Genomic DNA, 72,089 nt, shown 5'->3' on the forward strand with positions numbered 1-72,089 from the left:
ATCGTGACATCAAGGCAAACTCTACGTTGGCGATGGAAATATAATTTACTTGAACCAGAAATGATCTTACTCGGGGGCAAAGCTTACGAAAAGCGTGCGAAGCAGCGGGAAACAGCTGGTAGTGTATATATTTAAATAGTAAATATGTAACAATAAAATAAACGTTAATTTATGTTTGTAGGGGAAATAAATGTATTTTAAAATTAAATATTTTTACAAAACGTATTAAGAGGGTAGTTTTTCAAAAGTAATCAAATAATAAATACAAATTATTAAGATTTTATTTGTTCTATTTATAAATATCACTATATCCTTTCAGCACTATAGGAAGAAATATAGATTTAATGGATTGATTTAAACTTGAAATTGGAAAGTGAATGAGACTCGACTATCAAATTGCCAAATACAAAACCTTAATAAACATAAATATGATTTTGTAATAATTACAGTTTTTTTTTAAGGAAATAACTCAATTTTTTCATATATTTTTCTCCTTGTAAGCTTTTGATGGATATAATACTAGACCTTTGATCGTGCATAAGCGTTTCTAAGCAGTTACTACCAGCCTTCTTGCTGATGTCCAATGGTTTAGCAGTGAAAAATATTAAAACACAAGTTAAAACATGTTTAAAAGGATAAATGGTAGTAGTCACATACATTATATAACGAAAACAAAAGAAAACATGATGTTTTCGACCCCAAAATCAAGGTTACTGAAATGCTAATTAAATCAATTCTCATTAATAATTTTGCTGATTAATCAATCTTATGTTATCGTAAAGGTGGCAGATTTGCTGTCCTGAATCTTTCGTTAATAAAACATAAGTGATTAGTGTACTAAGAATAATAAAATAATTCCATAAACTGTTGGAATTATCGGTTTTTTAAGTACTACACAGATAGAGTACAGGTGCACATTAATTTCTGAGCTGAGTCTAATCAATTATCAATTAACATTAAAGATAAGGTAAAACACGTGGATGTAAATATTTCCAAGCAACCTCAAGTGTGCTGGAAGACACATTTCCACCTAAGTGTATCTGTTGGTGTTCCAATTAACGGTACCAACGTTAGAGAGCTATCTAAACTTTAACGGCGTTGATAGTATTGATCCGTTTCCAGTACTACTTGTTCTACATCTTATTTAATTTTACATCTTAATTAATGTAGAGCCATATCTTGGGTAAAGAGAATATAGAGAAAGAATATAAAATTTACATAGAATCTGATATTAAGGATATAAAATCACAGAAGAAAAACAACACCGGGGAAAAAATACACAACATACACACACACACACAACAGAGGATATTTGGTGTTGTGTGTATTTGTTTGATATATAAAACATTTAAATTTTCAAATACCGTAATATTCAACTGCCAATTGTTTAAATAGTATACTAATTTGAAGCGAAAATATTTATTACAGACTGATAAATCAATCCATTTTGTATCACAGTTTAATTGGCCGGGTGTGAGCGAAGTCAATAATTTGAAGGGTAGGAGAAATGTAATCTACGTCTTTCTATTATTTAGAAGACAAACAGACATGACGCTTACGTCGGGTTCTTTTCATACATAAGGTTTGACGTAGACGGTTTTGTATGATTTGACAAGTACAAACTTGTACTGCAATTTATTTTGTAATTTAAGATGGTTCTTAAGAACAATATACGTTATTATTTAGCAATAAACACGGACACGCCAACACTTACGTAGATTACGTAAGATCAATTTCGTATTTACTACCAGTCAAAGAGATTCAAAGTTAGTACATTGCAGACGTGCAATAAAATATGGTCGGATTGTAAATTTGATTTCAATTTTACAAAAAATCATTAGATTCGAAATTTAATATTTTTATATGCCTGACAACTAAATTAAAAATATCTCTGAAAGAAATCAGTGCAAAACGAAGATTATTTTAAGTATAAATATTTGCTAGGGATAGTTTACTATTAATTATCAAATACTATCTTTGAGTTTAGAATAACATATAAACACAAATTAGTGAATATAACTGTTTGTGAACAGGATGAAATTTACCCATCAAGTGGAAAGTCCAAACGAAAGCATTTTCATAATCCACTATTACAGGCAGTATGCGGTATTGTAACAATTGACCGGCTTATATTCTGTTTTCCTATTACTTATTTTCGTAATTATTTTAACAGTAGTAATGATCAGAGTAATATAGTATATATTTTTGTTATTACTTGCTATTGTTATCACTTTTCCTTTAGAGTATTATTGTAATATTACATAAAGGGTCCAAAACACCAAGTGTAATGCAATACGCTTCGCTGAGATCGCATAAAATATAGGTCTCTCTCTCTCTCTCTCTCTCTCTCTCTCTCTCTCTCTCTCTCTCTCTCTCTCTCTGGCTGTAGAGTGTTGTGACACTTGGCATTCACGTGACTACAGCACTCCCTGGTGGTGTGCGGGAGAACTAGGTCAACATCGCGTGTGACGTCACTACTGCTGTGAGAGTTTACTACAGGCTACCTGATCAGATAAATATGTTGAATATTTAGTTGCATAAACTATAGAGTCAATAATATTGACAATTCGTCAATATCTGTTGTAGAAGAACCTTGCATTAATTCAATATCATAATATTCAAAATGAGATCTAACGAATTATATTTTGATATATTCAAAAAATATAGTTGCATTGTGTAGAAAAATAAATTTCTCTAAATCCATATCAACATTTCAAATTTACTGAGATCTTTTCATTAATGGGACTGGTAGGATAATCCTAATGATGTACAGGGGGATATCTCTGATAATTAAACTATAATTAAGAAAGAAACCACAGCTAAGAAAGTTACGTTTCAATCTAAATGCAAACCGCAAATTTTGTGAACTGTGTGATAATTTTCACTTTCACCCAACTCCAAAGACAATTTTCTCTTATAACTCTGCCATTTACAAAGAAGGATACGAAACAAAAGAATAGTCCCTTAGTGATAAAAAAATCGAGGTAAATTTTGTTATTTATTGATGTGGAGGAAATTAAGTTGATAAATTCTGTAATATTTGAAGATACTGAGAAGTAGTGTTACTATGTTACTTTCATGTATCTCAGATGATATGAAGTTCTCATACATCTTAAAATATCACAAATGTATACACTGGTTATTAAATATTCCTTGGGTTGTTATTTATCTTTATTTATAAATGTTTTGAACTTATACTGGCACTGTACAGGATTCACCATTGTACCTAATGACGATAAAACATGGGGGTGGTGACTTCTGAGGTCGAAGTATAAATACTCGAATTGCAAAGTTTTCTAATAAGTTCAATTTAATTAATGAAACTTACAAGCACCACTTTTAGTTTGTAAATTAAATGTATGCCTTGCCACGTTGCTGCCAATTTGAGTACAAGAACTAAAAATGTATATCTGATAGGTGGGCCTAAAATATCAAATGTTCTATGGAATTATGCTTACGATATTTTACTTTATAAAACTTTAAGATTTTACTTCCCTTCGCAATATGTAGACTCACAACCCGGGCGTCGGTGTCTTGGCACGAGACATTGAAGGTGTAGTCTAAGAAGGGTTATTTCTAGTCGGTAATTATTAGAAGAGGAGTAGAAGTTATGAAAGTGGTAGCCATCTACTCAAATAATACGTGAGCTCGCGGACATAGCGCGCGAGGTGAAATCGGTCACGTAGTTGGGCTGCTACGAAGGGTTACAATAAAATATTCCTACGCGTGCCAATTAGGTAGTTAGTCCGTCGATAATTTAGTTCCGGAACATTGGATAAAAAATAATATTAAGTTGTACTGGCTAACTAGGTTGTGAAATGTTGCATTATATAAAATGGAACTAACTAACGGTACAACATCTAATTGGCTGTATAGATGTGTGATTTTTTTATATGCATGTAACAACTAGTAGCATGTATTATTTACCGAACTTTTTGCCAAAAAAGAGCTGTTCATTGGAGTAAAGAGACAAGGAGGTTTTCAAAATACTATGAAAAGCCTTTGAACAGAAATAATAATGAACAAATTATTTTACAAAATGTTTTCTAATATATTTTTAATCAAAATAATCTTCAACATCAACTAATTCCTACATCCATGTAGGAAAAAGTTAGTGTCTCTTCAAAAGTCAATCTAAGTTTAGTGTATTTTGTTGTAAAGGAGGAAAATTCGTTTTGTTTTATTTCAAAGAAATACTGATACCATATTGTGCAACATTGTTCTTGTTAGGTTCAAGAAGTGAGTGGGATAAGTGAGTTAAGGCTGCCACTTGTGCCCTGATAATATCAAGAGCTCCAGCAGCAAATACTTGAGAATCGATAACGCCAACGCTTTGGGAACGATGTCTGTTTATGCGCTCCACAACTTTGGAGTTTTAAGCTGCTATTCTCTGCCTACCATCTCGTACATAACAATATTCTAGAAACAATATTGAATGATAAAAACTGTTGATTTCAGGACGTGCATAGAATTATAAGTTTGTAAAAAGAAATTATTATTCGAAGGTAAACTTAAATAATAATAATTACCTACATTTCGTAGTTATGTAAACCTTCTGATTTAATCTCTATGTTTCAACACAATCCAAAGTCACAGTGGAAAATCAAAGTCACACTATAACGAATTTTTCAGCGTTTCAAGAATTAAATTTCCACTTAAATGCATTTTGAAGTGAAATTTAAAGTTTGCTTGAATCTCCATATGAGCTCACTAACTGTTTATTAAAGACAGAGGGTAGAGCAGTCTTAAAGTACTAATATAATATGTACCATTATTTAGTTGTATTTTATGTAATACATACTTCCGCAACCATGTTACTCGTTACTGGTTAATATAAGTTACATCCGATGTTCTTGGAACTAAATTCTTGGCTGATTAATAACCTAATTGGCACGCATATTAATTTTTCTCTCGTGAACTTTGTAGCTGCCGTTCCTGCTGCCGAGCAACAATCTCGAACGCCATGTCCGTGAGTTCAACCGAGTCTTTGACTTCTAGTCTCTGAGTACAATTTCGAGTGATTTTAGACTTCTAGTTTACTAATCTTCACTTTTTCCGACTGTAGCTGCAATGTCGGGCCAAGATGCTGACGTCAGAGATCGTGAGTCAACATCAACGTGAATGGAGGTCAATTTTAAAGTTTTTCAATTATTAAGTTCGTAGGAAAAATTCCTATAGAACATTGGAACCACTCGGCCCACCCGTATGATATCATTTAGTTCATTATAACTCTAATTTGCAGCCACGTGGCAGTGCATTATTTTATGTTTAACATCTAGAAGTGGTGCTTTTATGTTTATTTGCCACAATTAAACATGCAACACACAAGTAAACTTTGAAAGTCGAGTATTTATGACTATGACCTCAGCGGTATCCAACCCTATGTTATTTGTCTATTCAGTACAATTATTTAAATTGTGTACAAATTTTAATTATTAAAATTACATTCAACTTTGAATTATTAAAAGAGAAAAATGTATTATTACGTGATAATATTTCGATAATATTAGTAAAGTGTATTATAAGCACAAGATATTATCTGTGGAGTGTATATAACACTCCATTATCTCGACTGATGCACACTATATGTCTTCCCCGGATGTAAACCGCACCATCAGTCTGGCGTTGGAACATTACATTCTCATTACCTTAGGGGTTTATTTTACAGGGGTTTTTACGACACAAGGCTGGGCTGTGCTGTACTGTTGTCATTCTACAAGTTTACCTCACATGAATGTAAATTATTACTTTCAGAAATTTCTTGCTCCAATACTCGTCATAAAGTGTGTTCCTTTATCTATAAGGTAAGGACAATGTTTTATTAAATTACCTCATTTGATTGTTTTAGAACCAGCGTAGTAAAATAAAATGTAACTGGAAAATTAGATTTTTCCCAGTTGCATAATAGAGATCTGAACAAATGTATGTTCATCCGTTATAATCTAAGTTATACTTTTATAGTAAGTAAGTACGTACGCGTACGTACGTACGTACTAGATTTTACCAGTTGCTTGCTCAAGGCCTGTGCAAATGTCTATTAGTGTGCTATAATCAGGGTTATACCTTTATAGTATGTATATAAGTGTGTACGTGTATGTTCCTGATTTTAATATTTGTAGACTTGACATGTAAATTACGTATACTTCATGTTTGCAAGTTATTCCTAATTATAATAATAGGTATGATTAATCAAATTTGCTCTATTTGTAAAGTTATTATTAGATTATTTATACCACCAAGGAACAGATTAATTACAACTTAATAAGATTACACAATTATAAATATTAAAGTCGCACTCATAATAGTAGTTATGTACTGATAAAAAAAGTGTTTGTTTATGATGGAGCTTAATGATACTTCATGAAAAATTAATGGAAATGTTCATATGAAGCATTAATCTAAAATGACGGTGTTAAAAATAAATATCAGATTTAGTAAAGATGAAATTCTTTTAAAATAAAATCTAAATGACAATTTTTACAGCTATAATTTCAGTTTCTTTTTAGATTGTGACAGTAAAAATCGAATGAACCAGAAACTACTATAAGTGGAACGTTAAATATCAAATTGTTCACTTGTGCCAGCAGAAAATGCTGTACAATTAATTAACTTGTAATGTCGTTCATGCGTAATTCCTCCAGAATATTAGCAAATCCGTTCGATATATGGAGTACCTTTGCTTTATATAAGTAGATAATTTGAAGATTACAATATTATAAAGGCTGTAATAAATCTACTGTCACAGTTATTGCCAAAGCAACACTGTGACTAAAGTCATTTAAGATTTATTCTCAGATTTTAAAAGGATCTATGCCAAGCTCGTTTGGAGATCCCTGATTCATTATTAACACACACACTCTGCAAAGTTATTAATACAAAGATCTGGAGAATTCATGTCCGTTCCCTCCTAGTTTTGCTTATGCCTATGAATGATTTTTTTAACTTGTTTTAAGACATATTTTGTAATACTACGAATACATATCAATAGGATAACTTAACTTCAGTAAATATATTAGACCTATAGTATATTTAAATATTTAAATTTTAATTAAAGACCTATAATACGTAATGACTATTGATGTTGACTTATTTCAATTTTGTTTTAATACTTGAATGATAGCATTGCTTTTATCAGAAATGAAAGCCAAATTTTCAGACTGTATTACCCTTTCAATTCAAAATTCATATGCAGTATAAACAGTATAGACATAAGTCCATAAACGTTGAAGATCTAGACATTTTTTTCGATAATCTCGAAACGAGTCAGAATCTCAAGTGACCATAACATTTGTTATCAATAGTCGGAACTGTTTGGTACCGTATACTCTTTGAATGAGGCAACTACTGGAATAAAAATGGGTTGGCTAATCCAGAACTCTTCTCATACTTCTCTCAAAAAACAAGCTTTGATGGACCTTAAAATATGACCTACATAGAAGACAGTATATTACATGTCATGTACCGTGCTGAAAGTATTGAATAAAAAACTACCCCAGTTATATAAACGTGTATCAAAATTACATAGCAATTGTGTTCAACTTTTCGATGCTATATAGGCAGAGCTACCGTTCTTCCAAATGCTGGACCATGAAACAAGAGTAGTGGATCAATAATTTACTGAATGCTGTTAATGTGATATTACCTTCATCAAAGGAGCGCCATTACGTGTTACAGACGCTAAGTAGAGTAGCCTACCTCTCAACCGATCTTGATGGAATCGGGCATAGGTTGGATAAACGGTCGGTTAAACATAAAATTGTAAAAACCAATATTAGATAGGTAACAACATTTTGGTAACTGAATTTATCACAGGCCTATAAAATACAACATCAGTTAGTTATTATATTTATAAAGAAATATATTATAATAATAGTGAACATGAACTCCCCCACATTAGTCGTTATTCACTGTTCCTGATCCTAACTCGTAAAAGATAGTAAGAAAAACATGTTTAAACCAGAAAGACGCGTGGTGAATTGTCAGTTTTGTTCACGAGAGCGGTGCTTAAGAAAAATGTTTTCTTGAAAGAATTGGTTAATTGGTTCCTCTTAGGAAGTCTACTGTAGATTATGTAACACGATGTAACAAGATGTGTAGGCTGTCTAAAGTAAAAACCGACTAACGAATTGTCTTTGTTTGGAATGGTAATAGTTTTAATATTTAAGATAATTTTTATCATTTAAGTACGCTGGGGTGGTGTAATGCCTTAAAGTAAGGTGTAAGTCTTTAAAACATATTTAAAGTTATTTTATACAATTTAGTTAATCTTGAATCTTAGATTATAATTATATGATTTTTATTACACTATAATCAATGAATAGAGTTAAAATTAATTTTCTGTATAATTACCAAATATGTTAGCACTGTATTGTAACCATATTATGGAGTATATAGTTTAGTTTAAAATACAAACATGTTACGGTCACAAAATTGATACTTCAAACTCATTGTGTATACAACATATATGTTATGTATGAAGGAAGGAAAAGTTTTGTCAAGTTGATTTGTCACGTTTTTAGGAAATACTTATAGTATATGTGCTATATAGCTTTAAAGTTATTAAAATGTTACACAAGTACACCGGCTATAGATTATTCTGTTATCAATTAAGAAAAAGAAATATTGGTGAATTACTAAAAGCAAATATATAGTTTGCACTTTACTGTAATACACAATTTCTGTTGGGAAAATTCTACACTATACTATATGCGGACAGTGTGCGGACAACTCCAATGACTGACAGAGAGTCCACGTTTCCATTACATAATTAAATTCGTGCATTAGTGCGTTGTTTTCAGTGTCACATTCATCAAAATGGAAACCTTTTAACGGCCTGATTTACACAAAACTCGTGACCCGTCATTCGTACTTAACGTTGTAAGGCGATTAGTTGAGTATTACATTTCGAAATAAAAGAATAAATACGGAAATTCTTTTAACCGATAAGCATAAAACCTAGAATTATTTAGAACGTTTAAGTAAATGAATAATATATTAAGAAGAATGCAATTGAAAACATATTTGGTTTCGATATTAAGATTGTTACAATTAAATGATGATATCCTAGTGGAAGAAATATTGATTTGAGTGTTTTATCTTTATATATTTTTATATAAGATATATAAATATGTTTTATATATCTTTATATATATATATATATATATATATATACGAGTATATATATACTGTTTATATATATATATATATATATATATATATATATATATACTCTTCTAAGTATTTTTTAAAGTAAATACAAAAACAGAAACAAAAATTCAGTGCTCATGTTTAATTTTTGAGTTCACAAAACTCTTCTTCAGAACCACACTGAATTAAAACATATAAACAGAACTCAAACCAATAACAAAAGACATAACCAACATAAAATTTTAACAAATAAATACATAAACAACAAGATTCCAATCAGCTGTGCGTAGAATATTTGTAAATGTTTACATAGAACTAAACATTTTTGTTATAAAAAGGAAAAGAGAATCATCTTAGGTTCAACCCATCTGGTTGCCTTGATTTTAAAATTAATAGATGTGCGATTTCAACATTTCTTGAATTTATCAGATTGGTATTTTGATTGGGGTTTGGATCTAAATGGTAAATTCCTTTTAGGCTGAAGCAATTTTCTAATTTATTTTGATTGTGTTGAATCGCATGAGCAGATAATGGTCTCTCATAATTTTGATGAACAACATCAAATCGATGATTAGTCATTCTCACTCTTAATGGAGTGATGGTTTTTCCAATATAGTCTTTGGGACAGAATTTACAGGTTAGTTGATAAATTGTGTTTCTAACAGCAAAATCGTAGCGTCGAGGTTTATCGTTAGGTTTTAGTTCATGTAATAACTGAATTTTAGTATGGATGGAGCATAAGGTGTTTGTGCAAAATTTTTAGGACTGTTGATCGAGGTAATCCTAATTCTAAACTTGCACGCCGACTAGACTTACCAGGGCTCCTCGTAAACAATTCTCTTACTTGATCAACAATAGCTTCAGAAAACTGGAGGTCTACCAGCACCTTTTCTATGTTGGACACTTCCCGTCTGTTCAAACTGCCTATACCAGCGTTTTATAGAATTGTTACTCGGAGGATTGCGGCCATACTCTAAACGAAACCTTCTTTGAACAGTTATTACAGATCTGCTTTCATGAAACCAAAGAACACACCTTGCTTTTTCTTGCACACTAGCCATTTTGATACTGAGGTTAGTTTAGTGTTTGTTCAGTCAACTGTAATTAACAGCTGGTGTGGAAAGATCCATTGTTGACCAGCTGACTATGTCACAACACAAGTCATTAAGAAGAATCATACCTTACACCCACAGTTTAAGTGACATTTTTACTTTCTTTTTATAACTACTTTTTATAATTATTGTAATGTATACAATTATTAATTTTCAGTCAGTATATAAAACTGTTTTAAATTTACAATTTAATAAAACAATTCCCACGTTTTTAAGTTGATTGGTTATTTATTTATTCAATCTTAAAATGTGTACAATAATTTATAACCACCCTGTATATATATATATATATATATATATATATATATATATATATATATATATTACATATATGATCAATCCCTGTATTTAAACTTGGAAGATAAAAAGGTTTTAAAACGCCTTCACATTATAAACTGCAATTACAAAGACATATACTTATATTAAATTGCCTAATGCTATTTGATATTTGAATGTTGTTATGTGTATTTGTGTTTAAATTAAATTTCTGTGGTACTTAAGGCTTGAGTATTAGACTACTTTAGAATTAAGTACATGTATGTGTAACATGTGTTATATATAATTTTGATGTGGTTCACAGGAAACCTCAGTCTAAAAACATTAAAGTTGTTCAATAATTCAGTTTATAAATATGAGTATTAATAACCTACAAGAAGTAATTTTCATTATTTATTAAACGTTACTTAAATTATTTTGTGTTAGTGAAATTAACTATATTTTTTGTAATACCTTATACATTATAACTGTCGCAACAGATGATTTTATTTTTGTTACAAATATTCAAAACTGAATCTACAAGTATTAATCATAATCCTAATAATAGTATCAATGTGTAAGTGCCTTTGTTTTGCTTTCGCATTCTACCGATCAACTATTCAAACGTTCGTACTAAAATTTTACATGGACATTCCTACGGACCCTAGGATGAATATAGACTTATTCTTATTTTTAAATTCTTCTGAGCTACCCCCACTGGTCTTTAAATAAGCAAAAATCCCATCTTAGTCTCTCAAGTTGTGTAATGTGAATTTAAAGAGCTAGTAAAATGTACTCTGCTGTACTGTGTAAAAAGTCTATTATGACATTACGACCGTATGTTTAGTTATTTTAACCAATATTTACAGTTTGTATACGTTTATAGAGTGAAAGCATAAGAAAAGTAACAATACTTTTTATTTCAACATTTTAGGCAAACCGATTGATTTATTCTGGATCAAAAAGTAATACACGACACAATAAATGTACTATTTTTATGATATAAAATTGTAGAGATGACATCGCATCCATTTCTCACTGATGAGTTATACGATACTGATTAGGTATATTAAATACTGATATAATTCCTACACTAGACCAAGGAAATAGTAAACTATAACAAACATGAATTGGGAAGCAAGTACTTTACTGCATCAAGAGTTATATTTACGTATGGATAGTAACTTTCATGAAATTTGAAAGTGTTCTTAATCTAGTTTTGAATTTTCAATAGCAATATCTATATCCATATGATTTATAAATCTATACTGCCTTCAATCCAACATAATTACAACAATATAAATAGATCTATTTATGTTATTTATTGGTGTGAAATATCTAACTCCAATTTTGCCTAAAAATATAATTAATTTTAACGAGAAGTGCAAACCCTGAAAGAAGAATTACTCACACCTTTGCTTAACTTCTGGCCCTCTTAATCATGAACATTGAAATGGGTACCTAATACACGATATATGACTAATTCCACTTTAAAACGCCATAGGTCCCTATCATACTACATCACAAATGCTTTCACTAAGAAAACTAAGAACTTTAACTTTGAAGCTCCACTACATTGATCTAAAATAGTTCAAGTGTCACTGAAATCGTGAGAGTTATTTAAACAAATACACGGACTGTTTCACAAACTAAATATTATCAAAAATGGGCAAATATAAGCTGTTACATTCCTTAATTGAAAATTAAAGATACAAAACATTTTTATATTTTACAATAATATACATTTTTACGTGTGAAAACAAAAGATCGAATCAACTGCAAATTAAGTTAGTGCAGGGAGCGAGGTTGACATGAAATCATTATTAACTTTGACATAACGGTGAAGCGAATATTGTATTGTATCTTATTTATTGAATATTAGTGTCTCCTGCTTGTTTTATTGCACTGTTCTGTTTCAAAGCATCGAGATTTTTTAATTAAGTGTTATGGTCAAATGTGTTTCGAAATTACTGAACAAATTTAATAATTTTCGTGTTATCCTATTCCTGAATATTTAATAACAAAAGTTTGACAATTCATACTTTCGACTAAATCTACAAATTAGGTTGATTTAGTAAAAAATTAGGAACTTCTCATTTCTTTAAATTATTACGGTTAAAGTTTCACGAAATTTGTTAGTCATTAGTGTTTAAAAATGTCTTAGTGCATTAATTTTACAGCTAGATTTGCATATTTATATGTAGGTTTTAGATAGTTCTATACATGGTTTAAAAAAATCATATTCTCAAAAAATAAACAGACAATTTCATTGGATACATATTTAAAATATTCTCTACTTTATCTGAGTACTTCAGTATTACTTGTAAATTATTTTCATTATCCTTAATGGCATCATGTATGATCACGCTGTACAATGTTTCTACGTTGTTTACGCACAATACGTTCAGAGATCCTATCGATCCTCTAAAATGTATTCAGTGACATCATATTTTATATGATTTAATGCCTAATCGTAAGCATTTTATTTTATACTAAATGCAGTGTTTATAATTTTTAAATAACTGTTATTTAAAAACTATAAACACTTTTGCAGCGAATGCTCTTTCCTTAACTATTTGGATACTATACAGCAGTCAATGGCTTGAAAATTTTTCGAATCATACAGAACAAAAGGATTTTTCCAAACATGTAATTACTAATTGAATTATTGGCCTTCTTTGTGTTATCATGCCAGGAGGAGATACTCCGTAAATAAACAACAATATTGCTAACTTAGTTAAGATTTAAAGACTTTTCGTGTCCATATTGAACATAAGTATTAAATTAAATGCTCGTGTTACTCCTTAAAACAAACGCTTTTAAAACAAATTCTTATAAACTAGAAAACCCTTATAAGAGTTTAAAGGCTTTAAAAATGCCACAAAAAAAGGGATTTTCTTATGAAGAGTACCACTCACGACAATAGGAGCTCTTCGGCACGCTCGTCCCAGGAGCTGGTCTTTTTCCTTCGCAGAATCCTAATTATTAATAATGATAATTACTTTCTGTAAATTTAGGGTTTTTAAATAAATATTATTAGGAGCTGATCATTTACCTTAGCATAATTCTACTTATGAATAATATCAATTTTACTCTGTAAATTTAAGTTTTTTTGTCACAAATAATATTAGGTACACACATTTACTAGTACAGAAAATAAGTTTCACAAATTGCAAAAAGCACTCATCCACCATTAAACGGTATCTATAAACTTTACTATCCCGCAATAAACATTTGTTTCTAGTTAACTGGATTTTCCAAACGGTTGCTTTTGGTGCTGACCAAAGAGCATATTAGATGTTTTCGCAACTGTTGTGGATTGATATAGTAAATCACAATACAATTCTCGTGTTGTAGTTTCTAATTGCGGTCCATTACAAAACATTTCATTTTTGAAAATTTATTTTATTTATTCGCGTTACTAAAAAGTTAAAACCATGGTAGACTAATTATTCAAGCGTGAACGGCACAATTTAGTGTGATTATTTTGGCATGAAGTCCTTAAGCAATGAAAAGCCTTGTTTGTTTTATTTGGTTACATTAAACTAGTATGTCATTGCACAATTAATTATTATTCATAATTGTACTTAATATTTGTTTTTAAATATACAAAAAAGTATGATGTACATGTACATGTTTACTCAAGTGTACATTTTTCGATTCTCAATATTACATATATGACGTTATATTAGTTAAAGGATGCCACTGTAAATATGTCGGAAAATATTTGCGAGGTCGTTTAAGACCTAAAGACATTACAGATTAGATTTGATCAAACGTACACAATTTGATGTTTAAAATAATCTAAATTAAATTATCGATATTACATTGCAGTAGCCCCTCACTGAGGCTATGAAAGTACTAATCTGTCGATCAAGTAGTAGAACAGAAGACGCGTTTTACTATCCTGTTAAGTTCCTACAAACTTTTAAACCACCAGGAATTTCACTGTTGAATCTCTAAATTGTGGTAAATTAGAGTTCAATGATGCAAGTCCTCCATTTGAATTTAATAGGCGTGAACGAAGCTTACAATCGGGGCCACCCAAAGAAGGTGAATCGGCGACGTTTTTCATAGGGCCCGGACCGAGATCCGTAAAATATTTATAGCACCTCTCGTTCTCGGATGTTTGTAGGCATACCGATGGAACATAAAGAGAGGATTTGTTTTACCTATTTTAGTTTAAAAACAGGAGAACAAATACCAAGATATAATTTAAAGTTCAAACAGATTTGGAACAATCAATAATTATTGTCGAGATCAGAGATTTGGCAACTGCTTTAAATAATGTGTCCGGTGAAAGACATATTATTAGATAATAATAGTTACATTATTAAGATTTAACTATTCATTATAATTTAATTTTTTTTATGGACTACTGAAACTGTTTTTAGTAGGCCTTGTAACAGTTGAGGTAGACAGTATAACATTGGATAGTCTTAATAACAATGATCATTAAGTATCATTGCTTATAAAATATGCAAATTAAATATATAAATCTGATAAAACAAATTGTATGTTGTTAAAATTAAAACTACTTATTATAGTTTAATTTTATGTTTTAGTATTGGCCTACTCAAACTATTGTAACACTAAACAGTTGCAAAAATTTAATGTCTGATATAAAAGGGCCGAACTAATTTGACATCAGTTGTATGAACGAACGATGTTTATTGGTTTCTCTTTGTTACAAGGAAGCCAATCGCTCCTTCACGGAGAGACAATTAGCAATACGTATATATATATATATATATATATATATATATATATATATATATATATATATATATATATATATATTGAAGATGTGATCAACGTAAGGGTTGCCAATGGGAGTACCATTGTTAGTTTAGATGTAATATGCCTACACCAGTAAAAAGGTGACGCACCAGCAAGAGGATTCTTAATTTTCCCTTTCAGGCCTTGTGAATTTGAATGGATTCAAAATACAAGGTTTGATTTTTCGACTGATACAAAAAACACCAATAGTCTGTTGAGATCTTCTGACTCAATGGTGACTTTATTTTACTAGGTACATGTAGGAACTAAAAAGCCCTTTCTTGACGCCCAGATGCTACTATCTTATGCCATTTTAGTGGCTATGATCCTATATGGAAACAAGGTCGGTTATTTTCTGAAAAGTATGATTTTTTATCATTCTTAACAATCGCTTATCATGTTTAGTAAATATCGCAATCCTGTTATGGGTCTCAGAAAATCCTATTTTTATCAAAATTGCATTTGATATTTTGTTGTAGCTAGAAAGTAGCTGTATACAATTCCATTTTTAAAACTTATAGGTTCACTTGTTTTTTTTTCAGAAACGAAGAGCGAATTTAACTATCTTCTAATTCTAAAGATGACAAATTAATTTTGTTTATTTTTCCATTATTAATTGGTAGTCACTTGCGGTATGTGTTTGGTATTAAAGGAAGATTCAGTCCTGTTGAAACCTGTTGATAAAATAGTAAGCACTGTGATCAGCCTGTCACTATGTCACGCCTAAGCTGTTTTCTAAGAATGTCAACGACAGTAACTCAATAACGAGCGTGGGAGAGGCAACCAAGCCAGTTGCTGCACAGGAGTGACAGAATAACAACCTCATCTCTCACACCTACGCTCTGTAATCGTGTTATATATTTCCAGTGGGTAATAATATGTTAGTTGTTTTCCTAAGATCTTTATCGTCAATAACTCCATAAATAGCGTGGGAGAGGCAACCAAGCCAGTTGCTGCACAGGAGTGACAGAGTAACAACCTCTTCTCTCACAACCTACGCTCTGTAATCATGTTATATACTTTCAGTGGGACAATGTGTTAGTTGTTTTCCTAAGATCTTTATCGTCAATAACTCCATAACTAGCGTGGGAGAGGGCACCAAGCCAGTTGCTGCACAGGAGTGACAGAGTAACAACCTCATCTCTCACAACCTACACTCTCTATTCTTGTTATATGATATTTCCAGTGGATAATATGTTAGTTGTTTTCCTAAGATCTTTATCGTCAATAACTCCATAAATAGCGTGGGAGAGGGCACCAAGCCAGTTGCTGCACAGGAGTGACAGAGTAACAACCTCATCTCTCACAACCTACACTCTCTAATTCATGTTATATGATATTTTCAGTGGATAATATGTTAGTTGTTTTCCTAAGATCTTTATCGTCAATAACTCCATAACTAGCGAGGGAGAGGGCACCAAGCCAGTTGCTGCACAGGAGTGACAGAGTAACAACCTCATCTCTCACAACCTACACTCTCTATTTTTGTTATATGATATTTCTAGTGGATAATATGTTAGTTGTTTTCCTAAGATCTTTATCGTCAATAACTCCATAACTAGCGAGGGAGAGGGCACCAAGCCAGTTGCTGCACAGGAGTGACAGAGTAACAACCTCATCTCTCACAACCTACACTCTCTATTCTTGTTATATGATATTTCTAGTGGATAATATGTTAGTTGTTTTCCTAAGATCTTTATCGTCAATAACTCCATAACTAGCGAGGGAGAGGGCACCAAGCCAGTTGCTGCACAGGAGTGACAGAGTAACAACCTCATCTCTCACAACCTACACTCTCTATTCTTGTTATATGATATTTCTAGTGGATAATATGTTAGTTGTTTTCCTAAGATCTTTATCGTCAATAACTCCATAACTATCGAGGGAGAGGGCACCAAGCCAGTTGCTGCACAGGAGTGACAGAGTAACAACCTCATCTCTCACAACCTACACTCTCTATTCTTGTTATATGATATTTCTAGTGGATAATATGTTAGTTGTTTTCCTAAGATCTTTATCGTCAATAAGTCCATAATTATCGTGGGAGAGGACACCAAGCCAGTTGCTGCACAGGAGCGGTAGAGTAACAATCTTTTCTCTCAGAACCTACACTCTTTTCTAGTGTTATATGATATTTCCAGTGGACAATATGTTAGTTGTTTTCCTAAGATCTTTATCGTCAATAAGTCCATAATTATCGTGGGAGAGGACACCAAGCCAGTTGCTGCACAGGAGCGGTAGTGTAACAATCTTTCCTCTTACAACCTACACTCTGTTCTAGTGTTGTATGATGTTTTCGGTGGATAATACGCTGTGGTTAATTGTTTCCTGTAATTGTTTCCTGACAGTGAAGTATGACAGAGCTAGTAATATTCTCTACTAAATAATATTAATCATCATTATTTTATTCGTACAAATTATAATACAATAAATTGAATTCACATATCCAAATCATTTCGTGACTTCAATATCGCAAGTTGCTGGTATACCGTAACCTACAGAGTAAAACTCTTCACATACTGAACGGTATATTAACTGACGTTAGAAACTGATTTATATTCACCAAATATTAGACATTTGCATAGTAAGTCGAATTAATTTTAACATAGTATTTATGTCAACGCGAGTAAATTTCAACTTATTACAACACATTTAAAAAATTCAGTATTAGTCTATAGATGATCGCTACAGACTAAACGACGCAACAAAAAATTAAAATATATAAATTTTATAAATTATTGCTGTTATTGTTCTTGTCAGGTTTTCAATAGAATTACTGTCATATTTTCAGTATCTTGTATTTATGAAATGTAGCTATTTCTATATTGTATGGCACTTTATTTAATTCAAATAATATGGTGGAGATTAGGAAAACCCATACGAATGTTACTTGGTAATAATTAATAAAGGTACCACATGTCACATGACAGGCTTCGTTTAGATTGCATGAAAAAGTATGGCTAATTTTATAACGCTAACCGTATTATTATGTGACATTATGACAATGACTTGTACAAACTTATTTATTATCCAAATTTCTCACTACCATCATGGTTACCCATAAGATCAATGTGAAAATTCTCATTAACACTTCACCATTAAGTGATATGCAACACTTGTTTATTTATAAATGTAGCTTTTCGCAAAGAAGTAAAAAAATGCGTTGCTATGTTAAATTGCTATCTTATTGTACTCATATGTTTAAATTGATGTTTTCTGTAATTTTATCGTAGCCTTGGTCATGGTTACCACACATAAGACAATTATAATGTTTGCAAATACTCAGGCAAAATGCCAAGGAGTGACGTGAACCATCACTGAACTCAATGTTGTCTACATAAGAAATATAGCGTCATTAAAGTCTACAGGTCAATATAGGACATATATATTTTTCCATAGAAATTAATTCATGGAATTATTCACATTAATTGATAATGTGAATAAATTTATTTTTCCTTGGTTAGTAAAAGATCCAATGGTCATAGCATGAAGAAAATTCAATTAATTTATTATTTAAATTTCAAATCTTTAATTTAAGATAAATCATAGTTTAATATAAATATTCTTATTACTTATTATTATTACTTAATTTTTGCTGTGGCATTGCCCTACTCAAACTGTGGCAACAGCAAACAGTTGTAACGATATAATACCTGACAAAACGACAGAACTCATTTGACATCAGTTGTACGATTGACGTTTACGGGCTTGCCTTTGTTACATGGAAGCCATTCACTCCCTTTGGAGTCTACAACTAGTAATACCTCACGCTGATTACAAACTCTGATGTTTTTAATTAAACTCATCTGTTTTCCTGTCAATGCTTGGTCATTTCCGTGTCTGATGATTTGTTTGGTAGAAACAGTATTCGTGCTTTGTCTGTACTTGTACTATAGTTAAAATAGTTGGTATCCAGTAAATGTTTTATAAACTATACTGTTTTTTATTGATTTACTTTTTAAATTTTCAACAGAAGCCATTTTTTAATATTAAAAAGAATTTTCTTGAATTATTTAATTCAATTACTTTTTTATTTTCCTCTTAACTATTCAAATTTATGTATCAAATTTGGTTTCTTTGGCTTAACTAGTTTTAAAGATAGTATTTCTTTGTAAAAGGTACAAAAACATTTCTTGATCTAAGTTTATAAGGAATTTTTTTTTTGAAGTTATGAATACCATCACGCATAGTAGTTAGAGACACCAATTTGTGAACAACATGAATATTTTTTCTATTGTTTTGTATATATTTAAATAAGTATATACATTAGCAAGTATATTCTGCAATACAACTGACACTGTCTCAGACTTCCAGACACTGCAATAAAAGCAAGGTGAACTGGAGCCAAACTCAAAATGCAATTGAAACAACCCTTCCTACCATAGATTCGTTATGTGTAGAAAACTCGGTGCTCCACCGTGCGTAGAGATCGTGTCTATCACATCGTAATGCACCCAGTTGTGTTCCTGATGAGACAATGAGACTACCACTTCACCTATCTATAGTGGCTCTGATAGGAATGGAATAAGTTCTGCAGCTTCTGAAAATCGATACTGAAATATTTTACGAGGTAATGATATATAAAGAAGTGATAAGAGTCAGACAATTGAGGATGTGTCAGTGTACCGTGGAAAGTTTAGACGTTCTAACGCCTACTCCAGCGAAATGGTGTCGCTCCTTCAGGGGGGGGGGGCTTTAGATTCTTCACCTAAATATAACATTCTGAGCCATGTTGGTGATTAAGGTTCAGTTTTACAGCACGGTAGGATATTTAAAAAAATATAGGCACCTTTCCATTAACATCATCGGTAAGTTGTTTGGTTTATGTTTCCATGTTGTTAAAGCTTCTCAAAAAACCCCTTTTCATGGTACGTTGTAAAATTGATGAGGTCTAAATAATTTCAAAACCGTATCAATAAGATGCATAACAAAGTTTAAGAATGCCAGAGTAATACTCACACACTCATTATCTTTAAACCTAACATAAACGTTTGTAGAAATTAACGCCATAGAAAGCACTTGATATTTTGTTAGTAGTTTTAAAGCAGCTGTATGTAATTTCAGTTAAAGCTAATAGTTTCCTGTGTTCGCTTTTTCTAAAATGAAGAGCTAATCCACTTTCATATATATTATTGAGGTAAAACTTAGACATGGATTTTTATTACTTTTCAGTTTTGGTAAAGACTTGCGATATGTGTTCATTTTTAAAGAAAGACACATTCCTGTTATAAGCTGTTGAGAATATTCAATATTGGCTGTGATCATTCAGACATTACGTCATGCCTGAGTTGTTTTCCTAAGAACGTCGGTGACAGTAACTCAATAACTAGCCTAAGAGTGGCAACTAACCGAGTTACTACAAAGTGAACGGCAGAGTAACAATCTCTTCACCCACAACCTACACTCTGTTGTCTAGTGCCGTATAATGTTATCTGTGAGTAATATGTTGGCCCAAGTTGTTTTCTAGGAAACTTAGCGAGGAAAAATCAATAAATCATTACCGGAGAGGTAATTTGTAGGTTTAAGTAGTTTTCCATACATACTGTAAACTTAAAATATAATATAATCTTAAAAATACGTACTATTAAAGTCGGCCCTACCTTACTGGCTGGAACATGCATTATTGATAACGTTTTTGATAATACTGAAATGAAATATTAGGTTAATTCTAATAAAGTGGTGGAAGCTATGACAAAACGTATGCATATTATTTGTGTAGTCACGATTAAGGAATATTACAATTGTATCAAATACAAAAGTGATTAAAATCTAAGACACATTATGCTTTGAAAAAAGGTTTATGTTTAGTTATTCCAGCGTACTTAAGTTACATTAGTTAAAGTACAACGTGTGTAGTTACATTTTGTTAATATCATACCTGTAGATATCAAAACCTGTAAGTGACATTCAAAGGCAAGTTTAGTGGTAGCAATAATAGAAAGCTACATAAAACTTTAACTCGCTTGAATGTATTGATCCCTTACTAGTACTAAATCTGTACTTTATTTTCTATCTTAATTATTCTGGAGTTGTATTGGGTTACCGCTAATTTCGAGATAGAATCGAAATTTTACATAAAACTTGACAGTTTCTGATTAGGGATGAAGATATATGAAAAATGTTAAATTTGAATATATAAAAATATATAAAACTGCCAGTTGTTTGACTAGTAGTCAGAGACTAAAAATCTAACAAGGTGGATTACCATTACGTGCCGCAGTATAATTGCCTGAGTGATTGAATAACCAATCATTTATAGGGATGGGAAATTTTTATTTCGGCCAGAGAAGTTATGTGAGAAGAATGTGTTATCAGTGAGAAGGCAAAGATATACGACGTTATGTACAGGTTCTAACGTTGCGTTTGGCGTTTTGCATGATTTTATCGATATAAACTATGTACATTTATTTATTATTTAATTAAACTCAAATGCGTATCAACACAGTTGCACAAATTTCACAGGGTCCTTTTTGTATTTGCTAAAAGTCAAAACATTTATTACATTTACGTATACATTACAGCCATGAAATAAATTACGGTTGGTTTTAAGTGGAATTTAATTTACAGACTATAATTGAATTTGAAACAATATATATTTTTAAATGCTTGATAACTCAATATAATAAAATATTTCAGAAACAATTAAATACAGAATGGATATTATTTCAAACATAATTGTTTGTTAGCAATCATTTATAACTAATTATCGAAATACTGTAGCTTTTTGATGCGAGTAACATATGAAGTACAAATATTCAATTTCACTGTTTGTGAACACGATGAAATTTATTCATAGGATTTATTCAATTCATGGGAGTGGAAAGTCCGGACGAAAATATTTTCATAATCAGGAAATTAAAGTGAGTGGCGGCAATATGCGGTGGCGTAACAAGCTTTGTTATGGGAACTTGTTAACTTTTATGAAAAAAGTAACAACAATTCATTCGTGCACAGTTTTCTGACCTCACTAATTCTCTTGTTCCTGTCCATACACTCACACGCTCCTATATTAAAGGCTAGTAATTATGTGTGTATATTAATTCATTATTCTGTACAATAGAAAATGTGTGATTATAATTTCGGTCTAAAATCGATCCGTATTTTATAAAATAAAGGAGGTATATTTTATTGGTACAAAATGAACTAATAGCTTTTGATATTTAAAGTACGGTTGGGATACGTTATAAATGTGCTCAAATTCCATTCAATGGTATCCGAAACATCCGTTATTTGAGTTCATTACTATTGTATTATTAGATATGCTAATGGAAGCAATTTGGAAATAACTTAGGTATTCCCAATGTTTGATAATTAAAAGCAACACATGGACACACAGATCACCTGAATGGATTGTCCTCTTGTCCATATACTAAATGTCGAATGGCTGCTCCTGAAAACCTAGCAGTTGTACCGTTTGACGATAACACATGGGGGTTGGTGATTTCTGAGGTCGTAGTAATAAATACTAGAATTGCAAAGTTTACTTATAAGTTCAGTTTAATTATTAAAACTTACAAGCACCACTTTTAGATGGTAAAGGAAATGTATGTAATGCCACGTTGCTGCCAATTAGAATATAATAACTAAAAAAATATATCTTCTAGGTGGGCCTAACATATCCAATGTTCTCTGGAATTATGCCTACGATGTTTTACTTTATAAGACATAAGATTTTACTTCCCTTCGCAATGTGTAGACTCACAACCCGGGTGTCGGCGTCTTGGCACGAGACAATGGCGCTGTAGTCTAAGAAGGGTTATTTCTAGTCGGTGGTTACTAGAAGATGAGTAGAAGTTATGAAACTGGTAGCCATCTACTCAAATAATATGTGCCCTGTGAGCCGTGAGACACGTGGGACACGTAAACTCGCGGACAAAGCGCGCGAGGTCTGCTCGGTCACATAGTTGGGCTGCTACGAAGGGTTAGACAAAAATATTCATACGCGTGCCACTTAGGTAGTTACTCCGCCCAATAATTTAGTTCAAGAACATTGAATAAAAATAATATTAAATTATACTGGCTGACTAGGTTGTGAATTTTACATTATATGGAATTTAATTAACCAATTAACGGTACACAGTGATCCTCTTAAGACAAAATAAAAAAAAAACTTATGAAGAATTCGACATTCTGAGTCGACTAGATTGTGGCAACAAAATAGTGATCTCCTCTTATTTTGTTGTTTGTTCATAATCATGCAGTGTTTTTCTAGTACTTATTTCAGTCACTTTTGCAGTACTTTTCCGATTCCTTATTATATCTATTCCTGTTTTATAGTATAGTATCTATTATTTTAGTTATTACTTGATATTGCTATCACTTGTACTGAACTGTGCAAGACTCATAACACCACGTGTTCAGTAACACGCTTCACTGAGGTTGCATACAAAATTGCTGGTCTATTTCTCATTTCATTGGGATTCATGTGTTACTATGTTGCTCGTTAAAACGTCACATGGTTGTTTTTATGTGAATGTATTTATTCTGCGATGTTCTCACAGTTATCATGGTTACCTATAAGACCAATGTAAAAATTTTCTGTAATGCCCAGTGCAATCACATTGGATTACATTCACTATCATCGAACTTTATATTGTTTAAATAAAAATGAAGCTCGATGCAATTTGGAGGTCTATGGTCGGTTTTATATATTTTGTGCTGACATAGACAGAAATAAATGTTTGAGATAACATTTAGCCACGAAGTTATAACTTAATTTACATGTCAAGTCTGCAAATATTACCATCGGGAACATTCACATACTTTATTATATACTAACAAACTAGAACCCATATTATAAAACACAAACCTATATTTGCAGGAACTTTAGCAATCAACTGGTACAACATCATTTTTCAGTATAAACATTTTTGGTTTTGGCTAAACTGGTTAGAAAAATTCAATAATGCAGTTAAATAAAACATTGCAGTAATCTATTTGATAAATCACAAACCTTTATGATGAGTACTTAAGGGTACAAATTCCTAAAAGTAGGCTAATAACTTACATTTCTGTGAGGTAAACTTCTAGGATGACAACAGCACAGCACACCGCACCCTAGTATCGTAAAATACCCCCGTAAAACATGGTAATGAGAATGTAATGTTTCCAACGTCAGACTGGCGGTTCAGTTTACAACCGAGTAAGACACATTGTACACATCAGATAAGGTCATGGAAGAGTGGTTCCTCTACTTATACATTTGACTAATAGAATTAAAAATGATCATGTAATAATAGTGTTTAGTCTTACGATAACTATAATGGTATTTTATACTGCTTGAGTTAAGATACAATCAAACTTATGTTTTAAAACAGCAATTCTTTAAGGTGATATTCTAAAATATTAAAAACGACTTTGTAATTGTAACAGTATAAATAATGGTAAGATAATATAATTAGACGCGTTAAAAGCCGTAAATTACATCTTTTGGGTTTGAAACGAGTTATTTACTACAATTACCCTGAAACTTTCGAACCGAAAAAATGATAACAAGCAGGACATAAAGTAATAAATATTATATGGCTTAAGTTGCAAGAATATATCTAAAATAATTATTTCTGTTATAAATTTATATCTACACAAGTTTTACGATAACTTAGAATTTTTAATCAAAATATTCATATAAGGAAAATACATATATTTTTTTACAAATCAACGAACATATCTCCATTTTTACAAACATTAGACAAAGAATTAGACAATTATACTCAATATTCTAAACTAAAATAATTAAAAAGTTAGACCATGTAAACCATTGCCATCTGCATCCTAGTTTAAAAATAAAAAATAGTGACTGATAGTTATAAATACAAATTTTCAAAGTGCACCCTAATCAATGGTAGCAAATGATTGATTTAATTGAAAGACATCATTATTCGGCAATTGATAAGTAATAGTGAAAAATGAATAAAGGCTTAAATAAATGTAACATGCAAGTATAAGGATGTCAATTGAAAGATAAATCTAGCAATAACATGTATAACAATATAAATATAAAAATGAGATAGGCCTACAAAAAGATACAATATATATTAATAAAACAGCAACCATTAAAAAGCAGTAGAGATATAGAGTCCATTCAACCAAAACAAGAAAAGGAGTCATTCATCTTAATAAATTAAATAATCGAAAACCAGACTAAACGAAAAAGCCAAAAACATAAACTGATAATGATAACTTAAGACATGCAGATACCAACCAAAATATTTGATAGCAAGTGAAAGATTTATGAAATACCGTACCTTAGACTATTTATTAGCAATTAGAGGTAGTTATAAATAGATAAATTAAATTTAAATAAAAGTAACATTCAAATATAACAATATAAATAACTACACAAATATAACAATATAAAGGTTAAAAAGTAAGTAGAAAAATGTCGTTCATGCATTAACATAATTAATGCATAAATAAAAATTAATTGATTGATTGATTCATATTAACTGATTACAATAGGTTAGATACATAGGTTAGTACCCTACTGAACAAAAAAGTATGAGCATGTCGTTACATTTTTATGGTTAAATAAATAGCAGTTTATCATGCCTTATAAGGACATTTTACTGCTATAAAAGCTAATGCTGTAACTAATTACTGCTCAGCACATAAAGGAGCTGCTACCATTAAGTATTGCTTCACAATAACGTGAATAGCTAATTTCTTAATGCACGAGCGTTATAGATGCTCTGTCAACACAGCGCGGCAGAATAGAGCGCCAACTTATATAGTGATACACAGGGAACCTTCTATACATAACGTAATATGCCATTCATAGCAGAGTTTACGTCATAGACTAGTGCTCATGTATATGTTAGAACATTATTTTATACAAAGAAAGTAGATTTGAGCGTTTACAACGTTCACATAAATTACAGGTGTTACTAATCTGTACTATAATAAAACTGTCTCGTTGATTTAAACCACATTAGAATGAAATTATTTAGAAGGAAAAAAAAACTCCAATTCCTTATTAAATATATTATTTATATAAAAAAAAAACAGTTGTACTAAAAAGTTTTCCACATAAACAAAATCATTGCAAACCTAGTTTACATGATCGTGTATTTTTTGTTGTCTATCAGTCCTATAATCAAAATATTGACACTACTTAGTTACTTACAAATATTACTAGGTCAATAGCTTATTTATGAGAAAATTCTTTATACCAATAATAGCTACATCGGCAGAAACATGGAATTATAAAATTAACTTTAATCGAATAAATCTATACATTATATAGAAAAATAACGCAGTTTAAGTAAACAGAGACAAAGAAATGAAATGCGGGAAATTATCTTCTGACAGTTACAGATTTCAAAATTTAACATTTAGTGATTTGGTCCTATCTGATAAGATAATATAAATTAATTATACAAAATGTTGCTATTGAGATATTTCGACTCTACCTAAATCTCATTATGACAAGTAATTACGTCTAGGAAATAAAATCTAATCCACGTTATTTCATTTCACTCTTACACCCAAAGAATGAAGACTATAGCTATTAATAATCGTTATGAGCGTGAAAATAAGAATCCAACCACATATACTTCAATAAGAATAATTTTCAGTCTCTCTGCCTGTATGTGTGTGTGTGTGTGTGTGTGTGTGTGTGTGTGTGTGTGTGTGGTGTGTGTGTGTGTGTGTGTGTGTTTTGAGTTAGTTTGCACGTAAGTAATAATTTTCAGCACAATATTCAATAAATTATACGGCCTTAAATGACCTTTTAATACTTTATTTTAACAAATAAAAAAAGTTGTGTCTCTGAGAGCACTCGTAGTTTTTGAACTAAAACCACTGGTGTGGTGTTAATAAATAAAATTGGTATTTTTTAAATATACACTGATGTTCCAAAATCTATAAACCTTTCTAACTTCCACTTGTTAATTTTGCAGCTATATTACCCTGTCAGATAAGTTTAATCACACTTTCCATCTTTTAAAACTATTATTAGATTATTCATAACTTCAATAAAGATTCCATGTTTTTAATAGCAGTACCACCTAGGGTGTATATAATAGTAAATCTACATATTAACATTACCCTAATGGCATTAGTGATTGTATTAATCGATTAAAAGCTGCATACGTTATTTTATTTTCCAATTTATTGTAAATTAAAAGGATAATACATGAAAATATAAAGGGAAACTTTTTTTATGAAGGATAAGTTTAAACCTTTTGCATAAATGATTTAATTATTCCAAACATTATTTTACAGTTTTAACCACTATCAAGAATGTTGTTTCTTATGTAAAAAAAGTATAATAAACCGGGAACTAATATAACCGGAATATATTTCGTACTTATTCCATATAGAAAATTAGCTAGGCCATTCAACGGATGAAATACTTTCTGCGGCATCCAAGTACACGATATGAAGATTCAAATATTTTATCTCTAACTCTGATAATACAGACTGCGATAAGACAATCACAGTCATTCGCATAGCAATAATACGATTTAAATAATTCAAGATTCATACTCTAACCACTAAAGTTTATTCCTGCTAAAACAAAAAATATATCTACGAATTCGTTCTTTGTATGAAGGTTATTTTTGACGATGGAAGGATTGTGAAGGAAACAGGATTTTCCTAATATACTTGTAGTTATAACCTGAAGAAGAGATCGGATTACAGATCTCGAAACGTAGTTTTACTGATTTATTGTTTCACTGAACGATGGCAAATGTCCGGAAAAATCCTGTTTCCTTTACGAATCCATTCAGCTCTTTATTGATTTACTTATTTTTTAACGATATATTTCTGTGCATTACACTTTGCTGCACTTTTAACAAAATAGTTTGCTTTTAAATGTAACTCTAATGCAATTTAGAACTAGAATCTCTAGAATAATTCTAAATGAAAACTTGTTTTGTAATTTTAAACATCGAGCCCGATCTATATAGAAAATGTCTGTTATACAAAAATAGTGTTTTCCCTGAAGTTAATTTGTCCAGTTCTTAGGGATCACTTTTAATGGTTGTATTTTTGTATAATTGAAGTTGTTAAAATTTTAGTCAAGTACATCGACCATAGAATCTATTGGTATCAATCAAGAAAGTAATTCAATAGATGAATTAAACTTAGGTAAAGAAATTTGATTTAAACGCAGTAAACTAAACACTTTTGGAAAATTATACATAACACTCTATAACAGTGTACTTTACTGAATCACTTAGAGAGAGTCCAGGTTTCCATTATAGAATTAAATTCGTGCATTAGCGTGTTTTGTTCAGCGTAACATTTAACAGAATGGAAACACCCTGACTTGTACAAAATTTACGACGCGTCACTGCTTTCATTGCCTGTGAAAATTTAATAGGATAGTTATTCCTGAAATAAAAGTGTATAGAGGGAAATTGCGTTAATACATAATTACAAAAGTTAGTTTTGTTTTAACCCTTTAAATAAATAATGTGTTCGGAAGAATACAACTTTAATTACATTTGGTATCTGTATACAAATATTTATTTAAAACAAACTTAACGGATGACAAGGACTAAACGATTTCTTAGGTAGAGCATCAACTTATAAGAGACCATTTATCTATCCATATTTTTTACATGTTCGTGGCGTTAAATTGTGGGTGGCTGTGTTGGTGTGTATGAGCGTGTAGTTTTTTTTTATTTTGCGTAAAGAGTGGTCTATAAATTTAGGATTAAAAACACATTTTTTAGGATGTACAGTGATTAGAAATTAAAAAGCCCTATTATCTTTAGAAATCATTTTTCATAAAGAAATATGTATATTTATTAATGTAAATAATAAGTAGGTTGCTATATACAAGGACAACCAAAATAAGACCACCTTGGTGTCTTATTTTGACACCAAGGTTGTCAAAATAAGACACTCTTTAAAATTGTAAGCAATGTTACAGAGAAGCGTTCACAGTAGTATACTTTGGCCGTTGCTGGGACAACGCACCCGAGACCGGTTCTGGGACAAACCGTGTGAGACCGAATCTGGGACAGAATTTTTTAGAGAGCGACTAAGAGTGTGAGTACGGGTGGTCAGAACCGTGCCGCGCGAATCACCACGCATGTCATCGCTGCCCCGCCACCGACACCACGCGTGTGTTTATTTACCACAATTGTGAGTATGTATGTGTTTGTGATTTACTGATCAGATCTAAATAGACGATGTTGTTTACATGGTTGTTCTGGAGCAGTTGGTTGTTTTGATCTACAAGTGTGATTGTGATCTGTTGAATCTTTCGTAAACCGCTCCGAAGAGGTATGTAGTGTTTTTCTTGAGGTGATTGAGATATTTTGTAGCCGTGTGGTACATTAGGGGAAAAGGAGTAGAGGATTGCTGTCTCCAAATGTTTGTGAGAGTGAACATCATGATTGACAAGACTGTTGTTGACAATATTGCAGTGTATCTCGATGACATCAACGGCTCTGAGATTCGGTGGATTCGATGCAATTACATTTTCATTTGAGTTGAAGTAAGATGATTCTTTTTGTAAGTTTGTTGCATCAGATTTTTCAAAACCTAAGAGATCACTAACGGTTTTATCCAAGTAGAATTTAATTGGAGAATTAATTGATATTTTGTCACCGTCTTTAAAGATCTTGAAATCATCAGAATTTATACTAAGATTCAACGATTGTATGTAATCTCTGAAACTCTTTTCAAGTTTTTCAATGGTCCAGTAACCGCATTGAAGTATCAGTGGTTTCGGAATGAAATGTATTTCCCAAAAATAGACTTTTGCATGTTGCAACAAGTTGTATATGTTGTTCTCAGAGTAAAATCCAACAAGAGCCATATAATACTCTGCGTTTGGATCCAAGTGGATGGGGTGTTCTAGATGGAGAGTCAGTACAGACTCAGTTCCAGTTAGTTTGAGTAATGGCATGGTTGCAGTTTTTTATATACTTATAATTCTATACAAGTTTTAGATGAAGTTGCTACCATCATGGAAGTCTTCAAAAACCTCTTTCCATATATTTTTTATTTCGTTGTTGAATTTTTTCTGCATGATGTATATCTTGCCTTCTAATTCACTCAATTGAACTTTGACAACCACATCATATGGCTCCACTGCTTTGCTCACTTGACCGATTCTCTGGTGGTTTTTTCAGTAGGAAAGCTGCCCCATATCTTTTCACCATTTACGGTACTAGTGGGGACAATCTCGATCGCATTTATTATTTTTTCCGATTTTACCAAATGCGATTCCAATAATTTCTTGACTTCGAATAACTCTTGTGAGACTTTTGATACATCACTTGCAAGCTCAATTATCTCGTCAGGAGAAGGGTCTGAATTGGGTTGAGTAGGTATTGATCCAATTTCAATTTCGTCTCCAAATCTGTTGAAAATAAAACCACGGTTTCCATGCATTTTTATTGTTTCTTATACTACGAAGAATATGTTCCCAGTCCTCACCAGCTGAATCTCGTCGTAGAACCTCCAGGCACAGATGTCCACAGATAGGAGGATCGTCAAAACCCCTGAATACGCTCTGAGTTATAAACCAACCCTTTTGACCCCAAATACCTGACTACTTCTATTGGAGGATTGACATCACCATATGAATCAAAATAGAATTTCTTTTCACCACGTTTCACATAACACGTCCAGTGAGTACCGCCAGATGAAAGGTCACCAAGATTTAAAATACCACGTTCAATATCTGTAGGTTTGTCTGGAAGTAACTGTCGCATGAAAACACCTCTAAACTCATTAATGTTTAATATACCTGCTAATTTTTCTATTTCACCAAGAGACAGCGGGAAGATCTCTTTTTTTTATTCACAGACAACAATGCATCAAGCTTCCGACCAATACGTCGTTTCAACCCTCTACCCGTAGGATCTTTTTCAATAATGGTGTCTAACTCCTCATCGACTAAACTCTTTAACCAAGGTATAAATTTTTCTCTCAGTAAAGGAGCCACCTTTCTTCTTATTAATGGAGAGATGAAACGTTTACCTCCAGGAACTGACGAATCCACCATTTCCATAATTTCCTTCAAAAACCCTCCTTGTTTATTAGATACGAGTTGGTTGTAACTTAGAAGCAATTGCAAACCTTTTTTGTTCTTAACGGCTCTAGAAACGGCTTTGTGTTGCTCTCCAGAAAGAAGTATACGATCACTTCCGTGAGACAGCTGTTCATTAGATAATCTGATTACTGTAGGTTTCCGTCTTTTGTACGCTGTACGAAGCTTACGTTTTTGAGCTTCGGATAGCCGAACTGTATAATTATGCTGACTTTCCATTCTATACGCTTTCTTATATACAAAACACTTACATGAAAACAATAATTGCCGCCTACTAATGAAAAAAAAACATTTTTATTTTACTTTTTTTGTTTTTTTGTTGTTTTTTTTATTTGTTTTTTACAGGAATTTGATTATGTTTCGAGTAATGTCATATGAGAAATGTGCCTCAGATACAACGACAACATATGCTGTGGTGCCGCTGCTCCCCTGTGGAGATGCAATAGCTTTTACAAAAATCTAATTCAATCTGAATGTCACTTCGAGATCTGTCTGTTGTTGGTTGATGTAGATGTGTGTCAATTACAACCAAAGGTGAGTTATCAATAAATTCTTTCAGGTTTACTAACACGTTATTGTCTCCGAAGTTTATTTTTCGGAACCCTAGGTACTGATCGTACATGATCCTGTATATACCATTAGTAATATCAAAATTCTGCAATTCCTGAGGGTACCTTTCTCCATTAATTTTCACAGACACATTTTTGATGTTGCAGCTGTCAAATCTACTAGGATCTTTTGCCTGGGTGTTTGTTCTGTTTGTCTGAAGTGCGATTATAACAAATCTAGGATTGTACACATTTCTGTAAACACTTGTAATATCGAAGCTGAACGATGAACCGAACACCCCTCTTTTGTCGATGCATTGGCCATTGAAAGAAGTTGTAGACTAAAGCATCCTTGTCACTCAGATGTTTCAAACCATCAATTAAACTGGATTTTGGAAGTGCTGGTATAATCGACTATGGGGACTCGTAACACAAACGACTCTATCACAATTTTTCCATCGCCAGGATCCGTTGCTGTGGACCCTGCCCCTTTCCAGTGAAACAACGCATCATTATCTTCATTCCTAGTAAATGTGATTTCAAAACCTCCCTTGTACATCGGGTAACGTAGGTGGTCAAAGAACCCTAATCCTAAATGCCCAAGTGTGCCGAGTGCTTCAAACTTCCCACCTCCTGTAAACGATGATGAGAAACCACTACTTGAGAGTGTTTGTTTTTCAGTGTTACTGTAACTAACAATCCCCTTTATAGTGCTGGTGATGCCGGGGAGTTCTACTGTGTCGATCAATGTATTGTGTTTCCTCAGCTCTATTCTTGAAAACAAGAAGGCCGCGAAGTTGTCTACCAGTTTGACGGTAGAGTTAGTTTGATAATCAGATCCATCAGATTTTTTGCACATACTTTCCTTGAATGTGGTACATTATGCGTGAATCATAAAATGCGTCTCCATGATCCAGTTTGAATGTTGTATTGTTGTTGGGTGCATTGAAGTTGAGCTCTGAAACTGGCATTGCAGTTCTATACTCACTTCTTGCTATACCGCTCGAAAATTCAATATACAGTTTCTCCATCACTGGTTTTACCACTAATCACTGTTCTATTATATCCTCTCTTATATATAGGGTAAAAAATATTTGCTTTCATTGCTTTATATATCTGATGGGTAGATACATCCTGAAAGTTCCTAACCCATACCGAGTTTACGTTTCAACCACATTCCTCCTGTTGTTGCTAGGCCGACCATACGCTCATTCAAGTCAGCATCATCTGAGGTAACCCTCTCCCAAGCTTTCTTTTGTAATATTTTGTCCGCCTCCCACCTGTCTTCTGTGTTTTTATGATCCCTATACCATATATCATGCTTCTTACAAGCTTCATCGAGGGGATTAATTCCCTTATCTCCCCTAGCAAGTCTCTTGTCAAGCTGGGTGCCGGGCCCACAGTAGTTGTACGTATCAAGATTCCAGTTCTTGGGCGCATGTAACTCGAATGGTAACTTGTTAATGATGTCGTTCAAAAGCCCTTTACCTTCTATAACATGTTCAGGCAAAACAGACAAACATCTGACTAGGTACTTCAACCCTTTAGGTGTAGCAATTAGGTCTTCCATTGCATCGTGAAGGAAATCAACTACAGACAGTTTTTCATTATGAAAGTTGTTGTTCCCAGCTTCTTCCTGAGCTTGAATGTAGTGTAACCTGTCAATGAGGTCTTTGAAGTTCTTTATGTACTTATATTCGACCGGACTTTCATTGTAAACCTTTAACCCTGAACCAATTGTTGCCACTTTTTCCATTCACTAACTCATCCCAAATAGGTTTTATCATATGTTTCCACTTTAGTCCTTGACTTGATTTGGGACGACCACTTTTGGGATTGTTTCTTTGGAAAAGCGAGTTTGTCCTCACCAATATGTCCTTGTAAGAGTTCCACTCTTCATCGGTGTACAGTTCCTTCTCTACTATATTGTTTTTCGTCAACAATCTCCAAAGACCCTCAGTCCCTTTGTATTTCTTTTGAGAGCTGACTAATATAATGTCATCATAATCAAATGTAATCGGTTCGGAACCGATCATCGGCTGCTCTAGATTTTCATCGTACCAAATACCAAACTGTTTGTCGTTGGATTTTGGAAGGTATCGGGCTCCTAGAGAACCAAGTGTTCCTACTTTAGAATCCATCAACTGTTTCATCGATTGCTCTTGAGGTTGTACTTCTGGCTCATCATCGTAATCTACATCCTCAAACGTTCGACGATCTGATGCTTGAGGTTGAAATCTTACCAACTGTTTCATACGGTTTTGACTACGTATCTTTTGTGTTTCCAATTCTCTATGTTGTTGTTCCCTAATGGCTCTGGTGATTGGTTCGTACTTTTTCTCATTTTCACGAACATCTTCTAACTCTTTAAAATGGGTCTGAGCAAACTCACTTTGTAATTTCGGTTTTTTAACTCATCCAACTTTCTAGCTTTAGAAACAGTGAGCGGTCGATCATGTGTTATTGATATGTTACGATTGGCAGACGTCTCATTAGCATTTGATGATATAGTATTTTTGTTTGAGAAGTTTTTTAATTCATCCTGTTCAGCACGTTTGAACTTTGCAGCCAAGACAGTCTGAATTTTTTCAAGTCGCCTTGCTTCTTTTGCATCTAGTTTATTCGCCATGTTGTATACTTATAGTAATAGATACAGCGTTATTCTTCAAATCTTTCAAGTCACGTTTACACTGGAACGTCAAATTACGTTTAGAGAACGTCAAATTACGTTTATGAACGTCAAATTACGTTTATACTTAAACGTCAAATTACGTTTATGAACGTTAAATTACGTTTTTACTTAAACGTCAAATTACGTTTATGAACGTTAAATTACGTTTATACTTAAACGTCAAATTACGTTTATGAACGTTAAATTACGTTTATACTTAAACGTCAAATTACGTTTATGAACGTTAAAATTACGTTTATACTTAAACGTCAAATTAGGTTTATGAACGTTTAAATTACGTTTATACTTAAACGTCAAATTACGTTTATGAACGTTAAATTACGTTTTATACTGGTACGTTTTACAACGAAGTATTATTCAACACTTAGTTTCCTTTTTAAATTGCACATGTATTTCCTTTTTTGTGGTTTAGCTGTTGTATTAATAGATATGAACCCATGAGGTGTTTTCCAGCACTCAAAAACAGAGAGCCTCAAATTGGTTGAAAGTCATGTCAGAACCTACAAAAGTCCTGGAACACTCTCTTTGTATAGTACTTGTTCATTGTAAACAGACACAACAGATTAACATTGTTTCGTATGACCTGCATATCAACTCGACCATAGCTCTGACTCAGGTAGACACAAGAAATCCCTTTATGACGTCCTCTAATGAAATAGTCTTTGATTTTAGTTTGCTCTTCTAGGAGGCAGTCATCAAATACCACAAGTGAGTTTGGTTTGCAGTCATCGATAGAAATGAGATCTTGACAGGACGAATAGTAAAACGCTATTTGTCTTCTAAGGTTTTTTTATAATCTACTGTAATGTTCACGCAGATCTACATATGCGGGTTGTTCTATTGAACGACTGAACACGTATAGATTCTTAAACGGAACTCCATCTTTGTTGTAAATGAAATTCAATAACAAGTTCGTTTTACCACTCCCAGACGGTCCTACAATAAGGACACCGTAACGATCTAGGTAAAAATTGGTCTTCGAATTTATCTTTGCAATACACTTGAATTTCCATAGTATGTTCTCTTACATACATTTACAATTTAACAGTTTTCGCATATTCTATAATGACCCCCATGCTAGGGTTCGGATATTGTGTTCGAGTACGAAACGCTTGTCGTCCTTTGATGAAAGTACCACTTTATGGTGTTCTAACGCTGTAGAGATTGTGTGCTTGACTCCGAATTGTATTCATCGTTTTGTAGTGCTCGATGTTACTAAACAAACAGTCTTTATAGTTGCTAAAGGTAATTTCATTTTCAACTACAGCTTTTTTCACGCCCTTAGACCTCTTTATGAAATGGTTGTCTTCTATATTGCTCACATACATCTTGGATCGTAGTCCTACAAACTCTCGCATGATTCGACCATTAAGTTCATCTTTCATTTTACCCAGAACTTTTTTGTTTACGTGGGGAAGCCCATATTGGTTGGGGTTGGGGTAGTCACTTGTATCAAATAATCCAATTAAATGTTTCATGTCTTCATAGAAGTTTTTCGTTTTGATGTCATATATCAGGGAATCGGTATCGGTGTACACCATTTTTATATTAGATCCATACTTCTCTTTCATTACATTGTAGTGGAAATCATACATCAGTGTCTTTGATATGTCTAGAATACTCATACCTACGTAAATAGGTTTATTTAACAAAAGTTTTTTCTTACTAAAATGTACAGCAACTAGGTTTTCTGTAAAGATGGTTCGACTCTTAAAGTTCGGTTTGCTAACCCATCTTTCCACTAATTTGGACTTAGTACCCAAACGAATGTCCACACGATTTCTCATATTTTCCATAGTTTTTCCAAAAACTGAGTTGTTCATAAGTTTGAAAAAGTCTTTCTCAAAATCATTTTTCGCCTTTGTACGCTCCATGGTATTCAGATTAATGTACGGTTTGCAACCAATTTCTTCGACTGAAAGTAAGAACTCTATGAACATGTTTTAGTTTCATACCCAGACTCAAATAAAGCTTTAAATTTTTGTAGTGTACGACATACTTTTCTTTGCCATAGAGAGTTGTCAGAAGCTTTGCCATTTTCGATCCTGGTGGGACTCTACGTTCTGGAGCGAGAGGTAGATCAGAGTGTACGTCGTGTAGTTCTTCAGGATATTCCAAATCAACTTCTAATATGTAGCCTGTGGGTGAATCGTCCACTAACTTTCATTACATCGATGTCTGTACTGCTCCACTGAAAGTTTGCATATGGTAGTTTTACAGACATTGCCCACCCATACAGGTTGTTTGCATCCAAGTACATAAGGTAGTTGTTTGGTTTCGATTTGTCGTAGTCTTTCATGTAGGGATTGTTTGCCTTTCGCATATCGATGAGAACACTGTGAAATACCACCACGAATACCCTTTTCAACCATGAGTACCATATCGATGTCAGTCAATAGAGACAGTTCGACTTTTGTAATTTTTAGCATTGCGTTCCAAGCCAAACCCAGGTGCTGTGAAATACCATGCAGGATCTAATTTGTATGTATTGAGACATACATCCCTGAAGTTTTCCATAACATCTGCAAGCAGCAAGACATCGGTTTCGTTATATAGCATTGTATATTCTTTCATGTTCTGAATGTTAAAGGCGGTCCATACATCGCACGCATGTTTGTAATCTTCATTTGTTATGTGTTGTTTATTCAGTCTATTGTAAAATTCTTCTTGACTAGGTAGTGATGTTTCACTATATTTTTCTATACTGTCCATGTAGTCGTAAGGGTACACTCCTTTTCGTAGCAATAAATTGAGGTCCTTACCATTGTAATATGTTGAGATGTGTTTGAATTGAGATCTAGTCAGATTCTTTGCCAACCTATCGAGACTTTGTGACATGAACTTGAATGAATCGATGAATCGTAGTTCAATTCCACCTTCCACACTGACCGTAAAGGAAATGTACCTCTCCTCGTTGTTGGGTATCAATGATATGCGATTTTCGAACTTACCAAACTCTTTAATGAATAGGTGAGTGTCGTAACCTGCTAAATTATGAATGAAAACAGGAATGAACCTAGGTTTTTTGAAATTGATGTTACACTTGTTGTGAGCTGCTCCTCTAAACAAACCCGTCAAATGGTTATGGTCTCTAACACGATCATCACCAAGATAATTTCCACAGATATGACACGTAGTTGTAGATTCAAACATTTCCTGTTGCTCTTTTGTCATCAACTGCATGGGGACTATTGCTTCACTCTTGTAAAGTTCATTAATCCTTATCGACTCCTCAATCAATGATTTTACAAATACATGTGCAGCATCGTCTCCAAAGTATTTAATCGGTGGTTTGGAAAAGCCGTCCTCTGACACCCCATACATACAGAAGGAAATGGCATTATGTTTCTGATATTTGATAGTGAACGACTGATGATTACCATTACAATCCACTTTACACACGGTTGACATGTTGAAATAGGTGCTAGACAGCATTCAAAGTCTGCGTAATACACAAAGGGCACTCTCATTGAGCAATTGAAATCTTTAAATCTAATTACAGTTCCTGGCTCTGGTAGTTCCAATTTCACAGCATCGTGTGTGTTACAGTCTTCTCTATGCTTGATGAGTAAATCCTCTCTCGTAAAGTGTTGCAAACACCTATTGCATATCCACATCTTATGTCCATTTCGTGAGATCTGTGAACTAACCAAACGGGACATATCTTTGATCCAGCAGTAGTGAGTGTTTGTTTTTTCTCTGATAAACAGTAGATTAACATGTTTTTCCATCTCGTTATCAGTTATTCTCAGCGGGAATATATCGAACTTGTCATCATAAGCATAGACATTAACAGAAATGCCACTAAGTCTTTCAAACTTTGCTATATCATCAAGTTTCATGGGTCATTCGCAAGTTGCTAGTGCATGAAGCAGCTCTCGTTTGAAAGGTTCGTAATTGCTGATTCTTTCTGGATGAACCTTAACTGGATGTAAAGCTGCCAGAATAGACCACATAAAACATTTCTGATCTTCGTTTTTTACATTAATAACAGCCTTTTTGGATTGAATCTGTTTTGGTAGAACCACATAGCTGGATCCGTGAAAAGGAACGTATCGGTTGACTCTGATCTCCAAGTCTTTCACACTTTTTAGTGACCATTGAGAACCGTTTTGCCTCAAACTCCTCCATCTTAACCAACATCTTAAGTTTTGCTGAGTTATAATAGTCAGACAGAGACGTTGTCGAGTAAAGAATTTCATTTTTCGTTTTAAAGTTCATGACTTGAGTCACCTCCACATCGTTTATTATTTTCTTGAATTCAGCATGATAAACCATGTTTACCTTAAGATTCTTTTCTTTTACAGCTTCCTGAAGTTTGTCAACAACGAGTGGTTTGCATATCTCAAGAAACATTTTTGGATCTTTGATCCCACGTTTGTTCATAATCACATACGTTTTCAATCTTCCCGTGAATGCCGACTGGACTTCTGATATTTCATCAAGTATTGTCTGTGACTCCTCTGGAGTACGTACCGGAACCAGATGAGGTGTTGAAGGTGATTCTGTTTCAGACAGAAGCTGTCTCTCTTCCATGGTAGGACTAATCGAATTCTCACTATTAATTGTACTAGTCGGTGTCTCACTAATAATCTTTTTCACACCTGTAGTAATCTTTTGCGGTCTAGTCGGGTTTTCGGATCATCGCTTCAAGAGCTATATCGTTTGTATTGACCTTCGGTACTTGTTTGACTTCCCTTGGTCGTTTTGGGTATTTCTTTACCAGCATGTTGATGTCTGGAGTAGGTGCCGGCAGTCTTGGTGTCAGTCTCGTAATGGGTAATATTTCACTCCTGTATCGAGGACCTTCATGAAGTGCTGACAAACGGATATGACGTTTCGGTTATTGTTTGTGACGGTTCCAGTTGGATGACTCTATTGGTGTTTCACAAATCCAACACATTTTACTTTTAGGAGCTGGTTTGATTTCCATCTTTTTCAGACGTTCGTTATATGTCATACCATGCTGGTTTTTGGCACATTTCTGAGATTTTTGGTGCCGAGCCATGTTGGAAACCGTTATTTCCTTACTGCATTTTGGACACGGTTTCTTCTGGGGTTTTATTTGAGCACGTACATCGGTCGGACTAAGCACGTTGTATGTTGGACTCTCTGGGATATGTAGTGGTGAATGGTATACAGGACTATATGGTATATGCAGTGAATAGTCTGACTTATCCGGAACTTCAAATGGTGGTGGACCAAGTATTGATATAATTTTCGATGAATCGGGGTGTATCCTTTTTACTGGTGGTTCAAACTTTGGAGCGTCAGCTGTAGATGGACCAATTATAGCTCTAATTTTGGAATAGAAATCTGGAGTGTCTAACATAGACAAATCAAAATCAGCAATCGCGTCTTGTTCTTCAGGTCTGAGATTTGAATAGGACTCTGGCAACATAGACATATCAAAATCAGCAATCACGTTCTGGAATTGATTGTCACTCACAGCATCAGCGTAGTTTTTTTCCAACATAGACATATCAAAATCCGGAGTTTGTCTGTCTAACGTGGACATGCATTTCTTTGTTTTTTTATGGCGGGACATGGAGGAGTTCCTGACTTCAACACCACACCTTGAACATACTTGTTTTCATCGAAGGAGGTTTTTCATTGAATCCGTTGGAAGAAGCATAAGCTGGTGGATTTGACGCTGACATACACTTCTTTGTTTTTTGGTGGCGGGATAGGTTAGATGCAGTAACCTCAGCTCCACAATTTGGACATTTCTTGACTGATGATCTTCGAAGACCGTCCGTAGCATTGAGAAATGCTGTTTGCTTGCTAGCAGGAGAAAACGCCATTATTTATAGAGCTGGCTACTCTCTTACTGTATGGGTGATTGACGATGGAAAAGGATGAGGTATGGATGCACTTCTTTGTTTTTTGGTGGCGGGATAGGTTAGATGCCGTAACCTCTTCTCCACAATTCGAACATTTCTTGACTGATGATCTTCGAAGACCATCCGTAGCATTGAGAAATGCTGTTTGCTTGCTAGCAGGAGAAAACACCATTATTATAGAGCTGGCTACTCTCTTATTGTATGGGCGATTGACGATGGAAAAGGATGAGGTATGGATGGATGAGAATAGGAAGAGGAGTAGGAAGAGGGTGGGTGTGTGGGATGAGTGGAAGGAAGGATGAGAGCATTATTAATACATTTGACTCTGAACTAGAACATAGTTTTTTGTAACTCTTTTTCATAAAACGATCCTATTATTTCCTCACCAGACTGGTCTGCGATTTTGTAGGTAACAGGGCAAGTTTTGTTGACAGCCACAATCCGAAAAATTTCTCTTGTCCAATTTCTGCGGTATTTATTTCCAAATACATATTTCTTTATAGTAATTCTTACACGGTCTCCAACCGAAAGTCTGGGTCTGAATACTAGACATCGTCCAGTGTTTGCGTACATGTTTCTTAAAGTTTGTTCATTGCTTGAATTCACTTCTGATGGGCTCATCTTTATAGTGCTATGAAATTTACTGTTTATATTGACGTAGAAGCTTCTGTAAATGTGACACCCATCTAAAAGAGTTTTGAATTTCAAAGTGCACTTTCATTTTTTCATTGAGAGTTCTATGGAAACGCTCTATAATGGCACTTTTTTCCTCATTTTCAGTATGGTATAACTTTATTTGATTTTTGTGTAAAAACTCTCTAAATTCCTTATTAACAAATTCTCGTCCTTTATCCGTGTGAAGAAGGTTCGGGGGTTTGTGACCAACCAATTTCGCTCTTCTTAATATTTTACCAAACGATTTAGTAACCTCTTGTGAGCTTTTAGTTTTTAATGGTTCTGACCACGCATATTTTGAAAACGTATCAATTACATTAAGTATGTATCTGAATCCATCATTTTCCTTTGAAAACCTAATCATTACAACAAGGTCTGCAGCCCACAAATCATCAATACCCAAAGTTACAATTTTTCTCTTAGGGAATCGCTTAACCACAGGTTTATGAACCTCTAATGCTCGAAGCAGGATTTCTTTCCGACTTTTCTGCTTCATTCTATCCACAATACACTTACATTATACCAAACTAGTAATTTATAAGGTGCGGTGTCTCGCGCGGCGCGGCGGTGACTGGACAGTGACGAGGCGCGTACCGATTGTTTGTATACTTATAGAAACAACACGCGGTGTCTCACACGGCGCGGTGGTGGTGACGGTTCAGCAGTCGCGCGGCGCGGCGGTGACTGGACAGTGACGAGGCGCGTACCGATTGTTTGTTATACTTATAGAAACAACACGCGGTGTCTCACACAGAGCGGTGGTGGTGACGGTTCAGCAGTCGCGCGGTGCGGTGATGACGAGGCGCGTGCCAATTGCTTGGCGGTGACGGTTCAGCAGTCGCGCGGCGCGGTGCTGACGAGGCGCGTGCCGATTGCTTGCATACTTACAGTAACAACGCGTGGTGTCGGTGGCGGGACAGCGATGACATGCGTGGTGATTCGCGCGGCGCGATTCTGACCACCCGTACTCACACTCTTAGTCGCTCTCTAAAAAATTCTGTCCCAGATTCGGTCTCACACGGTTTGTCCCCAGAACCGGTCTCGGGTGCGTTGTCCCAGGAACGGCCAAAGTATACTACTGTTCACCACGTTGGATAAATAACACTTGATTTGTGTACATATATTTAATATCTATTCTGATTTAACATCTCAATGCCTTAAAAACATTTTTCAGAGTCAGATATGCAAATATATTTGGAGGTTTTATGTAGGCAATTATGTAAAGGTTTGTGTTGAAACATATTTATAAAAAATAAAAGAGAATAACCTTAGTAGACCAATTTACACATCGTTACCCCCTTTTTTTTCAGTTATTCCAGTATTGTGAATGGAATCTGACGCTGTCACAGACTTCACTCCAGGAATATGGAGCCGAGTTAGTCTGAAGAGGTCAAATAAAGTCGGTGACGAAGAAGTTTAAAATTAGCTCTTTTCATAGTTTTGACAACAGAGAATTCCAGACTACAAAATATAGTGTAATCGAGGTGAAGCGATATTCTAATTGTTTTATCAGGTGTGAAACTACGTTTGTAGCTGTGTTTTAAAGACCTTACGTAATTCATGTTACGTGTTAAATAATACTCACGAGTTACGTGTAAAACTTCCCCTGAAATAAAGGGATTTCAAAGAAATTCCAATAAACCGAAGGACTTTGTGTTTAAAGGCTTTAATATGCAAGAGACAAAAGACTTATCATATGGAGAGTCATTCACGACAATATGGGCTCTTCAACACGCCCCTCCATGGAGCTGGTCTTTTGCCTTCGCAGAGTCCTAATTTCTAATAAATGCCACTTCTGCTTCAGTGTTACAACACTTTCTACCATAAATTAAATAAATAATATTTTTAATACAAATATAGTATATACACAATATAGAAAATCAAATATATTTTGAACTAGCCGTTTCCCGCGGCTTCGCACGCGTCTCTTAAGCTTTGCCCGTATATTTCTTTGCCTTCAAATAGTGTTTGGCTATTTAATATACGTAACTGTGTCGTAATTGCAGTTTATCATGTGCAGGCGCTTTGATAACTTTTATATCTTGCAGTACAGCCTGGTGGTGAGTTACATCAATGGGCCATTGCATATAAACCTTCTAGATAGAAAAATACAAATAAATACAAATTTTCATAGTGATCGGTCCAATAGTTTCTGAGTCTATAAAGGAGAAACACACAAACATTCATTTTTATATATTACTAGCGGGCCCGGCGCGCTTTGCTGCGCATTTCAATAATTTTTTGCAAAAGTTGCCCGCGGCTTCGCAACGCAATTTCCCGTTGAAAACAGTACACTATATTCACTTATTCTTTTTCTATCACATTCTAAACATTGCTGAGATAATTGATAGTCGTTCCATCGTGAGCCTCTTGGGCGTATTATGAAGGTATGTACCATATTCCTGCCTCTATCTACCTGTTACCCACGGCTTCGCACGCAAATCTTAAGAACCGAAGTCCTTATATTACTTAGTAAATTTTTTTTTTTACTATAATAAATTTTAGATTAAATTAGTTATATCTCCGATGCCACGATTGAGCTTGCTTTGTTGTCTCGATCGAGAGAATATGTACACACGGAGTTTTGAGAACCATACTTCTGTCAAAAAAAACAACTAAGGTTGATTTTATAACATTCTTTATATTTGTAGCCAACGTAAGATAGTAATTATGATATCTGCATTACTCTTTCTGATCAAGCATGAGCATGGTTTATATTAAATAAATATTGCAGTTAAAGGTGAATTTTTACGTCAAATTTGAATTGTATTATCTGGATAGTAAAGTCTATGTTTAACAGTGATTGCAAAAACAGTTTAAACAAAAATTTGTCGTTTCTCTTAAGCTTACTCTATGCTTTAAAACTATAAGTGTAATATATGTTTACAAAGAACAGCTGATTAAAAATTTGAAAAGACGTTAACATATGTTTGCTGCAATGCATTTCTTATGGGTATTTCTGTAACCAGTAGGGCGGAATCCTGAATCGGGAAAGGGATGGGCATAGCTTATAAACCTTCTCCGTGGAAAAATACATATACGTACAAATTTTCATCATGATCGGTCCAATAGTTCACGATTCCATAAAGGACAAACATACAAACATTCAATTTTTATATATATAGATTATTGATCATTGGTGCAATCTGAATTTAAAATTAGGCAATGACGTCTTCTATGCAACCTGCATTACACTACTGATCAAGCACTTTACAATAAAAATTTTCTAAATTTTAAATGTAAACAAATGTTTCTGCCTCTTTGATGAACTACAGCTGAAAGTATTAACAGCTGTTTAGTATCAGTTCGCTTTGTATTATGTGTCGTAGCGCAGTCCGTCGGATCCGATATAAAAACACTCTAACATCAACAACGATTTATAATTAAATAAACTATTTAAATTGGACCAAATTTACTCTAGTATGTATGCCTATGTTACTTCCAGGAACGTGTAGAATCACTGTACAAAATTTCACGATGTTTTGTGCATTGGTTCCAGAGTTATAACGGAACATACAAACAAACATTCGCATTTATATATTTTTGAATAGAAATATTTTGGCTTTTTCAGTAGGGTACCGTACGTATCTAACCTTTTTTTAATTAATTAGTGGGTATTTTCCCTATTGGAATATTGTGATTAAATATTCAATTTAGCTGTAGGATAACTGGACATAAATTTATATTTTTAGTTGGGCGTAACAGAAATAATTACTTAAGACACAGTCTTGCAACTTAAACCATATAATCTTTGTTGCGTTGTATCCGGCTTAAAATAATTTTATCGGTACAAAAGTTTCAGGCTAATCAAGTAATTACCTAATTTCAAACACCAAAAGGTGGAATTTACGACTTTTACGTTTATTACTAAAATTAAATTAGTAAATTATATTAATTTAACCTTAATTATATTGTTAAAATTACGAGATTGTTTTTTGCAATTTTAGAATAACCCCTTGAAGAATTGCTGTTTTAAAACCTAAGTTTGGTTATATCTTAACGTAAGCAATATCTTATAGCATGATTTTTTTAAAGACAAAACACTATTATTACGTGATCATTTTTTAATTCTATTAGACAAATGTATATGTAGAGGAAGCAATCCACCATTAACTCGACTGATGTGTACAATGTGTCTTCCCCGGATGTAAACCGCACCATCAGTCTGGCGTTGGAACATTACATTCTCATTACCTTGAGGGTTTGCTTTACAGGGGTATTTTACGATACTAGGGTGTGCCGTGCTGTGCTTTGTCATCCTAGAAGTTTACCTCCCATAAATATAAGGTATTACTTTCAGGAATTTCTACACTTAAATACTCATAATAAAAGTTTGGGATTTATCTAAAATATTAGAGAAGTGTTTTATTAAATGCATTTTTGGATTGTTTCGTAGCCAGTTTAGTCAAAACCAACAATGTTGATACTGAAAAATGACATTTTACCAGTTGATTGCTAAAGATCTCTGCAAATTTATGTTTATGTCTTTTAATATGGATTCTAGTTTTCTAGTATTTAATAAAGTATATGAAAATTTCAACACACTCTACTACAGTGTTACAACACTTTATATCATAAATAAAATTAATAGTATAATTTTAATACAAGTATAATATATAAATAATTGTGAAAATACAATATATGTGCTAATACAAATTTAAATACTGTAAATAACATTTCAATCAATATAAAGTGTTACATCTCGTAATAAACGCTCCTATCTAATCGGCTGATAGGACACCTCGAAAGGATTGCTCTTGGTCTGGCTAAAGATTATATTGGACATCTTCACCACAGTAATGCGGGGTATCATACATAACCACAATAATTTTCTCGTGCTCCACAAGCATATGCAGTTTTTAAATTAGGTTCTGATACTCTCGGATTTGATCTAAACGGATTGAAATATCAATCTACAACCTTCACCCTATTTATTAAAATAAGTTTTTTAGATTTTTTGGAGGATCAAAAAAACCCCTCCCTTTTTCAAAAGGGAGTAGCAGGAGATAAATTTGTAAGAGTAGAAGGGGGAGTGGCGGAATTCCACCTTCAAAAAGGCACCTCTTACCAAAATTGTGCACGTAACAAAAATGAGATACTATGTAAATGGAAAAGCTGGTCACCTCAAAGTTTTACTGAAAGATATCACGCATGGATTGTGTTTGATATGCGCAGCCATTGGCATTGCCTCTGCAGATTATTATTTTTTTGCGTTATTTGCCGATAACTGTTGCTAGAAACGTCGTAGAGATGATCTCTAAGTGCCATTGAGTTTCTTTTAAATTAACCTTTAATAGATCATGTCACATGATAGGGATTGCAATTTTAAAATTAATAGTTACCTCCTTCTACCCCCTTTCAAAAAGGGGGATCATTTGCTCTCAAATCAATCCAAAAGTATTGTATTATATGTCTACGTAAGGTTGTACATAGATATCTCAATCCGTTTGGAATAAATCCAGTGTACCAGGACTTATTTTAAACCCTAAAATACAAGGGGTTATTTGCATGTAAATTATTATACGTACGTCGTAGTGATGTTTTCTTCATTTTTTGTGTTTCTAAAAAATTTTGTTATCAATCAGAAAATAAAAAAAGTATTTTAATATTTATGGTGAAGATTGTACGTCGATATCTCCATTTGTTTGGAATATATCCTGATGTATCAGGACTTCATTTATATACTGTACAACCGTTCAAATGAATATTTCAAAAAACCATGAATCATTAAAATTTTTCTTTATTAAGAGAGTACTGTAAAATGCAGTAAAGCCGAAATTGTGTAAAAAATTTACATGCATTCTGTAATAAATAATGCTTATAGAATAAAAAAAACTAAACATTGACAACCATTGATCAAAATAATAATACTAGCAATAAACAAAGACGACTTAGGCAGCCATGGTGTATAAATAATAATTAATCATAACAAATAAAGCATAACTGGTTTAATGTAAATAGCCTTTTAATTCCTGAGTAGGAGAACGGAGTAACTTTGGGACGAAACGAAAAGGAGCCAGGAGTGTCCCACTGGTACTGATGCTCAAGTCTATAAAATCAAAAACATTATTAGATGAAATTTTAAACCATTGACTTAATGAAATAAATTGTAAGGACCACGGGTTTAAATATTTATTATAATTTTAATGTCCATATTGTATTCTTATGAATTAATCTTGGTTAAATATAACAAAAGTAGAGATAAAGTTTATATCTGGAAAGAGTTTGGTGAAAATCTAATATGGGCCGTCACTCTCTGAGGTGGCTATATTTGATACTTGATACTTCTTGTGTTCATTTTAACCCTTTTATTCCACTTCACTTAATATAGTATTTATACCTCTTGCTATTTATTTCAACATCAGCATTTCAAGCGTACCTTTAGTCTCAAGTACAAATTCTACATTAAGTAGTGTTTTTATACAGGTGCTGTTAATTTATGGCTGATCATAAATACAATAACTTGAAATTTACTCTAGCTTTTAGATAAACATCATTCTTTTTATTTAAAGCATTAACATTGAAAAATCATGCGTTTTATTAAAAACAAATATCGTTACCACACAATTTGTAGCAGTTATAACAAAGCTATATGCATGTAGAACGTGAACAATATTCCTGTAGATCTGATTTTAATCCGAGTATCCATTGTTTTTAACGGATGTTTTATTTAATTGCAGACATTTTCGATACATCATTTATATTTAAAAAATAATGGGATTTAAAATGTATAGTGAGTGGCACCTCAGTAAACTGTTAAAATGTAATCTTTTACACTATTGCGGCAATTCCAACAGTCACTTCCTGAGCTTTCAAAGATAGGAATTGTGAAAGACGTCACTATGTAATGCATTTCAGGCAAAAAGCTATTTAAAATGTATAGTAGTTTTATATTGAGTAAATAAGTGGTATTTTCGTTTCACGTGTGAAAATCAAAACATTAAATATGTAAAATAAAACATATTTATAGATGAATGAAATACAATAATTGGGAATTCATGTTACTCAAAATCACTTCCTCCCTCATTCACATGATTTTAAGTATCTTTCATTATATATATATATACACACACACACACACACACACAACACACATATATATATATATATATAATATATATATATATATATATATATATATATATATATATAATAAATGTGTGTGTGTGTGTACGCGTCAAATTCTTTGAATTTTTAAAGATTTAAGTGTGCGAAGCCTCCAATACACTTTCAACAAATTATCTACATAAAATAACTTTGGTAATACAAATTTTATTTCCGGTTTAAAAAAGTTTGGTGAAAAATTCCTGTAGAACCTCGTGACAGCACTATTAAAAATTCAACTTAAAGGTGGATTGGATGAAGTACGAAAATACATTTTTTTATATAAACAAAAAATTCAATAATAGAGAGGATTTAAAATTCTACTAAAAAAATTACTTAAAACATATTTTAAGGCTAATATATGATTACAGTTATAAAATGACCTTAAACTGTGAATTAGGAATAGCCTTGTATCAAGGAGAGTATTTAGGAAGAATTTTTATATTTTTTCTCAAATAAACACATATATTTTTAATTGTGGAATGGAAATACCACTTTTAAATTATATATAAATATATTTCTTATCCTAAACCAGCTATATATTGAATTCCTTAAATATTACGTTGTTTAAAAAATAATTAATAAATACAAAAATATATAAAAACACGTGTATATTTATTTTATAACCGTTTTGCAGGTGTGGTTCTTCCCGCGACAAGCCTTGCCTGTCTTGGTTGTAGTCAAGATATGATCAAAGGGGAAAATGTTATAAATAAATACATAATAAATTACTGAGCAAATCTAAACTAGTCCTTTGTTTTATTTTTTGCAAATGTACACAGAGTTTTGTTCTGAATATACAGAAGTCCAGACAATGAACGATGTGAATTACCAGTTGTGTGGTTAAGGGTCAATGTTAATACGAGTAGTTAATATGTAGATTTATGTTAAATTAATGATACATTTATGGAAAGAACCCTGTAACCGAGGTTAGCCTGTTAGTTGCTGGTTTATTTTAAATTTATCTAGGTGTATAAAAAAATCTGGAAACATTTTAGGTAAAAATGTTTTATATAAATTCTATAATATTTATGGTATATAATATGTTTGCCCCCTAGAGTCCCTTAACTTGACTGGATTATTTTTGAATGCATTAAATTTCAAAAATTAAGTTTTATTTTTAATAATGTCTAACTTAAATAGTATTCCTATTTAGTAAGCAAATTATTCACACATTAAACGTTTTGTGGTTTCACCTCATAGCATCTTTCAAACAAGTTTATTATTGGATTGGTGGTTCTACTATATGGAAATGATGAAGTTTAAGAACAAATAGGATTACTATGATTACCTGAACTGGGAAATGTAAACGTTTTTGACTTAAAAGTACCCTAAAAGTAGCTTTAAGCCACAGGCTGTCCCTAAACAATATAGCACACTTTAACGGTTCTAGAGTTTCAATTTACTAAAATATATATCTTTTTAATACTTTTCTAAACTTTATTTAGATTTTTAGACTTTATTTATACTAGATTCATATATTTCTTTTTGCGAAAAATTAGACTGATTATGTATATATCAGTTTATACTTTCAAATTAAAGGACACTTGTAAAAGAAACCTGTTCTCGTATTTCTGTTTAAGCTTACACGTATATTACGAGTATATACATTACAGCTTGGTAAATATTTGCAATAAAATTTACTTTACAAATATATACACATTTCTGTTTAAACCTAACGATGAACATTTAATACAGGGTGTTATTAGTCCGTTCACTAGGTAACACCTATTTTTTTCAGAAAATTATCAGGGACTCAACAACCAGCCTGAGAGTGGAAACTAAATCACTTACTACACAGGAGTGGTAGAGTAAAAAACCTCTTTTTTCCACAAGCTATACTCTGTTCTAGAGTTTAATTGATGTTCTCTCTGGGGGCAAGATGTTGGTTTAAATTGTTATCCGGGGTAAATCAATGATAGTAACTTAATAACTTGCCAGGTAGAAGAAGAAGCTAACCGAGTTAGTGGATCTATAAATCCAACACAATTTGCATATATATAATATAATTTGCAACACGTAATTTTTCAGATGACTTATATTCGAAATAGTCTCTAATTCAACACTTTTGTACAATAAAATGTTTGTTTTGGTTTTAAGTTTAACTTTAATGTTAACTTTCTTTTATTATTGTCTATAAACTTTTGGTAGGAAAACGTTTCGATGTCCAAAAGTTTCCTATATTACAGTCGGATAAACAGAACTCCGATTGACTGGCAGATTTGTACCTTTATCTCAGATGTGTTCAAATAAAACCCCTGACTGTGGAATTATACAGGCTCTAATAGTGTACAAGAGAAACCTCCATAAAATGCTCAATTATTTTCGGAAAGGTAATAAGTATTATGTTGGTAAAAAACTATTATTGTAAAATCATGGACTTCCACTACTGTGTATGTTTTTTTCTTAATAAACTAGAAAGGTTAAATATTGTTTCGAGAAAAGTTAGATCACAACTCAAAGTCATGTGTGATGAAAAATTATACTTTTACATTAGAAATTTTACGTGTCCTAAATTTCGTATACAACTATGAATCTTTACGTGGGCTGAGAGTGTTCACTAAATAGTCAACTATTACCATAAAATGTTTTAAGTCCCAGATATCCGTGTGTTATATACAAAAGTTAAAAAATATACTTTATGTGGATATCTTGAGTCGTAAAGTTTTGAAACGGTTCCCAGACACAAATAGTTATATCAGCGTCAGACACCTAGAATAAAGAGTTGAAAGTTACCACTTCCAGGGTATGTTTGTGATTAGCTTACAATGAATTAGTGGTTATTTACGTGTATCACGGTTCGTTCTCGAGTTTCCAACCGAAGAAATAAGATGTGTGAATAGTCATCAGTAAATATTTAACCCATTTGATACCTTCTTATTTTGTCCTCCACGAACACTAGCGCAGCTGACAATTTATTTTTTTACATAGGAGAAATTTCCCTGTAAATTCCAAGAAAATCGAGGTTGTATGCTTATACACATGCAAATTTGCTCTTGGCTCCCGAACTATGAATATTCACTATGATACTTTGGCTTAAACCTCTTGAATAATGTTTAAGGGCATTTAGTTTTAGATCATATACAATTAAATATGTATTTTTAATCTATGGAAAGAAAAATTAATTACGTAATTGTGAATTAATACTAGTGTGATTTCTTCTTAATATATAAAGTGAAACAATAAATATTTTAATGACATCCATATAAAATTCTGAGTTGTGGGATGGTTTTTTATAATTTTAATAGTCACCGTGTTTCATAAAAAATGTGATTCTAAAATTATAAATTTGCGCTAATTTTTAAAATTTTATAAACCTCAATTCACAAATTTAGACATAATGGGTCTAAAGGTTCATTTGTTAAAATTAGTAAAAACAATGAACTTGATTAAATTAGTATTAACTTAATTAGGTTAATAAGGAAAGCAATACGCTTAAAACTTTAAATATTTAAAGGACTAAAATAATTGAATAATACAAACTTTTAATTGTTTCATATGTTCTTAAATAAATAATTAACATAAAATCCTAACGAAAAAGGCTGAGACTACGTGAAACAATGATTTAATCTCTTTTGATTTGCTTTGAATCAAGGATTTCGTGATACATTCTCGGAACGTTTGCTTTTGTCTGAATATTTGCGATTTGTTATTAAATATTCATTATACAGGTATACTAATACTATTTTCCAATGTTTACAAATTAAAGTTGAATTTAATTACCATCCATTTTAAAATAAATTATTTACAATTCTGTTTTTATATTAATATAAAAATATGAACCATATGAAGATAGCTGAACTATTTTACAATGGATTTAACTAACATATTCATTAATACTCAATTAAATCTAAAAAAAAAGATGGAAATTCATGATATATAATACAAATATAAAGTGATGGAAAAATTATCTTAAGAAAATAAAACTGTAATACGTCAGAAGTATAATGGATTGCTTTCAATGGAACGAATTTCTTATATACTATAAGTATAATTCACAGTGAATGTTGTATATGAACTTTTACATTGTGCTCTAACCTAAAAGAAGGTATCCTTAAGTGCTCAATCAAAGAATATCTTTTTGTCTTTATTATAAAACTCCATATATTTCATATAGTTAAATATCGTTCCATACTAGTTCCATATAGTTCAATAATATATTTTTTCTAGAGTGACTTTCCCACACACGTCTCAGAATTTTAGGCATTGGTTTATTTAACTCAAATCGATATTTTGATGATATATTATTGAAGAATTATCGATGAGTTCTTATCTCAGGAATCATGTAACGGTTGCTTCAACTACATTGAAAATAATTTCACGCCTTCCAATAAAAAGTTTTTTTTTCTACCAAAAGCATGCTGACATCACCCTAATAATATCTGTCACCGATTTGTGACTTAAATCTGGGAAACCTTATGCATGTCCAGGAGGGGTAAATCACTAACCGCAAATGTTGAGATTCTGGGATCCAAGTGTAATTCGATACGTCTAGTCTAATGCGGGAGATGACTGTTGGAGTTGGTTATGGTTTCCCCAAGATTGAAAGGTTCTTACAAGCCTAGTCAGAGCGGCTGGTTCACACTTCTTCTGAGGGGACATGACTGAGAGTAATGCCCTAAAATTCTTCGCCATGGATCTCAACAAGAGATGGCCCCTATCCTCAACATTACCCATTCAGAATAACCTGTCACTCCTTTATCAGCGCCGAGGTCCTTTTAGAACTAGGTGCAGCTTTTAAGGGTCTTGTCCATGAGAACAAAAAAGTTTCAGAAATAAAGTAAGACATATTGAACCTACATCACTGGTGTCGTATATAGTGATATAATAAAAAATTGACTATATAGAAAATTGAAAAATATATTCTTATTTTTATTAGAAATAAATTGGTTCAATTCTAACACACAAATTAAGCGAAAAAAAATTTTAACAGTCAGTTACTTAAAAAAAATATTTTATTGACCATATTTGCGGGAAGGAAATTTGAGTGTACATAAATATGCAAGTTTTGCACATTACATGAATGACCGATACGAATCTTGAATTACAATCAATGAACCAAGGTCTTTAATACGGCCACATCTGTAAGAATGTAAATGAGGTAAGCAGTTTAGAGGAATACGGACTATACAATTAGTTAATAAAAACACAAAAGGTAATCTTTTAAATAAACAATTATATTTCTCGCCCATCAATCTCGTTTAATTTCATCCCACTGCCTTTCTTCACCTGTTGCCGCGCCATCCTTGTTGTTTCTTTTTAGAAATTACAAAAATGAAATCAATTCTGGTGTGATCTAATTTGATAATAATTTATATAATAATACTAATCATAATTTAATAATTTTAATAATTACCTTATTTCTTCATATCTCTGTTTGAATAGAGTGTCATCCTAACACCTGAAAACTACTAAAAACATCATATCTGTTTGCTTTGGATTTTTGTCCGGGAACCAAAAACAAACTCTTTAATTCCGTTACAAAATATATAAAAACCGACAATTTTATACAATATACATTTTTTTAATCAATACTTCATAACAATTGTAGACTACCCCTATCTCAAAAATAATATTGATTTTTTGTTGATGAGGCGGCTTGTTTATAAACAATGTTTGAATAGCAAATTGATCACCTACCTACTCTACCAGTTTTTTTTTTTAAAGTAGATGTTTACGAAAAATCCAGTTAGATTTAAATAGTTTGTTCAAAGTCTAATATAGGTTCAAGTTAATTATGCATATTCCTATTTATAATTATAACTTGAAAATAATTACTATAACTTAGTAACACGTTTAAAAAAAACCATTTATTTACAGTCCTATGTCTTATAATTTAAAATTTGTAAATTAACTATCCAAAGAAAATGTGTAACAATGCTGATGGTCTATATACAAACAGTAAACAAAGTGATATCACATACCCTCGTAAGCTATCGTTCCCTGAGGTTAACCTCAGGGAGTGACGCTACATTCATATATGTCTATCGACATTCCTAGCAACAACAACCAAGGGACGGCTGGGTGGCTGAATTCCCTGTCATACTTTCTTCTGCTTCAATTGTTGTTCCTATAAAGAATACCTACATCATCTTATTCCAATCTAAAATATATATTTTTTCGTCTATAATAGGGCAATAACTTTCCATTAGAAATATTCGTATCAAAATTAACACATAGTGTTTTTCTAAATTCAGTAAATATCAAATCTGTTAAAACTTTGCAGTGGCTTTTAGAAGCTAATATAATGTGACAAAGTTAAACAATTTACAGGCAGACTCGGAGGCGCAGGACCATGAATGTTCTATTTAGTATTTTTGCAGAATATATTAAATTTGTTAAAAACACTACGGTCTCAATAATAGAGAAGCAACTTTTGGTGAATGTTTAACATAAGTTTTTCATAACTCTTAGGCCACATTCATCCCAGAAAATGCGATGGGCGTTCAAATAAGAATGTTTTAGGGAACTTTAAAACTATGTTAGGAATTTTGAAAACCATTGTATGTCCTATCAGAAGCTTTCCCACACTTTCAAAATGTTTTAAATTGAAAACCTTAAAATTTTTAATAATAATTTTTTTTCAAATAACTGGCCAAGAACTTGTTTAAACAATACGCATAAGTGCAAAGTGTTTAAAATCAATAGTCCCCATTACGTCATGTATGTATGTAACTGAAGTTAGAGTAGTAATAACATAAAAATTGGGGGGTGGGCGGAAATTATTTTACTCCTGGGAATACATTACTATCCGCTACTCGAATAACTAGCTGTGGTTATGGAATCCTACTTTTTAATTCGTGCCTCCCGAAATTATGTGTGACAGAAGGTTAGTTTTGTGTTTAATATCTGATTTATTAATTTAAAAATTCCATGTTACACCAAATAAGGAAACCGTCCATACTCTTTCCATATAGAGCTGAGTTTATTGCAACAATAGAATGAAATATTCAATTTCCAATCAATGGGAAAAACAATATTTGGGCATGTTTTATCATTTCAGTATGAGTTTAAAAAATATATAAACTTTTCCTAGAGAAGTCCACTCAATAAACGAAAAAAATAAATAATTTTAAATAACTTTATAAATTTTGCACACTCAGTTAGGAAGATTTTAACATGTAAAATTAGAGCGCATTATAAATTCTATTTTTTATGTTACAAAAAAATCAATCAAAACAGAAAAACATTATTTGATTAAAACATAATTTTAAAAATATATAGGGCCAATCGGAAAGCTAAACGTTTGAATTTGTGAAGGTTACTAAGACAATCTATGTTTTATGCAAGGATAATAATTTCAATGGAGGTTTTAAATAATTTGGTAAGGACATTCCATATACAAACCTTGTACAGCATTATTATGCCATTAAAAATGATATTAATTGAACTTAACTGAATTTTAATTAGTTTCCGAAATGGTAACTTCTGTTTTTGAGAACTCAACATAAACAGATTCAGGTAAACAGAAGGTGGTTTATCAGATTTGGGTATGACTAATTTCTAGAATATATCGCTTATATAAATGGAGAGTCTCTATAATAATTATCATAAATTAAATTAGTATAGTTTAACATTTAATACCACTCATGAATAACGACATTATTGCTGGTTATATCCGTCTAAAACTCAAAATCTTTAACTTATGGATGATATTGTTTGGTGAAATGCAGGTTTTAGTAAATTAAATGTTGTATCCGGAGGAGAAAAGGATAAAAAAGCACGTTTTATGAAATTAAACCACAATTAAGCTTAAAACCTTCCCTGGTTTTCTAAACTATAACTATGATTAAAAGTAATATTTGTTAATACAAAGTAAGCTAACATAATGTTATATTTAGGTATATACTAGTTTACAACTATACCACAATGATGTGACTATTATATGAAAAATTACATTAAATTAAAATTTACATAGTAACATATAAATCTTAATGGTTTGTCTATACAAGTACAATTAATTTGTATTCTCATTAATTTGTATTACCGTAATTAGGAAAATAAAATTAAAATGCTCCCTATCCATATTAAACAGTTTTAGGAATTCTAAAGTTTATTTAAGAAACTGTCCAATGCATATCTCTTTATTAAGTTTAAATTTTTATCTGTAAGAAATAAATTAAAATGTATTAATTTTAATGTTTATTTTTATAACAAAGAATATTGTTTATTGTAGGGCTTAAAATATATTTTACTAGTAAACGTACCAAAGTAATTGAACTAATTATTAGTAAACTAATTGGTCATTAATGCATTTTCCACCATTTAGTTAATTTCTATATAGTAACAAAAAAAGTATAGTTTCATTCACATCATTTTTGAAACTTAAAGTTTTATTTACCCTTTAAGTCATACTCAAGACACAAAGACAGACTTTTAATAGTGCAATTATTAAGTAGCGTGGATCCAAAATACCACTTTAATGTAATATAAAACGAAAGGAGTACCGACACGGTAGTAATAATTATTGGAAATGGGGCATCCCATATTACGTAACAACGCAGTTTGAGATAGTTTTCTTAATTAGGTGATTATAAAAACTTTTCTTTGAATGTCAGCTTATCAAGGTATCGTGTTATCGACCACAACGTAATTACAATCTTGATGCTGGATAATGCAAACCAGTCAAAGGAAACATTAATAAATAAAAATTGTAATATATAAATAATAATAATCCACCCCCCCCCCCCCCCACCCCCCCCCCCCCCCACCCCCCCCCCCCCCCACCCCCCCCCCCCCCCACCCCCCCCCCCCCCCACCCCCCCCCCCCCCCAAATTTTTTGCAGTGGAGTACCATCTTCAGAAAACAATTGTTAATCCGAAAATGCCAATTATACAGTCTTCTGTATAGGCGAGTTAAAGGGGTAAATCTTTATCCTGATTGGCTGAACATTAACCAACCATCAACCAGTTATGGTCATGGCTACTTAATAAAAAAAATTCGTCTTTAGACCATTTTACGTTATTTTCGCAAATCGTTTTGTTTTGTCTAATTTTATTGTATGTTTGGTCTTGAAACTAGGTTCTGCTCTAGCCGATTATTCCGTACATTGACGTTTTGTTTATCTAACGTGTTCACTCACTCGCGTGGATATTAAACTAATTTTTTTTTCTTTTTCTCGGTATTACATATTATATTATTAAAAATAATTATAATTGCTTAAATTATTTTAATTACGATGTGGATTTACTATCTGAAGACGATTTATACGTACATAGATATTGAGGGCTAATAAGATAGTATCTATGTACACATTATTTTTCAAAGCCATGCAAGTACATGAAGTTTTACATAATTATGCTTCTTACTTCAGATTTTAAGTATGGTTGAAGCTTTTATAATTTTATATTTAAAATTTTGTAAAGAAATGAAAACATCATATTTTTCTCTTTCATAAATTATTCTCGAGCGATTCATCATAGTCTTTAGCATAATGATCACTGCCGACTATAAGAATTATAAAAGCAAATTTAAACTTTTTAATGTCTTTGATTCGTCTGATTTTCCCCGAGGATCTTTGGTAATACTGTACTTGAGACGGCAATAATTTTAAAGCGGTCTTTCTGTGCTATTCGAAGTAAAACTTGCGCCTTCTTCTAGTTTATGCTTTAAGTAAGCACCTATTGCAAATATATAGGATGGGTAAAATCAATTAACTCTGTCCTCCAAAGGCAACTTTAAACTCAGAGTTCCAACTTAAAATGTTCTAATTGTACTCCTGAATTATCTCTCAATTGAACATCTAAGACAGCTATCCCCGTATTACAGCCTCGATTAAAGTCATATTTTATTTAAAGCGGAACGATTATTGTTTTAACACAATACTGACCATTATTTACATTGAAAATTATGATGTTAAAAGTATTATCACAGTGCTTACACGAACTTAGAAATACGCAGAGAAACCTACACATAATACAAAGTTGTTGTTTTACTGCAGATATTACTAGGTTGTAGGTTTACCTCCAGCTTCAGTATTGAGGCAGACTAATATTACATTCCCAGCACGCCAGCAGAGACAGGTAGTGACTTGCCACGCTATCTGTCCTGTATACTCCTCAACCCAATCCTTAAGACTATAATTTTAGTCTTAAGGTATTATAGTAGTAATGGTATTATAGACTATATATATATATATATATATATATATCGATATATATAAAAATTAATTCGACTATATATATATAATAGTCGAATTAATTTATTCGCCCTCTAATAAAATTAAAAATATGCTAATTTATTATTGAGATCACTAACGTGATTGAGCATTTTACTGTTTAAAGTAAAGTTTTCGTCTTTTAAATACACAAACTGACCGTGTCTACGTTCAATATCTAAAAACGTGTAAATTATGCCCCCTTTATGGCAATTGTTTTAATTTATCTGTTAGCTGCATTTTTTGTTTCACGTTAATTTAATGGCTAATTTCAACAAATATACAGTTCACTAGTTTCTAATACACCTCAACATATACCAACTGCACGCAGCTGTGTTAGTTTTGAAAAACGTGAATTGTACGTAATGGAATCGATAGAAATATATACATTTTTCAACATACCAAGATAATACCAAGAGCACCCGCAGCAAATAAAAACTTCAGAATCGGTAACGTCAACAGTTGGAAACTATGTCAGTTTAAGCGCTCCACAGCTTTGGAGTCTTAAGTAGCCATTATTCTACGTCCACCATCTCGTCGGTCACATTTCCTATTCCACAAGCCATATGAAGTAATAGTGTTATTTATCTGATAATATGTAGAATATATATCATTTATATACATAATAATTACATTTAAGTTACTATGATAAGAATTATTAATAAAACATTATTTTAATCATTAATTCGCTAAAACACGAATGGCATTGGTTTGGAGAGAGGTAGACTTTTGGCAGACATTTGGCTTGACTTAGTTCCTTCGTACAGTTTAAGGGCGTTAGTTTTGAGACGTATTCTTAATTCTGCTTATCGTTATTTAGTTGTAGGGATAGAGTAGGAAAAGGTGTTAGTTTTGAGACGATTTCTTGATTGCGCTTATCGTTATTTAGCAATAGGAATAAGAATGGGATTGTGTTTCCAGTTTCTCAAAAGCGTGATTATTACGTTGTGAGTTTTATTGATGGTAAGATTCAGCTCAACATCGAAATAAAACCAGAAATTTTAAATGCTCCAATTGCCTAATGACGCATTATTTTCACAACCGTACATAATAGTGCGTAATTTACTTAGTTACGCACTATCCAATACAAAATAAAACCAAATAATTATTCTGTCTTAAAATAAGAAAAGCCCGAAGATTAAATGTTCCATATAATAACTTTATTCCACAAAAGGGTTTAAAAACTATATCTGACTTATTCATGGTTAGCTCAAATATGTTCTAAAATTGAACAACACATCAACAATCTGTATATATACAGGGTGAGTGGCTCTTGGTGTGACAAAATTTTTTTGGGTTATAATGCAATGTAAATGTGATACAATGGTGGTTATAAAAAAGTCTAACTCCAAAAATTAGGTCTGAAATGAATTATTTTCAGTTTTTCTAAAAAAACCCGTGTTTTTGTACGTAAATCTGATATTTCTCAGCAAAGTATAGACATATGTGAGCAAACTACATCAATTTTAGATTCTCCGTTACATTTTCAATTGGAAAAAGTTATCGGTTAAAACGGTAAGAAAAGAAAATTAAGCTTCAGGTCGATTCAAATGGCAAAGTTGCTAAGTTTAAGAAAAACTGAAATATCATTGAACCCCATCTTTTTACCACACCCTGTACACAAGAATGTGTCAAGTCATATTAAAAACTTTGCCATTTAATAGGCTTTAAAATGGTATTTTACGTACAAAAACACGGGTTTTTTTAGAAAAACTGAAAATAATTCATTTCAGACCTAATTTTTGGAGTTAGACTTTTTTATAACCACCATTGTATCACATTTACATTGCCTTATAACCCAAAAAATTTTGTCACACCAAGAGCCACTCACCCTGTATATATATATATATATATATATATATATATATATATATATATATATATATACATACAGAAAAAATAAGCGCTCTGTGGTGTAATGGTAGCACATTCACCCGGCAAGTAAGAGATCAAGGTTCGACTCCCGGCGGAGCAAGTACCTTTTGCGATTCAATGTTTATTGAAATTAAATAAGGCAATTGCCATTTATACAATTTAATGTAAATAAAAGTCGTTTGACAGGTATTTGGTCTTCCGATCATATGTTAGTTTGCTTATTTAAACGCATATGTGACAGATACGGCCAAATACAAAATAATTGAATCGGAAAAAGGAAGCGCTCTGTGGTGTAATGGTAGCACATTCACCCGGCAAGTGAGAGATCCGTGTTCGACTCCCGGCGGAGCAAGTACTTTTTGTGATTCAATGTTTATTAAAATTATATATATATATATATATATATATATATATATATATATATATTATATAGAGAGAGAGAGAGAGAGAGAGAGGAGAGAGAGAGAGAGAGATCACTTTTCATCAATAATCGAGCCTCTGCCAATGCATACTCACTTTCCAGAGTATCTAATATTATTGATATAGAAACAGCTGATATACGAGTAGAACTACGATTTTCAGTCAATAGGAGGTAATGGTAATTCATAGGACAGCAACTGATAACAATACACCAGACAGGTCATAAAACATCAGTAACGTATTACTTGACTGTATTTGTAAATGTTTGATTGACTACTTTTTTATTTACAGACATTGATTTATTCGCATCGTCATTTAGACAGTTTCCTAAATAATACTTTTATCTAAATTCATACAATATGAGTTCTTGAACTTCTATACGCCGTTTTTGGCACCAATTCATAGGCATAGTTTTGTTTTTAATATAGGAGAATTTACTACACGCATAGCAAACAATAATTTATTCCAATTTAAATAAAATTTTCTAAATAACTTAAATATTGAAATAAATACGACTTCAGTAGCACGTATTGATTTTAACACCATAATCAACATATTGAATGGAACAAACTATATAAGCTAATATGTTCTAATCACGACAAATAACAGTAAAGCAGGTTATTTGTCTAAACCTAGTTAAACGTCAATGTAAACTAGTGAGTAGAAGTAAAACAATAACTTAATCTCTCTTGATTCCCTGTGAATCAAACACCGCATTACAACTTTCCCGGAATGTTTGTTTTCATTTCGATATTTGTGATTGTGTTGTTGAATATTCATTGAACATTAATGCAATTTTCCCGATGTATTTGAATTCAACACGTACAATCAATGTTCATTTAAATGTACAATTTATAATTCTACCTTTACGACTTATTATAAATGGATGCATTTTAGTTTATCACATTTAATTATTTATAATTACGTTATACCACTTTTATATAAACATTGAGAAAGTTCTGAAAACGCTTATAATGATACAAAAGATGGGAAATTTCTCCCAGACTTAATGACATCTCTGTCTATCTACTGGTATTGAAGATTTATTCTTTGCTTTCCATAAAAAAACAGATAAACAAAAGTACAGTATACTACAATATTGTTTCCTTCTTGTAGCTTAGAAATAGACCTAGGGCTATTTACGTTTATCTGCGTTCTCTAACCAAATGGTCATAGGTTCGATTCTCGGGGAGGTCATGAGAATTTTGTATAAATTGTAACCACTGACAAGGAAAGAACCCCGTGTAATATTCACTGTAACAGTAGATAAAGTAACAGTGACAGACTACTGTATTGCATGTTCAACAAAACGAACACTCTCACACTTGTGATTTTATAAACATGTTTTGTAAAATTATCATTAGTTGTTCTTTTTGTTTCAGAATACTGATTTTACTAAATGTTTTTTATTACATTATCAATAGGAATACACTATTTTAATTCATTGCTGAAAGTTTTAACAACGATTCAGTATTTAATACTATAATTTTAAGTTGAAAAAAAAATGTTCCAAACATTTAGATTTGAAAAAAACCGATTCAATTGGGATCGCTAACGACAGAAAATTAAATCTATAACCATTTATAAACCGTTATTGATGGTGTCGATACCCATTATACAATCCAATTTGTATCAGTTATTCTAGTAATTATTATAAAAAATCTCGTTGGGAGGATTAATTTTTCGCATTATAATAAACACAATTAATATTATATCTTATGACAATTTATTACTAACTTTTAAAAACAAGTCACCTTAATATAAGTCGTATTTCCTTTAATAAGATCAATTAATTACTTACAAAACTTGCATTAATGTTCTTGTCAATATAAAACCGAATGACGGTGAAAGAATACACTCTTTGGCTAACATTCCTGGGGTAACCACAGACTGCAATATTAAGGATGACCTACATTCTATATTCTACATTCCTAGCACACCACCAGGGACAGCTGGTGTCTAGATCAGGTCATGATTTCTGCTCCCATTTTATCTATGTATAGAACCTACATCATCACATTAAAATCTTTAAGTTTTCTTTAATACGACAATGTTAGTTGAAAAATATACTATCGATACATTTAAAAAAATGTCAAATTGATGCAACACGCTTAAACTTTAGTGTAAAACATTTTAAATTATTCATTTTTTATAATACTTATATTACATTAGGAATACTACTTAAGAATGAAAGTTTTAAAATGTCTTCTGAGAGCCGTGTTGCTGATCCAGGAATTCAAGGCTGTTTTCTTTTGCCCATAAATGACATGACATCCATCCAGTACTATGACATTCATATTTTTGCAAATAATATGGAGGTCTATAGCCGGAATTACAAAGCATTTATGTTTTCAAGTAGCCACTGTATAAACGGCTGAATTTAACCACATGAACATAAATTTCAGAATAACAGTGGTACTTAATTTTAGCCGTACAAGTAGTTCCTCTTTATGTTTTTGGAAATAGAGATGGTAAGATCGAGAGAACTCATCGTGCAGGATAGTGTGCAAAAACATACATTTGAACATGTAGGTAGAATTTATTTGGAAAATATAATAAATGTGAGTTCTTTTACATAAATCACACTATTTTTGCAACAAAGTTTTGGTTGATAAATATTGATCCGTCCTCTGTTTTGATATAGGTTTAATTGTTTTTAATAACTTTACAGCAGTTCTAAAGATTGTAAAGTTATGCCACTTCAAATAGGTTTATTAGGTGACATTGACGTGAGGGAAACAATGATGAGTTCTAATCTTTCAACACTCAAATTTTGGATTATCAGCAATTACTCCCTGATGCGTTACGTAATAAATACGTCCCGAAAATAAAATGTGCAAATCTTATACCTCGCCAGTGTGACGCATATTACATAAAAAATTATGCAATTGTAAAGGTAAAGTAAAACTGGAAGAGAAATGGGTTTTTAAAGGGAAAAGTAAACCAAAACCAAGTTTAACTATAGGTTTTTGATAATATTTATACTAAATCAAGTAAACCTAACACGATGTTACCTTAATGACATAAAAGCAAAAACACAGCACCACATTTTTCACCTAATGATCACTATTTCAGTCAGAATAGGCGTGAATATGTCGTTATAAAATCAGAACTATCAGAAAAAAGGAAAAAAGCACTAGTAACTTTTTTTAAGAAACAAAATTTTGAATAAATAGTATTTACAGAAACTCATTATGTTACAATAACTACAGACACCTCGAAAGAAGACGATAAAATGTTTTGAAAGAAAATTAAAAGCGAACATCGACATAAGTATGTGTTGACAACACTGATAAAGGTGAACGAATGCAACATCGTCACTACAGTAATAACATCTATAACTGCTAGGGTTATCAGTTAGTGATTACTTCCAGAAAGTAACCGGTAAGTCACTCCAGTACCAGTCACGTGACCTGCAGATATGGTAACGTCACGGTTGACCTTACTTGTCGAACTGTTTACCTCCAAGGCGGTAAAATTACAAGCATGTGTTTGACTACGGCTTTTAGTTCCGTTTAGTCAACAATTCCATGGTCAAGGTAAATATATTGTCTATATTGAATGTTATCTTATTTTCTAATCTATTTTCGATACGAATTTCTACAACTTTACTATACTTCGAGGTGTTAAAGGTTCGGTATGCCCTATCCTTCCCATGTTAATTTGGCCAATTTTATGTACCTTTTTCTCAGAAACCTTTAAAGCTATCATCATCAAACTTTAGGACACTACTATTTAGACCTTTGTTAACATTTAGAGCGGAAGACATTATAAAAATCTATTTTGAATTTTTATTAAAAAAATTATAATTATAAATTATTTTACAAAAAATTAATAAATTTTTTATTTACAACAAATTAAATAAAAACTTTTTTTTTAACTTTGTTCCGCTCTAAATGTTAACAAAGGTCTAAATAGTAGTGTCCTAAAGTTTGATGATGATAGCTTTAAAGGTTTCTGAGAAAAAGGTACATAAAATTGGCCAAATTAACATGGGAAGGATAGGGCATACCGAACCCCCTTAAATAGAATTAAACAAGCGTGACAATTACTTCATTGTTTAACTTATGCAAGATATGACTCTACAGTAGATATACAATTACGGCATACAATAATTTCTTTATGTAAATTGTGATTTATAAGCTCTTAAAAACCAGACACACCTAAAAACGATGGGAAAGTAAAACCATAAGTATATCAATCCCAAATGACTTAGTATAACAGATTAAAGGATATTAATTTTAACTATATTATTTTTAATATCAATACCACGAGGATCATAAAGAATGGTTTAATGTGAATTATATGATACAAAATAAAATATTTATTACACTGAACATTGGTAGAAATGTTAAATTTAGGTTAATTATAATTTAGTTACTAATTGATCAAACAATAACTTACTCTTTGTTACATGTATTGTTGATAAACATCGTTAATTTACAACGTAAATGTATAACAATAATAATGTATAATTATATTGTTATGCATTTCAAACAAAACTGTATGTTTCGTACAATTAGTGTAAACGCTTTATGTACTCTCTAATAACTTGTTTTTTCATTCAATAAAATTTATAACCACTGTTAGAAATTCATTTCAGCTTTCAAACAGTTGCAACTGTTGACTCTGCCAAGTCTATACATCTTAGAGACAGTTTCATACTGCTTATCTAAATGTTCCCTAACAAGGGGCCGAGACGTACACTGGTATGAGACAAGAGGCAGAGACTACTACCGAACTAGGAAACACAGAATATAGCATATGAACACTTGCCTTGGCAGGCAGGTGTTCACTTTATCAACAAGTTACCGAATTTAATTAAAAATTCACCAACGTCCAAGGTGTCAAAGACTCGATTCAAACGCGTTTGAGAGTCAAAAGCTTTATATAATGTCGACGGGTTCTTGTCATATAATTGGTAAATCACCCATCTGGAAAATTAACACTTGTATTTACTGTGGAGAAAATTGGCAAAAGTATGGTATATGAAGGCAAAATGTATGTGTGAATGTGGTATTGTAGAATGAATGTTCAATTTCTAGTAACAATCATGACTTTGCCATGAGATGAACTTAGTTAAAGGCAATACAAATTTTAATTTTGTGATTTTTTTCAATTAATCTGCACAACAAATTGCATTCAAGTTTTCCCATATATAACTTCAATAACAGTTTCCATCAGCAAAAGTTCCAGGTCTCAGTGATGTAACCCATAAAGTAAAACACTCAGACATTGTAATTAACCTTTAGACTATTTTATATTGATACTTAGCAAATATAAGTTATTGCTCTTGAGCATTAAGTTTTATCCAACGTAATATTATACGGCAACGCAATTAAACATCTTATTTTTATAAGTTTTAATTTATACATGTGTACAAACACAAGAGAACGCACCATAAAATGGTTATATAACTCGAGAGCGTGGAAATATGTATATGGTGTTTGTATGATAACGCGAGTAAACATTACGAGTATGTTATTTTTATTTTTATTTCATACAAATTTAAAAAAAATTTAAACCACACAAAACAAATTTCAGGAAATAAACTTAATCAAAACTGGCTCAACTAAATTCTAAAATAAAAACATTGAGTTCCATAATTGTGCATTGGGGTATGGCCGAGCGTCACCGAAAATTGTTACATTGGTTTTATGAGTAACCATAAAGAATAAATATGTGTAGACAAACTAAAACAATCATATAACATAGTAACACATGTAGTAACACGATATAAGCTTGGCGTATTCCTACCATAATGTGTGTTACAATTTTGGAGATTTATTAAGTACAAAAACATTAATTTTTAAAAATAAACTGTTGAATAAGTGGATAATTTCAAAATTAAAATGATGGATTTTAGCGGATGGAATTGTTTAAGTTAATACCGGCTATCACAAGAGTAAAAATCGACTTACCTAATGATATCACACTTCCCATAACTACCAGAAAAACTAAGAGTTCATTGAATAAAATCCATACTATTTAATACGGCCACTTTCAATAGTTGGATTCACAAAACACAACAACAATCTCCGTACAAAACGACACAGAGCAGTACAATCGTACACGAACACGTGGACGGTATAACACCAACTGATAGACGACAGAACTGTGAGAGAAGACAATCATGACTGTGACGCCCGAGTTACTATCTATTGTGATGTTGTAATAAAGTAGAACGGTGTAAAATACTTTCCATATTGATGACACGTTGATAACACAGACGAGTGATTCTGATAATGAATGCTGGATTCGTAATATCGGCATTAATTAACTGAGTACAATACAACGATGTAGTGTGGTTATAAAATTAATATATATATATATGTTTAAATTGCATCATCACTGATACATGATGTTAAGAAAGCTACATTATTCTTTTACTATAGTAAGACAATAACTAATGATCAAGTGTAGTGTATCAACTGAAGAAAATTTAATATTTTAAAAAAATATATTAGTTTGCGAACTAGATTATTAACATATCATTAACAGCAAATTATTACAATATAATTATGAATACTTACATCGAATCACACAAATTACTACTAAAAATTATAAAAACTACATTTAGTGTTTATACATGTATCCGGATTTACCTGTAGTAATTGAATATTGTTTTTAATCTATGTAATGTAAAGTACATTAATTTCCAAAATTACAATCAAGCAAAAATAAACTGAATATTAAAGCATCAGGAGAAAGATCAATATTTGTTATGGAAAATGTAAATTGTTACATTCAGTGGTAACAAATCTTTCAACTGTAAGTAATTGCAACATAACATTCAAAACGGTGAACTTTCAATTCAACAATCAATTTAGGACATCTACGTTATTCCCACTTATAACCCCTGAACAAATTTCATACACAGATCCCTGTCAATGTCTTTGTAACTAGAACAAATAACACGTTAATTTTTTACTATTACAGGGTGAGGCAAGAATCTGGGCACACCTCTAATATAAGCACATCCGTCTCAAGTGTAGGTGAGAGCGTAACTTGAAGGAGCTTGGTGACTGCGGTTGCTATCTTGGGTTGGATATAATGTTTCAAACATAATTGCGGTTATCCAGAAAATCATGTTTAGTTTCTCTTTTCTCATAAATATAAATATGAAACCTGTGTTTAAGATATCCTTATAGACTAATGGCTGTTAAAGTGTATCAGTTGGCTCCTGCACAAATTAAAGATCCTAGACTAATTTTAAAACAATGCACATTTTGTGTTCCAGAGAAAGAGATATTGAAAATCATATGTCACATAACTCCCTTTCTATTTGAAAAATCTCGCAAAAATAAAAAAAAGAAAACATAATTTAATAGATCTTAAAAACTACACCTCTACCTATAGACACCCCGTACCAGATCCCATTATAATTCCTTGCACAGTTCGATTTTTATAAGGGTGTATCCAGACTATTTCCCCACGCTGTATAGGAAAAAGAACAATATAGGCACAGTTCTCTTAAATTGTAGTTCAATATTCAAACGATGTTACTAAATTGCCATTACTCGAATATATAAAGCCAATAAAACAGCGTAACAAATAAATCTGTAATAGATAATTTCATGTCACATACCACCACTTTATTCAATTTGTTAACACAGATATCTCTAACCATTAAACCGAAATGTGCTGAATTTCCTTATCATCACTTGCCCTTCTACCACTATATAATTATCAATGATTGCTGTATTTTATATCAATTTTAAAACTTAATAATGTTATTAAATTTTCAATTTCCTATTAGAGTATCAAGATTAAGTAAACATTAATATAGGTAAATAAATTTAATTTTATATGCAGGGTGCTTATTAAGTCTCCGGAAATAATGTTTGCTTAATGCTTAGTTTACCGTCGGCATGTATATATGCGTTTTGTAGATTTTTTTATTCCAGACACTATTAATTATCAAATATCCGAATTTGTCAAAAATATCTTTCTTTAAATTTAAAATAAAGCGAAAAATTAATGTATTTATTACATTTTTAATGTTATCTGAAATTTAAAATTAATCTGAAAACCACGTTCGTTGATACACACGGTAAAGTAAGCATTTCTTGATTATTTTTTGTTTGTGTTGCCACAAAGAATATATTCCAAATATATTACCAGAAAGTTCGTAAACACCCCTTATAGTATATAGTACATAAATACACCAAAAATATATAGGGGTAAATGAGTAGTTTAATTCCTAAAAGCTACAAAATTTTATTCCTAAAAAAATTCTTTCCTCAGGGAATTATATCATTTTAAATTTAAAGTTTTGACAATATGTTGAATTACCTTTCGTAATCGTGTTGCGAAAAAACATCAACAGTTGTTATGGGAGCCTAATATGAAGACATGAAGATACTCATTCCTTACTGAGTATTGTTCAAAATGGTTTTGTATAAATTCAGTCCTCAGCAAAGGGATCTTAGCCAATTGTGACTACAACATTAAGTACTCTTAACAAGTATAAGACAGTCAAACTATTTTTGGGTCAAAATATGTTGTATGATCAATGAGTTATTGAATATCTATTTCAAAGTTTGAAAACTAAATCAAAATACTATAACAAAACATTCTGAAATATAATATAGCAGAGCTAATATAAAATCCGAAATTAAACAACATATCGTTAAGGACACAGTTTGGAAGAAGAACTATAATATCCTTTTAATGCTCTTTCGGAAGGAATAAAACTTCGTTAAAAGAAGCACGCGCTCGAGAGAGCCACGCTTTCTGTGATGGTTAAAGTAAAGTTTTTTTAAACATTTTGCCGCATTCGTTCAGATAAGAACGCCGTTCTAAGGAAGTTTTAAAAGCTGAAACTAAGTTGAAAGTTTGAGAACATTGTTTATGAGCTCCAAGCCTTTATATACTGCCAAAAATGTTAAATGGAACGTTAACAATGTTGTCTACCAAACTCCTACAAATTTTGACTACAAAATGAAACAACACTCAAGAATATCAATGATAACAGCCATTATCTAATTTAAAAATAAATACTATATCATGTGCTATAGTATAAAAATTAAATAAATAAAATATTAAATAAATGAAATCAGTTTTAAATTAATGTTCATAAATATATTAGAATTGTAAAATGATAAGGAACATGTCGTAGATTGTAATTCCGGGTCCGGACACACTTTTCCCTTGGTATCGGGATTTAACCAGAAAGATTTAATCAAGTTGAGTTGGATTTAGTTACAAAGACAAGTGAATGCTTTTTGTCTTTAACAATACCAACCCCGGTATGGGCGAAATAAGCGATTATTGGCGTAGAAAGTAAGAAGGGAAAATACAATCGTGAAAATATTAGGTCTAAGTCAGTACGTTACGAGATTTATGAAATGTACAAAAGCCTGTGTCCTGTGAAGAAGTGTGTTAAGAAATCATCGTGAGAGATTGTACGTGAGTTGATGTTATTAGTTACAAGTACAGAATTTCTGGGTTATTTGTATTGACAAAAAACATTAAATATTTTGGTTTAAATATAGTAGGGAATTTAAAAGGATGATTAAAAATTAGTGAAACAAAATATAACTTATTTATTTAAAATTGCACTGAATTTCAATTTTAATTATACTTAAAAATTAAAATTCTATATAAACAGCACGATTTATTTTCTTTTTAAAACTAATATTGTTACTACCTACTGCTCAGCACATAAAGGAGCTGCTGCCATTTTGAGTTACGTCACGCTGATGTGAATAGCCAATTCCTTAATGTACGAGCTCTAGAGAAGCTTTGTCAACACAGCTCGGCAGAATAGAGCGTTCACTTACAGAGTAATTACACAGGGAACCTTCTATACATAATGTAATTATGTCATTTCATAGCGGAATTACGTCATATACTAGTATAACAGGGGTGACATTTATGTGTTAGGTGTAAAACAACTAATACAAAAAAATATAGAAATACGCTCAGTCGTTCCTTATATTGCAGTTTAATGATATCGTTACTAAAAATATTGTCTTTTTTAAAGAAATACGCTCAGTCGTTCCTTATATTGCAGTTTAAAGATATCGTTACTAAAAATATTGCCTTTTTTAAAGAAATACGCTCAGTCGTCCCTTAAGTTGCATTTAATGATATCGTTATTAAAAATATTGTCTGTTTTAAATCCCTCAGAATAAAATAATTTAAAATGACAGAACATTTCTACTAAATACTTTACTATATACATAATATAAAAAAACACTTGTACCCATAAGTTGTTAATGAAGTAAAGATATTGTAATGTGTAAATCATTTAAAGTCATTTTTATGTTGTCAAGCATGTCTTGATTTCCGTTATAAATAAAATTGTTTTATATTAACTTTGAATTAAGCAATTAATGGTATTGTCAAAGTACTTATGAAACAAAGCTTTTATATTAATAACTACTTTACATCAACAGTATGTACAGTATATAAACCATACAATGAAAAAATGCATTGACTGAATAAATATAATGTACTGTTTGCAAAAACCTCATTGTACTAGTTATTTAATTACAAGATAAGCAATATTCCATAATTTGTTAATATTATTTATAAATACAAAGTATATTGTATTGGGTTTTCAATAATTTTCATAAAACCTCTTTCTTAAATGTTACTGAAACCAACATTAGGGGACAGCTTTTTAATTTTGAATGAAATGTCTGTTTCACAACAGTCGAGTAAAATATATTTCGGTATCGCACATTTACAAGTAAAATGCAATCGTTAAACTGTCAATAATGTATGGACAACAATAAAGCACTGCTTGCATCAAACAACATCAAGCACGGATATTACCAAGCATCGACACAAACAGATGGGTTTAATTAAAAGGGCCAGAGTTTGTAATCAGCGTGACGAATTGCTAATTGTGCTCTCCGTGAAGGAGTGAATGGCTGACTTGTAACAAAGGGAAACCTGTAAACGTCGTTCAACAACTGCTGTGATATTAGTTCTGTCATTTTATGTCAGACATTTGATTGTTACAGCTGTTTAGTGTTACAACAGTTTGAGTAGGCCAATACTATTACAGAAACTAAATTACAATAAGTCATTTGAATCTTTATAATTGAACAATGACATCTTCTACTTACATCTTTGACTTTTGATTTGAATAGTTTATGAATTTAATTTCCCCTAAAATAATTTTATAATTATTGCAATGAAGAAAACAGCCGTGTATGTATTACTTTTAATCGTAATTTATAATTTATATTACTTAAGATAAATTTTCATAATCAATACATATTATGGATTAAAGTAATTAGTTAATTGGTTACTCGAGGGCTTGGAAACAATTTCATTTTTGTTTTTCTGTCATATACTGACCTTTGGACTTAAAATTTATAATTAGATGATTCATTTCTGTGTAGGCAACATCCAGTTTGATTATGGTATGTTACTCCATGGCATTGCGGCAGAAAACATCACAGCAAAACATTGGATATAAATGAGTAACTTCATTAGTACATATCCCCTC

This window comes from Homalodisca vitripennis, chromosome 7 (genome assembly GCF_021130785.1).
Source record: "Homalodisca vitripennis isolate AUS2020 chromosome 7, UT_GWSS_2.1, whole genome shotgun sequence".
NCBI classification, from domain to species: domain Eukaryota; kingdom Metazoa; phylum Arthropoda; class Insecta; order Hemiptera; family Cicadellidae; genus Homalodisca; species Homalodisca vitripennis.